The sequence below is a fragment of the Lolium rigidum genome, chromosome 2, assembly GCF_022539505.1.
Source record: "Lolium rigidum isolate FL_2022 chromosome 2, APGP_CSIRO_Lrig_0.1, whole genome shotgun sequence".
Classification (NCBI taxonomy): Eukaryota; Viridiplantae; Streptophyta; class Magnoliopsida; order Poales; family Poaceae; genus Lolium; species Lolium rigidum.
The window spans coordinates 88,971,537-89,043,625 of record NC_061509.1 but is presented as its reverse complement, the minus strand read 5'-3'; the positions used below and the strand labels follow the sequence as shown (position 1 = coordinate 89,043,625).

The 72,089-nt window shown below is 43.0% G+C and overlaps 3 protein-coding genes across 4 annotated transcripts; 2 read left to right on the top strand and 1 right to left on the bottom strand.

Annotated features, from left to right (window-relative positions):
- The first annotated feature begins 14,278 nt into the window (after nt 1–14,278).
- LOC124692065 (serine/threonine protein phosphatase 2A 55 kDa regulatory subunit B beta isoform) lies at nt 14,279–22,462 on the top strand. 2 transcript variants are annotated; one of them, XM_047225360.1, is made up of 14 exons: nt 14,279–14,417; nt 16,226–16,329; nt 16,406–16,501; nt 17,110–17,229; nt 17,659–17,805; nt 17,984–18,075; nt 18,721–18,839; nt 19,660–19,783; nt 19,936–20,059; nt 20,721–20,789; nt 20,877–20,968; nt 21,064–21,141; nt 21,520–21,587; nt 21,739–22,462. In XM_047225360.1, the coding sequence occupies exons 1-14, from the start codon at nt 14,294–14,296 to the stop codon at nt 21,873–21,875; spliced, it is 1,494 nt and encodes a 497-aa protein (XP_047081316.1). In that variant the 5' UTR covers nt 14,279–14,293; the 3' UTR covers nt 21,876–22,462. The 2 variants fall into 2 exon arrangements, with proteins under 2 accessions (XP_047081316.1, XP_047081315.1); XM_047225359.1 differs by having other exon boundaries at nt 17,659–17,808.
- An 8,790-nt stretch (nt 22,463–31,252) lies between these two features.
- Nucleotides 31,253–36,863, top strand: LOC124689948. The gene is made up of 6 exons (XM_047223398.1): nt 31,253–32,338; nt 34,407–34,508; nt 34,596–35,000; nt 35,150–35,902; nt 36,558–36,755; nt 36,843–36,863. The coding sequence occupies exons 1-6, from the start codon at nt 31,253–31,255 to the stop codon at nt 36,861–36,863; spliced, it is 2,565 nt and encodes an 854-aa protein (XP_047079354.1).
- Nucleotides 36,864–41,241: 4,378 nt separating this feature from the next.
- On the bottom strand, nt 41,242–43,517 carry LOC124686878. The gene is made up of 2 exons (XM_047220768.1): nt 42,135–43,517; nt 41,242–41,477 (listed from the first exon to the last, which is right to left on the bottom strand). Exons 1-2 carry the CDS (start codon nt 43,463–43,465, stop codon nt 41,474–41,476), a joined length of 1,335 nt encoding a protein of 444 aa, XP_047076724.1. The 5' UTR covers nt 43,466–43,517; the 3' UTR covers nt 41,242–41,473.
- Nucleotides 43,518–72,089: the final 28,572 nt, after the last annotated feature.

Here is a 72,089-nt window from a genome sequence, read left to right as displayed (position 1 = left end):
TAGATTTGTAAAATTCATATCTTAAGTTCTATCCATCGGATTTTGACAAACCCTATACCGTCGGAATCGGCAAATCACGTAGATCATCTTAGACATATTGCGTGGCAGTTTCGCCCACTCTATTTTCGCGATATCCCTTTGATCCGCAACATCGTCTATGAAATAAATCCTACAAACTTTTTTCGAGAGATTCTTCTGGCGATACGCTTGAAATGGAATTCTCTACAACTTCTGTGTAGAAAGTTCTTCCATCCGGGAAACTTCTTCTAATGACTTTTCGCGAAAAGTGCAGTCCTATGACTGGCTTTAACATAGTTCCTTTAGCCAAATTGATCCTTATGCTCATACCCATCATCCAGGACCAGTTATAATTCTTTATCATGTTCACAGATCATGCATAGCTTACCCCTGATTGTCTAGTTCATGTTATTTAAATAACAATTGAGTTATTTGAGTAAAGTGCGACATGTTCTAGTTTAGATTTTTTCTTTGCTTTAGTAGGGTGGAGATACTCTACCTCATATCACATGTGATGAACCTTTGTTATCCCTTAGGCTCCGCGAACCAAATCCCGATATCATTCATGTCATTCAATCCTTCCACTTAGTTCGAACTATTCAATTTTCAAATGAGTTATTTGAGTAGTTCAATATATCATTAGTTCATATCCAATGCTAGGTGTGACCTTATGCTACTCTGATAAGTGTTGTCACACTATGTCAATTGCATAAGCCTTGTTTTACAATATTCCATCCAATAGCACCATCGTCCAAAATATTTGAATCACTTTGCAAATATTTAAATTCAAATATGAGAATTTGAGTATATGTCCATTATCGATTTCTATAATCCTTCCTCAACATGATTCTTTTGTGAAGGTGAAACTTCTGATCACATCCACACACCAATACCACTAAACACTCTACCTTGAATCAATATCGTGTCTATCTAAATTGTTTTTCGTTCATTCCTTTGACTAGTTTAAAACTATTCAACTTACAAATGAGTAATTTGAGTAATTCCATATATCATTAGTTGATACCCAAATCTATGTGTAACCCATACTATCTTAGTAAGTGTTGTCACACTTTACTAAACGATATTTTGAGTTGCGCCATTTTGAGACTCATGTGATTTATCACATGGATCATTCCAATTTTCCCATTCTTGAGTAGCAAACAACAATTGACCATAGGTTCTTGTAAATCATTTTCTTCGAGCACTTAACTTGGATAATCATTTTCTTTCCAAGTATTTGACACATTCATTCAATATCGTCGATTCATATCTTGTAAGCCAAACCTCATGCCATACCTTAGTACCATAGAGCGATTTACGATTGTTGTCTTGTTTGATTTTGATGTTGTTGTTGAATGGTGTGTTTATGTTGTGCTATATTCTATGTTATAGTTGTACGAAGAGGCACGTATTTTGATTAAGAGAAGTGAACGCGATTCGACTACCAAAAAGGCAAGTGACACTCAATTACCTACTTATTTTTTGTTAAGCATTAGTGTTTTATAAATTAGTATGCATGGTAGGAATTTTGTTTTCGAAAGTTATGCTATGCTCAGATCCTAGTAGTGTGTAGCCATCCTTGAACCATTGCTAGTAATTTTAGTATGCCTAGCAATAACAAAATGCTCTCTGCTGTTTTGAATATTACGGATTCGTGAGTGTTGGGAATAAAAAATTAACAACTTTAATGAAACACACGGGTGGATTGGTAATTGCTTGGTGGGCGGCTACTCGGGGCCACGGTGTGGTTGTCGTCGCTCGAGGGTACGTGGCTACTCGGGGCCACTTTGTGGTTGTCGTCGCCGAGGGTACGTGGCTACTCGGGGCCATATCGTGGTTGTCTTCGCCGAGGGTGCGCATAAGTTGAGTGGCTACTCGGGGCCACATGACTCTGTCTAGTACTTGTCATGTGGTTGTCGTCGCCTGAGATGTGCACTTGTGGATGGCCACTCGGGATTAAAGAGATTAATATGTCGTCCATGTTTAGTTAGCTTCCGGTGCGGCCTTATGGTATTATGGGCTCTGTCGGGATTAAGTAAGTTGTGAGGCCAAACTTGTTGCTAGACATGATGATGGGGCTTGCAACCCAACGGGAACGGGTCTAGCTAGTTATGGTCGAAGCCTCCTTCGAAAGATCTTGTCTCATTTCTTCTCTTGGGAAGGGTGGGTCGTAAGGTGAAAGTGCACAACCTCTCGAGAGTTAAATCTAAGATCTTAGCCGTGTCCCCGGTTATGGACAATTTGAGCTTCTAGGCGGGGAATGTACGGAGGAATCTCATCACCTTTTCTGAATGTATTTAAAATTTGATCAACTTTGTAAAACGCATGGGAGATGTAACCATGTGATTATTCTAAAACCCATGGGGGATTTCACCATGGTGTGATTTCATAATGTCATTCAAAGGATTTCAAAATGTTTTGTTTTGAAATAAAATGTAGGATAAACTTGGCTTTATGCAAATTTGCCTAAACTCCACTTGCCAAATATCATGTAGATAGTCATGCCCAAAAACTGCCACCATATAAGTGTCATTTGCCGGTACATCATTGTGCTGACCTCCATTCGTGGGGCTGCATATTCAAACGTGCGGGATTTTCCGAGGAGAAGTACGTGATAGGATCTCGAGTCTACATTCCAACATGATTGCTCGTGGCACATGAAGATGATGAAGGCTCATTGATGATTTACTTTCCACTGTGTATGTTACGAATATTGTTGAGCTAGTCCATGTGACTATGCAATTTGTAAGGTTTTATTGTACCCTCCGGATCAACGATGTAGTAAATTGATACTATTGCAATGATTACTATATTTTGTAATGTGTGTGCTATCGGTGATCCCGGGAATAGCACTATACACGGGTATCTTGCCTTTATTAAAAGGTAGGGTGCTACAGAATGGTATCAGAGCATAGTGTTGCCTGTAGGATCGAGACCCTAGGTTTGGATTAGAAATAGGAAGACCCTAGGATGAAAAATTTGTCTAATCCTATTTCAAAAAAAAGATGTTTGCTTTGTGAAACTTCTAGTATTCTCATCTATTCCATCTTCAAAATTGTTTTCCTCTTGCCTTAGATGACCTACCTTATGAAACCATTGATGAAGTAGAGAGGATGACCTTGTACCGAAGTGAGGATCAATGCTTCATATCATATTCTCCGACTCCGCAAGAAGTGTTTCATGGAAGACCAATGAAGAATTTGAAGGAAGACTTCGATGCAGACTACACAACACGCGAAGATACACCGAAGGAGTAGAATAATAACTTGAAACTTCCAAAACAGAAATAGACTAGACCACCATTAGTTCTCTTTTAGCGAACCAACGATAAAGTAACAAAGTATTGATCTTACCAAATTGAGGTATGACCATACTAGTTTGTTTGTGTTTGAAACATATTTCTTGATGCTTGTTAGATGTTGTTTGTAAAGTGATTTTCCTTGATCTGATGTGTTTGGGTAGGAATCTTCTTTAGAATCCTTCTATCTATTCTCATCTATACCCAACCCAGAGAATATTTTCTCGGAAACTCGCCATGAAAACAATAGTAGTGAAACCAACCTTCATGTTCCTATCAAGATGAAGAACCAAAGAGTGTGAGATACGCAAAACCCTAGATAGGGATCGATAGAAATGTTTTTCAAAACAATTCAATAATGGGGATTGAAACATTGATTCAATTCTCCATCGAGGTTTTTATCAAACTTGTGAGGTTGACCAAGAGTTAGAATACGAGATGTACCAAACTAAAAACAAGAAAATGATTGGGTGCGACATGGATTGGCCCCCATGACGACTACTCATATTGTTCACTCTTGTATGAGGAATGGTAAATCTAGAGAGACATACCTACAAAAGAGATGTCGACGCATAAACCTATACCCTAGGGTGGAGAAATATTATATCCTTATAATAGGCAAGTGCTGCCATCCGTAGGACTACGGTGAGTTTGAAGACCCAACCACTAGATGAAAAAAATAGCGGAAGACCGTCGATGACACCGACAAGTAAGAATATGAAGGATGTCTTGAAGTAATCACCTGTTTGACCCAAGAAAGTGACCCATCAGTACCAAAAGTAGTTTAACAACCAACCATTTGGATTAGAAGCCGTACTATGAATGAACCTTTTTGACTCACCTTGGAGAGATATGTTGTTCACTATATGTGAATAACAACTACCTATTGGATTTTAACTTAGAAGCCCTAAGCCATAGATGTTTTCCAAAGATGACCTGAGGTCAAGTCATATCCTCGGATGTGCCAAGCCATAACCAAGATTAGCTTAGCCTAAACCCATGATCCCAGACTACCCACAAAAGTCTCTTTTAAGGGTGGTAGAAGCCATACCCTTGAATTATGGATTTACACGAGATGCCGCATGAGATGGTATTTGGAGAAGGTATCACAAGGAGTTTCCCATGAGTATACCCACGTAAAAAAATTAGAATCCATGGGAGGAGTAATATCATATAAATGGACACAGTTGATGGTATATGGTTTAGTGTAACGTTTTCAAAGCCCAAGGATAACTTTCGAAATCTCCTCGGGGATGTTTGAAAAGAAAACAATAGTGAGCAAGAACCTATTAGAAGACGTTAACCCAAACCTTTTTCTTTCTAGCCTTTCTCAAATCTCGAGGACGAGATTTCTTTTAAGGGTGGTAGTCTGTCACATCCCGAAATTTTCTAAATTTTGAAATGTAAAATAAAAATAAATTTAATGCTTGATTGTTTGAAACTGATTGAAAATTCACAAAGAATTAAAACTTTTTAAAGTTATTTACAAGTTAATTCTAAAATAGTGTTTTCAAAGACTTGTGGTTTTAAAGTATTTTCAAAATCAAACATATCCTTGATTTCAAAGTTTTCAAATCCTTAATGGATTTGTATTTTTAGAAAACGAAACCCTAGAAAACTCTATTTGCAAAATAATGACTAAGTAGCAATATAGGCCAAATGTATATTTTATTTTCACAAATGGATATCAAAAATGTTGTTGCAAAAAATATAGTAGTTTTCATAAACCTTAGTTTCAAAAGATTTTCTAACAATACTCTATTTTGTTTGGAGTTTTTGAAACTTATAAAATATTTTATTTTTGAGAAAACCTTAAACCCCAAAAAGGCACTATAGCCACATAGACATGTATGTCAAATTTTGGTTTTATAAAGTTTATATTTTTATTCCAAATTTAGTCTCATATTGAAGTATTTTTCATAACGAATCCAACGGTACCTCATTTGCAATTTTCCAATTTTATTTGAAGCCTCAAAGTGTATTTCCAATTTTATTCAAAATTTAAAAGATAAAAAAAACAAAGGGTGCGGCCGACCGTGCGGCCCAACGCCTCGCCGCGGCCCAGCAGCAAGCGCCGCCCGCGCGGCAGCCAGCACTTCGCCGCCCGCTCGGCCCAGCACGCCCCCACAGCGGCCCGCTTGGCCGAATTGGCCCACCCGGCCATCCCCAGATCGCCCCAGCCCATGCCCAGCCTCCACACGCGCCACAGCCCAGCTCGCGCACGCACGTCGCCGCCGCCTCTAATTCTTTTAGTCCCACCTCGGCCCCGTAAATAAATTTCCTCCAGCTCCTAGCCTATATAAACACTACAATTGGCAGCCCCAGAGGCACAGCACCCGACGCCTCTCCTCTCTCTCGGGCGCAGCGCACGCGACGCAAACGCTGTTTTTCTTTCGCGACGCAATATCTGCAGCGGCGTTTTTGGGAAACGCCACGATCCAACGCAACCCTCGCCCGGTAATAATTTTATTCCGCTTTTATTTTCGTAGATTGTCTTTAGTAATTTCGTAATTTTATTTCCTTAGATCTACACCTCCATTTAGAATAGTAGTTCTTTCGTTAAGTTTGTAATTAGAGCCTCTACAACTTTTATGTAGGAAGTTTTTCCATCAGAAGCAACTTGTTCGGACAACTTTTCAGTACACCATTAGCCTTGTAACCACTTAGGTCTAGATTTGTAAAATTCATATCTTAAGTTCTATCCATCGGATTTTGACAAACCCTATACCGTCGGAATCGGCAAATCACGTAGATCATCTTAGACATATTGCGTGGCAGTTTCGCCCACTCTATTTTCGCGATATCCCTTTGATCCGCAACATCGTCTATGAAATAAATCCTACAAACTTTTTCGAGAGATTCTTCGGCGATACGCTTGAAATGGAATTCTCTACAACTACGTGTAGAAAGTTCTTCCATCCGGGAAACTTCTTCTAATGACTTTTCGCGAAAAGTGCAGTCCTATGACTGGCTTTAACATAGTTCCTTTAGCCAAATTGATCCTTATGCTCATACCCATCATCCAGGACCAGTTATAATTCTTTATCATGTTCACGAGATCATGCATAGCTTACCCCGATTGTCTAGTTCATGTTATTTAAATAACAATTGAGTTATTTGAGTAAAGTGCGACATGTTCTAGTTTAGATTTTTTCTTTGCTTTAGTAGGGTGGAGATACTCTACCTCATATCACATGTGATGAACCTTTGTTATCCCTTAGGCTCCATGAACCAAATCCCGATATCATTCATGTCATTCAATCCTTCCACTTAGTTCGAACTATTCAATTTTCAAATGAGTTATTTGAGTAGTTCAATATATCATTAGTTCATATCCAATGCTAGGTGTGACCTTATGCTACTCTGATAAGTGTTGTCACACTATGTCAATTGCATAAGCCTTGTTTTACAATATTCCATCCAATAGCACCATCGTCCAAAATATTTGAATCACTTTGCAAATATTTAAATTCAAATATGAGAATTTGAGTATATGTCCATTATCGATTTCTATAATCCTTCCTCAACATGATTCTTTTGTGAAGGTGAAACTTCTGATCACATCCACACACCAATACCACTAAACACTCTACCTTGAATCAATATCGTGTCTATCTAAATTGTTTTTCGTTCATTCCTTTGACTAGTTTAAAACTATTCAACTTACAAATGAGTAATTTGAGTAATTCCATATATCATTAGTTGATACCCAAATCTATGTGTAACCCATACTATCTTAGTAAGTGTTGTCACACTTTACTAAACGATATTTTGAGTTGCGCCATTTTGAGACTCATGTGATTTATCACATGGATCATTCCAATTTTCCCATTCTTGAGTAGCAAACAACAATTGACCATAGGTTCTTGTAAATCATTTTCTTCTGAGCACTTAACTTGGATAATCATTTTCTTTCCAAGTATTTGACACATTCATTCAATATCGTCGATTCATATCTTGTAAGCCAAACCTCATGCCATACCTTAGTACCATAGAGCGATTTACGATTGTTGTCTTGTTTGATTTTGATGTTGTTGTTGAATGGTGTGTTTATGTTGTGCTATATTCTATGTTATAGTTGTACGAAGAGGCACGTATTTTGATTAAGAGAAGTGAACGCGATTCGACTACCAAAAAGGCAAGTGACACTCAATTACCTACTTATTTTTTTGTTAAGCATTAGTGTTTTATAAATTAGTATGCATGGTAGGAATTTTGTTTTCGAAAGTTATGCTATGCTCAGATCCTAGTAGTGTGTAGCCATCCTTGAACCATTGCTAGTAATTTTAGTATGCCTAGCAATAACAAAATGCTACTGCTGTTTTGAATATTCTGGACTGTGAGTGTTGGGAATAAAAAATTAACAACTTTAATGAAACACCTGGGTGGATTGGTAATTGCTTGGTGGGCGGCTACTCAGGGCCACGGTGTGGTTGTCGTCGCCTGAGGGTACGTGGCTACTCAGGGCCACTTTGTGGTTGTCGTCGCTCGAGAGTACGTGGCTACTCGGGGCCATATCGTGGTTGTCTTCGCCGAGGGTGCGCATAAGTTGAGTGGCTACTCGGGGCCACATGACTCCTGTCTAGTACTTGTCATGTGGTTGTCGTCGCCTGAGATGTGCACTTGTGGATGGCCACTCAGGATTAAAGAGATTAATATGTCGTCCATGTTTAGTTAGCTTCCAGTGCAGCCTTATGGTATTATGGGCTCTGTCGGGATTAAGTAAGTTGTGAGGCCAAACTTGTTGCTAGACATGATGATGGGGCTTGCAACCCAACGGGAACGGGTCTAGCTAGTTATGGTCGAAGCCTCCTTACGAAAGATCTTGTCTCATTTCTTCTCTTGGGAAGGGTGGGTCGTAAGGTGAAAGTGCACAACCTCTCGAGAGTTAAATCTAAGATCTTAGCCGTGTCCCCGGTTATGGACAATTTGAGCTTCTAGGCAGGGAATGTACGGAGGAATCTCATCACCTTTTCTGAATGTATTTAAAATTTGATCAACTTTGTAAAACGCATGGGAGATGTAACCATGTGATTATTCTAAAACCCATGGGGGATTTCACCATGGTGTGATTTCATAATGTCATTCAAAGGATTTCAAAATGTTTTGTTTTGAAATAAAATGTAGGATAAACTTGGCTTTATGCAAATTTGCCTAAACTCCACTTGCCAAATATCATGTAGATAGTCATGCCCAAAACTGCCACCATATAAGTGTCATTTGCCAGTACATCATTATGCCGACCTCCATTCGATGGGGCTGCATATTCAAACGTGCAGGATTTTCCGAGGAGAAGTACGTGATAGGATCTCGAGTCTACATTCCAACATGACTGCCTGTGGCACATGAAGATGATGAAGGCTCATTGATGATTTACTTTCCGCTGTGTATGTTCTGAATATTGTTGAGCTAGTCCATGTGACTATGCAATTTGTAAGGTTTTATTGTACCCTCTGGATCAACGATGTAGTAAATTGATACTATTGCAATGATTACTATATTTTGTAATGTGTGTGCTATCAGTGATCCCGGGAATAGCACTATACACAGGTATCTTGCCTTTATTAAAAGGTAGGGTGCTACACTATGTATCGAAAGCTTATAGCAAATAACTTAATGACGTGATCTTATGCTATGCTTAATTGGGTGTGTCCATTACATCATTCATATAATGACATAACCTTGTTATTAATAACATCCAATGTTCATGATCATGAAACAATGATCATCTATTAATCAACAAGCTAGTTAAGAGGCTTACTAGGGACTCATTGTTGTTTACATAACACACATGTATCAATGTTTCGGTTAATACAATTATAGCATGGTATATAAACATTTATCATAAACACAAAGATATATAATGAACACTTTTATTATTGCCTCTTGGGCATATCTCCAACAACATATGCCATGATGATGCATAAAAGAAAAGGAACAAACAAATCTATTAGGGGTGCTACCCTGGGCTGTTACAGGGGTGACAAATAAAGCATTCACCAAAATCCCACAAATATGTATGTCTCATGTTTATACCAAAATTATACTAATTTTGGGACGTTTCAAATAACCAAAACTATATCCCAAACTATATTCCCTAAAAGAAAAGTAATACTAAATAAAGTTGATAATTGTTGGAGGGGTGATAAATAATCCATTCTCCGAAATCCTCCAAATATGCCAAATATGTATGCCTCATGTTTTTACCAAAATTATACCACTTTTGTGCCGTTTCAAATTACCAAAACTATATTCCCTAAAAGAAAAAGGAATGCTAAAGATAGTTGATAATTGTTAGAGGGGTGCTAAATAATCCATTCGCCGAAATCCCTCAAATACGTATGCCTCATGTTTATACCAAAATTATACCACTTTTGGGCCATTTCAAATTACCCAAACTATATCCCAAACTATATTCCCTAAAAGAAAAGGAATGCTAAAGAGAGTTGATAATTGTTAGAGGGGTGACAAATAATGCATTCACGGAAATCCGCAAATATGTATGTCTCTTGTTTATACCAAAATTATACCACTTTTTAGTTTAACATTTTTAGATCGTGGAAAATAATGTAGTTACATGGCAAACTCTTTATTGCACATAAATAGAGGGGTGGCACTGTCCACCGACAGAGAGAGAGGGGTGTCCACGAAGGGAGAGAGAGAGGTGGCCACGAAGATACGGAGAGAGGTATACTGCCCGTTAGATCAGTGGATCAACGGTTGGTGGAGTCGACCCGTGTGACAACGGCTCAACCAATCAGGATAAGTTTGGGCTTCTGTGAGCATTTGCGATAGTACTTGAGGGCAAAACTGAGTAGTACTAAGAAACCAAGGGCACGTAAATAGTAAATAGACTAAGGGATTCAAACAAAAGAATTACAAAATGAAAAATGCGTGTTTTGTACAATATAATTCATATTGACTACATCAAATTATTTGCAATTCAAATATACATGAGCGTGACAATTATGGTCTCATTTAGACAAACTATGTTTTGGGGAAGATGTTTTGCAAAGGGGTTTGAGTGGAAAACCATGCATCTTCATAGCTACTAGTGATTCTGAGAAGTAGTAATTTGTGGTAAAACTTGATTTATCTATGTTTGTTAAGGTTTCCTAGGTGGCAGGTTGCGTAGGAAGACTCCATGAGTAGGTGCCACTATGTTTTATTTTTTTGGACTTTTTTGCGCATGAAATGACTCAATTAGCTGTGTTAATCTTATTTGTTGACTCTCTGTTGACCAACTACTTGAGGGTAAAACTGAGTATATTGCACTTGCCAGTCTAAATACTCGAGGGGAAAACTGAGTACAGATAAAATTTCTGTATAAGGTCCGATGTTATAACTGAGTACACAAAACGTCCCAGGGTTAGCCTCGTGTCGCGGTGCACGCTGCAGCCGTACATAGCGGACGCGTGTTGCGTACACGCCACCTTCATCTTTATAGAGCCCTTCTTTCTCTCCCTCGACGCTCGCCCAGTCTCTCATTCTCACTACATCCGCCTCTCCTGTCCCATCATCTTCTCAACAACCGAAGAAAAACCCTCGATGAAAACCACTGACGATGGAGAAGAATGAGATGCCCATTGTCGGCGCTTCCGACGTAGCCACCGGCGCATCGGCCGTTGCCCCCGTCCAGGCCCCCATTGCTGCTTCCAACGTAGCCACCGGCGCATCGGCCGCCGCCCCCGTCCAGGCCCCCGTCGCTTGGGACGCGTACGAACCAGTGCCGTACGTCGCGCCGGAGAACCCCTACGACACCAGCATCGTCGACGACAAGCCGGAGGTAACCCTTTGTTCCCTTGTTCTTATCCCATTTCAATCCTTTTGTGTTAGATCTAGCGTTATTAGGGTTCGTCTATTCCTAGTTCAATCCTTTTGTGTTAGATCTTGCGTTATTAGGGTTCATCTGTTCCTAGTTCAATCCTTTTGTGTTAGATGTTGCGTTATTAGGGTTCGTCTGTTCCTAGTTCTAGATCTTGCGTTATTAGTGTTTGTGATTTGCTTTTGTTAAGATTCAGTTAACTTATGTGAGTAATCAATCCTATCCGGTTAATTTGTGCTGATGATGATGAATATTTGGGCACAAGTTGATTTAGGGTTTGGTCAGTGAACAATTGGTGTGTACAAATTTGTTGTGCATGATCTTTGGTTCACTGACTCAAATCCTGGATATAAGTGTGTCCAATGTAACTGAGGCTGCCTCTTTTTTGTGCCCATATTATCATGCATGATCTTTTGTTCACTCTCTGTTCCATCATAGTTGCAATTGACTCCTTGTTTTTTGCATGATCTTTGGTGCTACGTGACAGGTGCAGAGCAGCGACGTCGACAACGACGACGAGTCCTTCCACACGAAGACTTGTCACGTCCTCAGGAGGCTGCAGTTCGGCCATTACGATGGCCACTTTGCTTGAGGCGTTTACAGGTGCCCCTTCTACAACAGGAAGCTCCGCGCCACCGACTTCAACTGCCTGGTGAACCATGCTGAATCTATTGGCAGATGCGGCGCTAGAGTTGGAACGACCGTGAACGTGCACGCGTTCATGGCCCAACACAAAACACTTGGGATTCACCTGCGCAGCCTCCAAGCGAGTCATAGACGCTACCTGGATGCGTTGAACGTGCCTACTGCACTCTCTGTATGTGACTGCTCTATCTGTAGAGCAGCTTAAATTCATGTAAAATGTAGCTTATGTTGGATCTAGGGATGTATCGGTAGTACTGCTGGATCTGTCGTGAATATATCTACGCTATGTTGGCTGCTGTATGCAACTTATCCTATATTTTCTCTGGATTTGTGCCCTAGATTTCCTACCTGATTGGGTAAAAACGAAGGCATAAAGAAATGAACGGCGTTAAAAAAACAGAAGAGGAAGCTGCTCTAGATTTGCTACCAATTTGGGCAATCAAGAATGAATGAGAACGAGCGAGAGAGAGGAAAAATGTGCATTGAAAACTGCTAATCTGGGCGAAAGATTAGAAACCACTCGTGCCCACATCTCGGACCCACACGGCTCCACACGCTACTGCCCCCGCTCCGCTCGTATGATCAAACAGGGTCTCGTCCTGTCCCACGCGGTCCCTTTCCACCAGCCCCACGCGACGCGGCCCCACACGACGCGGCCCCACACGTCAGCACGGAACGGTAAACTAAACGGGAATTCTCCCGTCTGAGCTCCTTCTGCGGGTTTCAGACAAGGCATGAGGAAAACTGAGGTAAAACTAAGGAGCTGGGAAAAACTGAGTACAACTAAGGACCCGAGGGCACGAAACTAGAAATCCCTTTAAAATAAATAGATGATAGCATAAGCTCATTAGAGGATTTGTCTACATGTGGTGATTCTATTTACAACTATGTTATTAAGTTTACTCTTGATGCTTGCAAATATTATGAAAGAGAAAGAGATAAGAGCTCTCTTTATATTTTCCTGTTATTTAACTTTTAAGGTACTACTCATTATAAGCATTGGCTACTATTAAATTGTTGTTATATATTCATATATAAAATACCAATGCATAGGAAAAGAGTGATATTTAAAGGTTAATGGTTTCAAATCTTGTGGTGTGTTCCATATGCTTTCAAGTAACTTTTAATTTGAGCACACCTTTATGACCTTGTTAACTTCTTATTACATATTAATGAGTTTATACGTTTTAATAAAAGGAAAAAATAAACCATGGAAGAATAAATGAGAAGATGAGCAATGGATAAGTTGGGGTTGACCTTGTGCATGTGTTGTTCATGACAATGGAACCATTCTGAAGTCTATATCATTAAAACTCTTCATACAGTAAAATAAAATAAAAAAGTGTTTTCTTTCTTTATATATGTTAGCTTCTTGAATAAAATAGTTTCCCAATGATTTTCATAGTTTCCATCTTGGTAGAAATTTATCATATCATTTGTTTGGGGAACTAACAATTTTGTAGGTATTGAAGTATCATGGAGATGAAAATATTTCTTTATTTGAGATGAGTAACATGATATGACGAGGAAAAAGTATAGGACCAGAAGTAGCAGACCATAAGCTTGGGATGCCCATGCATCCTCCTCTTTTTTCAAATATCTCAAGTAAATCATTTTAAACTCATATTCTAGTTTTATCTTCATGACCTTTTTGTTGTGGAACCATGTTTTTAATTACATTTCTTTGTTTTTGGGTTGTCATATCTATGCTGAGAGTGGATTTTGTACACCCACGCATGGGTGTGGGTGTTTCCGTCACCGTCCATTGTGCTTTGAGATTCGGATAAAAAGAGGAGAGAGAAAGGAATCTTTCCATCTACCATGGTGGGCACGAATCTCAAAGAATAAATGGACGGTGATGGAAACACACACCCATGCGTGGGTGTACAAAATTTTTTCCGTATCTATGCTTGATGTACCATGTTAGTTTTCTTTTAGTTTACTCTCTGGTTTCTAAATAAAGTACCAAAAGTTTTACCCATTTGGATGATAAAGTTGCAAACAAAATATGGAGTTTTTGATTCCTGCTCTGCACTTTTTAGTGCATGATTTTTCTATATTTCGGTAGCTCGTAAAATCTTGTGTTGTGTTGAAGTTTTTCATAGGGAATGGAAGAACAGCACAGCAAGAGCAATCCAACAATGGTGAAGACTATAAAAATAACTCAACTTCTATTTCTCCATTTTTTCTACTTAGTTTATATAAGTAAGAAGACATAAAATACGATACGAGTACATAGCAAATTGATACTGCTACTAGTACTTGTCTGGGGACGAAACGCGAAGTGCCTCCGCCCCGCAGACAGGAAAAGCAGAAAAGCGCGAGCAATACAATACAGGGAACGAACTCGCCTCGCTCTCCACCTCATTTCGCCGCAGCACCTCACCTCCCCTCGATCTCCGTCGCCGCCGCTCCCCATTCCCCCGGAATCCCCCTCCCCCTCCCGATCTCCCGCGCCGACGCCGCCGGGATCCTCGCTCCATGGCGTCGTGACGGCAGCGGCGCTCATGGACCCCAAGTCCCCCGACGACCGCCCCCAGGCGGCGGCGCCGCAGCCGCAGCCGCAGCCTCTCGAGTGGCGGTTCGCGCAGGTCTTCGGCGAGCGCGGCGCCGGGGAGGACGTGCAGGAAGGTAACCCGCCCGCCCGCATGCCTCGCCCTTCTGCTACTCGCCTCGCGCCTCGCGAGATCTACTCAGTTTCCTGGTGTGGGTTTGATGCCGCCGCGCCCCGCGCATTTCACCGGGGGATGCGGGGATCTCCTAGATTCGGGCAGCGCCGCCCTTTGCGAATCGACCGGATGATGTGTCGAGGCTTTTGCCGCGATTGCGCTTGGTTCCAGGCACTGTACGACTCACATCGTGTTTATCGGCGATCTAGTACGGTTCGTGGCTAAATGTCGAGCAGGGCCACGCGTGGGGATCAGTTCATGCTGTAGGCTTTGCTGATTAGAGGCTCAGCATTGCCTCCAGGCTAGGGAGTCACGTTGACACTAGGACTAGGAACGCTTTATGGATTTGCCTGGCACTTTATACCATGATGATATGCCAGTGGTGTGGTAAAAGTTTAAACCTTTTTGTGCGATGAACCTGTGGCGTGTCGGGATTGTGGATGCACCGATGTTTACGAGTCCTTGTGATGGCTGGGCAGTAAATTTGTGAGCTTTTGCCATATGAATTGTGGGCGCACACGATGTGCGCCTTTTTGTGATTAATACATACCATAACATCTTGAGCATTGGCATCGGGTATGAAGGATTCATAAGCATGGCTAGTTTGAACAGTATAAAAAATGTTAGATCTATCTACCTTACTTCAACTGGCTAGTTTGTAGGGCGAAATGTTGTTTTCAGAAAGTGTTTGTTGCGCAACAGTGAAGCATACCTTTGTATGCCTCTGTAACTGATCATAAGTACGACGTGCCTTTATACCTTTATTGATATGATTATTATAGAAATTGACCAAAGTGGTGTTCTAAAGTCACACATAAAGTTCAAGATATAAACACGACATACACAATTTCGGTCTTAGACACGCAGTCTGTTGAGATAAGTGGTTCAGTCCTAGACTTGCAGTCCGCTCAGTTCAGTTTGGTACATCTTACTCTTGTTTTAAGCACATAGTTCCATGAGCACCCTTCCATCACCATCAGGACCTCAGGATCTTCAGACAACCCATGCATACTCTAAGTTTCATTCTACTTTGAATACTCTTAGAAATTTAGCATACCAAGGAGAAGTTAAGAGGGTTTGTTTAGGCTAGAGGTGACACTCATGCATCGGCTTATGCAGCCGCTGGTCATAAATGCCGATGCATGCATTGGCTCGCTGTGCCTTGTTTTCCTAATGCCCAATGAAATCTGAGTAAATCAGAGAAAACCTACACACAGTTAGTTGAAACGAAGGGAGTACATACAGTTATATATGCTGGCAAATTATTACCAAAACAATCTCTCACCCTACTTTTCAACGGATGGCTAGCACGAGGCTGGAGTTCCCACAGAATCCAGTTCTGTTGATCCCCGTTACATGTTTAACATGTTTCTAGTACTAAAACTATTAAGAAACTCTTTTTGTAGAACACACTCCAACACTTTTCAGTGATGGACAAATTGATCATTGGTGGTAGGCTGTTGAGAAAAATATAAGCAATCGAAATTTCCCCCCCAACGGTAGCCATGTTATTTGGTTCCTTTATAGGAATTATCAAAACCACATTAACCTGTTTTAATGCTTAGTCCCACATTTATCATTTGTTTATAGAGTTAGCAGCTAATTGACAATTGACAGTTTATTTCCTCAAGTCTGAATTGTCTGATACATGTGGTTCTATTCATTTTACATGAACTCTATTTTTAAAGGCTCTAAATGATTTACTTTTGTGTTTTACTTTAATCTACCAAGTCTGATTTGTATATTTATTAAGTATGTTACTTGTTTCAGTTGACATCATCTCTGCAATTGAATTTGACAAATCCGGTGACCATCTTGCCACTGGAGATAGAGGTGGTCGTGTTGTTTTATTTGAAAGAACTGATGCCAGGGGTGTAAGTACCACAGTATCCAAGTGTCTCTTCTTTCTTGCTTAAATCTATTGTGCTCATAAAATCAAGGTATGTGCAGAGTGCTAGTCGGACAGAACTTGAGAGACAAGATTACCCGGTGGCTAGGCATCCTGAGTTCCGCTATAAAACTGAGTTTCAAAGTCATGAACCGGAGGTATAACACTTTGAGTCTTTGGCCATAAATTACCATGTCCTATATATCTTCAGCATCTTGGGCCCCATATGGTTTGGAAAATTTTCTACCTCTTGAGTTAAAGGAAACATCCAATTTAACTGCACGTTTTCTTTTTGTGCTAAATCTTTTGAAATCTTGTGCCCCAACAGACCCCTAGAGTTAAAGGTTTGTGACAAAACTTTAATGAAATTATGCCATGTCTGCATAATGTGTTTCCCTCATTTTGTAATGTAAACATAGTAATTTACTGCAATATACATTTAAAATGCATGTCTTGCTATGTTTTGACAACCAATACAACAACAACAACAACAACCAAGCCTTTCAGTCCCAAACAAGTTGGGGTAGGCTAGAGTTGAAACCCATAAGATCTCGAAGCCACCGGAACGTGGATAGCTAACTTCCATGTTTTGACAACCAATGCACTATTTTTTTTTTCCTTAGCTCTAGTTGCAGGATAAGCTTACTAGCATATAAGCAATGTCACTTATTCGTACTGCTACTGCATGTTATCTTCTGAATGAAACTGTTGCTTAGTATTATCCTTGAAATTTCATTTTTTTCTGATTTATATGTAATTCATGTAGTTTGACTACCTAAAAAGTTTGGAAATAGAGGAGAAGATAAACAAGATCAAGTGGGGCCAAACAGCCAACAACGCACTCTTTATCTTGTCTACAAATGACAAAACAATCAAGTATTGGAAGGTATGTACGAAGCAATTGCATCAGAAAGCTTACTTGCTCTTTTTCGTTTCTTTTGATTATGACTTCTTTCCTTATCTAATGTTCTCTAGCGATGTCATTCTTGCAATATGTATCAAGTGCATGGTTTACCAGATACTCTTGGGCACCTTGTGGTGGATTTGCAGTAAATCTTATTTCAGCCTTTCTGCTTATACGAGCGGGAGTATTCATTATTTCCATTCATACTGACTTTTTCAACAAAGATACACATATTCTTAATGCTTTTAATTTTTTACATATACACGTGAAGTATTCAATTTATTATTTACCCTGTTAAAAATTCTCAATCCCATGGCTTTGCCTTCTTATATGAAAAGCTCGTTTGTGCTTGGCAAATCCAAGCGCAAACCCATGTGATATTTGTGCCTTACTGATTTGTTATATCTGTAGGTGCAAGATAAGAAAGTAAAACGAGTTTCAGTGATGAATCTGGATGCTTCCCAAAGTTCAGACAATGGTACAACTTCCAGTTCGAGTACCAGTAGCTCTAGAGGCCTTCTTCCGAATGGAGGATGCGCATCACTGCGCTTGCCTGTGGTAGTTGTACTTAACCCATTTTATCCAACATCTGTAGTTCTGTATAGCATTGTTCATCGCTAATGCATGCATATATAACAAATTTCTTTTATCATGATATACATGCATATGCTTCGTGGAAAATTGTTTGCAAATTGCGGTTAACAAATCTGACCAGTTTCATTTACTATGTTTGCAGGTTACAGGCCAAGATTTAAACCCTGTCGCTAGATGCCGGCGTGTATATGCACATGCCCATGATTACCATATTAATTCCATTTCGAATAATAGGTTAGCTCTCGTCATGGTATTATAAATGTCTGGTCCAAAACCTGTCCAAAAAATGGATGTCTGATCAAACTGTAAGATTTTGTAATTTGTGTTCTTGTTTTTACCGGCTCTTGACTTTACACTGCTTACATATCTGCTTCCTTCATTTGACGTTATTATATTGCCACCCTTGCTATTTTGTGTCTCTTCTCTCTGTTTTACGTCGACACTACTCTTAACGTATTTTTCTCCATTTCTCCTATTTAAAAAGCAGCCTAAGCTTTCTTCTGTGTTATCAAGGGAGAGTTAGTTGTTCTTATTAGTCATTACTGTTGTGTATGCGCAGAATTATACTCTTCATGGCGCTTTAACCTTTTCTTATCCTTTTTTATGAGTTGGCCACCTGCCTCTTAGTATTGTTGCACAGTTGTGTTTTGTAGATGCTGACTTTGTTGTGATTTAATTTTCTTTCTGAAGTTGTGACTAGTATACAAGTATCATGAATTTTTGTTACCTGTGTCGTCTACAAGTTGTTCCCTTTCGATCACTTCATGAGATTGACTTTCTGCAACTTCCTATTTATATGCCTTGTTGATTTATGGATAACAATGATACAATCAATGGGCATTATGATGATACCTTGTTCTCATGTTGTTTTGCTTCTAGTGACGGCGAGACATTCATATCAGCAGATGATCTGCGAATCAATCTGTGGAATTTGGAAATTAACAGTCAGAGCTTTAATATTGTTGATGTGAAGCCTACAAACATGGAGGATCTAACTGGTAAGCTTGTCAGCACAATAAAAACTATTCTTGCGTGCATGAGCTGTTAATTTATATGTTAGGCGCGCAATGTTATCTAACTGGTGGACAAATTGTCCAATAGCTTAACATCATGCATGGGATTCTCTATTAATGGGGCAAAATGCATAAAACATAAGCAGGATCAGGTCATTTTACCTTTTCTTTAAGCATAAAGCCTTTTTTTATCTTGCAAGCATGGCATGCTGCATGAATTATGCAGGGTGTCCAAGTTTTCTTGGTTGTCCCCCAAAATTAAAATCAACTCATCTGTATGGCTTATTTTTGGAACTTGGATAACAACATGTATCTCTATCTACCAATTGGATCTTTGAGTGGAGTCAAAATTTCCCCGATGGACTGGATAAATGAAGATGGGATGGAAGTAATTCCTTTACTTTCACCTAGTACTAAATTCTTGATGATTTCTCACTCTAGCTATATGTTCATATCATAGCTAGCAGTTCGTTGACAATTAATGCTTTGTGGCTTTCATTTGATTGAGAAATGGAGATTCAGAGTAGTGCTTGCTTTATAGGAAAACCACAAGTGGATAAAACAAAGATAGTCTGCATGAGCTGTTGCTGCTCAGATACAAAACTGATAGCTTATCTTTAATTTGCGATGGCCAATAATTTTTCTTGGTTAATACTGCAATTCCTTTGGCCGTTGTTGCTAATTTTAATTATTTGCATGTGATTGTTTTTGAATGTTTGATAAGATTCATGTCAGTTACTTCGTTCCTCCATACATTTTTCCTGTGGCAACATGCATCACATGCTACATATCTGTGAAATTTCAGAGGTGATTACATGCGCGGAGTTCCATCCAACTCATTGTAATACACTAGCCTATAGTAGCTCAAAGGGCGCTATCAGGCTTATTGACCTGCGGCAATCAGCACTGTGTGACAACCACTCTAAACTGTTAGTACCCTTGCACTTCCTGATGTAACAGTTCCTGTTTTGAAGGCAATGCTCAGTATATTTTGAAGATTACAAACATTTAAATTAATATATTTGTCTAAAATTTGCAAAAAAAACTGTTCTCTCTAATTTGATGAGACCATTTTGTACAGATTTGAGGAGCATGAAGCAGCTGGATCGAAATCCTTTTTTACAGAGATAATTGCATCGGTTTCTGATATAAAGTTTGCAAGGGACGGAAGACATATTCTTAGTCGTGATTATATGACTCTCAAGGTTTGTAACTGATCTATCAGCTACCCGCTCATCGAGTCTTTCCGGCCTATTGCTTTCTATGTAAATTGAACGCAAATGCCTTGTCCATGTGTTCACCTTGTGCTGGTTCTTTCACAGTATATTGATTTCATAAGCAGCTTGATAGGCCAGTGTATTAAATCTATGGTTGTCGACATCGACTATTATTCGGTTTCGAAGTTTCTTTATAATACAGGTTATAATATTTTGTTTGCTCTCTGCAAAACCAAACAATAGCTCCTGGTAAATGTTGATATTGACTCTCTGACTGGTTAGAATGGAATAGTAGTTTTGACATTAGTGTTACTTGCGTGCATCCAGTGGGGCTTAGGATCAGTGAACTGTACTGTTATTTGCGCGCATCCAATGGCTTAGGATCAGTGATGCTATTCTTATTTTGTCTTCCTTTTGTAACATTTGTAAGTTTGATGACATTCAAAACTAAAGAAAAATGGAAGTGAAATCTTCTTGGTAATGTTTGCATGTCAAGCTGTTGATTCCAACATTTCTGTATGATATAATAAAATAGTTGAATATTGGAATTCTGGATCTTGGTACCTTTTGTTTTCACCTTGTTTTCTTGTATGAAAGTGATTTTATTTCTTAAAGTAACTTTAGTGCAATCTTCTTTCTCTTTCTTCAGTTATGGGATCTCAACATGGATTCAGGCCCAGTAGCAACATTCCAAGTTCATGAACATTTAAGGCCTAAGGTGAAAATTTATCATTGTAATGAATAGCAAAGTAGCAATGTCAAAACCTGTTATAGTCTGATGATGTATCGATCTCATCTTTTTCAGCTTTGCGATCTATACGAAAACGATTCTATCTTTGACAAATTTGAATGTTGTCTGAGTGGGGACGGTCTTCGTGTTGCGACGGGCTCTTATAGGTATTCTCATCATGAGCTATAAAAGATGGTTGCTATTGGTGAATACATAACTTCTGTATGCTAACTTGTATGCTTCTTATGGTTCTCTACTGCAGTAATTTGTTTCGTGTTTTTGGTGGTTCTTCTGGAAATACAGAGGCAACCACTTTAGAAGCAAGCAGAAACCCTATGAGGTATATGCCTTATTGTGTGAATTATTATTAGAGTTTATATTGTTGTGAATGAGTGTAAGCTATACTCTACTTGGACATGAGCTACTCCAATTCGTGTGTAGTTCATAAGCTCCTTGCACCAACATAATTTTCTGCTCCACTTAGCTAAGTGGTGCTGCTTAATTCTCCTTTAATTCTGGAGCTATCTTCATTTCTTCTATATGTTGCATTTGTGAATCTTATGTGAAAGCTGGTAGGATTACCAAACATTCAACATAGGTGACCAGTGACCCACTGGTAGTCCAAACACAACCATACTCACCAACCCGGACAAATTGCAATATATTTTTTCTAACCTTGCTAACTCTTCTTCTGTTATTGGGATTGAAAACTGGATAGGCGTCAGGTTGCTAATCCAACAAGGCCTGCAAGAACGCTGTCCTCTTTGACCCGTGCTGTGAGGAGAGGCAAGTCTCCTGTACCATAGACCAGATTATTTCAATCTCTTGTACAATAGACCTGATTATTTCTGTCACATAGGTAGATTAGGTTAATCCACTTATTTTTTTTTAAATTTCATCCACGCCCATCTCTCATCCTTGAGAAAATATTGCACAGGTGGTGAAAATGCAGGAGCTGATGGCAATGGGAACTCTAATGACTTCTCAACAAAGTTACTCCATCTTGCGTGGCACCCAACTGAGAATTCCATTGCGTGTGCTGCTGGAAATAGCTTGTACATGTATTATGCATAGGGAATGTGCCAGAGAAGATTCACTAGTTTTGGTTTATTCAACGTGAAAGCTCTAGCCTTCCACATGCAACCAGGGAAACAACATTGTTGTCAATTCCGTGATTGGGGCCAAAAGAGGCGGTTGGCACCCACGAGATATCCCCTCCAAGCATAGCAGACTATTTCCTTCTGATTCTTTAGTAAATGTGAAACACAAATTCTAAAGTTTTTGGGTCTCAGGATATAATTGTAGCTCCCTTTGTAGCCAAAAAATACCAGCAGTTTGAGGACAGAGCAGAAGATAGCAAGGCTGATTCTAATTTCACTTGGTCACAGGAAATGTCTGCTTAAGGTGGATGTAAGAAATTTTCTTTTTTATCTTCACGTGTAATGTAATGCCGCCTAGCCAGGGTTAACCATCTGCTGTCACGAATCTGTGGACATAAATTGTTACTTCAGTTGTTGTAGATCTTCTCCCTTGTTCTGTTTGTTGGATGGTCCAAACTTACAAATAAGTTTGCATGAGTGTACCTGAACCAATGCTGCATGTGATAGTTGTATAGTACATTTGGCCCGGCAGAGCTCACAACTATTGATATGGATTCTGGAGTACTGGTGTCTGGTTGATGCATTGGTGCACATCTGCAAGTCCAACAAAGGATGTCTTAACTTTATCTAAATTTGGATGTATCTATACACTTAAATCACATTAAAACTTAGACAAAATTGAGACATCCTTTGTTGGAAGGAGGGTGTATTTTGATTAGTTCATTTCAGGATTAGTTTTATTTGAGCATCTCTGGCAATACCCATAAAACAGGCCCTACCTTTAGGGGCTGGCCCAAGTTAAATAACGCATCAAACTCTAGGTGCAGTTTTACCACATTCTCCTTTAGAAGTAAAAAATACCTGGGACCTACTTTATTCACCGTTGAGAGATTGCACTAAACCAACTGAAGTGATAGCTAGGTCATGTTTTACTTCTAAAAAATGTTGTAATTAGGTAGATGAACCCCCTAGCTTCCTTTACAGAACTCACTCTCGCGGACGATGTAACTTCTACTTAATACCTATAAAGCTATCCATGACCGCCTTCCGTAAAAAAACACATGGAACCTACATATCAACATGTTTTTCTTTTTTCTTCTCTATTTGCATAAAGTTTGAACTCCGTCTAACTTATAGTGGGACAGAGGCATGATGGTGTCAATCGTGGCCACGAGAGCGGAGACCGTGACAATGAAGGATGGCACAAGAGGAGGGTAGTGGCAGCATAGGAGAGGGCAGCAAAGGACAACGTGGGAGAAGTTGGCGGTGGTACTTTATCCTAAACCCAATAGACGACGTCACATTTCGGTCGCATCTTGGTAGTTTATCCTAAACCCAACAAACCGATTCTCATTTTCCTACCCTCCCTATATCTCTTAATCACCGATCAATCCTAATCCAGAGGTTGTACATGGACTTCAATTTGGAGTCATTGTGTTTGTACATTCTCGCAGTGTGGGCCACAAAGATAGTTAATCATCACAACTGGAACTAGCTTAACAAGAAATCACAGGAATATTTTTGACGAAAAACACATGAATATAAGAATGTTGCATAAAACAATGTCACTCTGCTAAGCCATGCTAACGGTGATTTTGATAAGTGGATTTGATGTCAGTGACCCTAATGTACAACAGTCTTATCTTAGCGGTTATGTAAGGTAATCACTGAGTTGGAGGAGAGAGAAATGAAAAAAGAAGATTTGTCTTCTTTTAACTAAGAAGTTATCTTTTAGAGAGAAAGCTAATATATTTAAAACAAGATGTCTTATCTTAGACACGGTTTTCTAGTTTATTTTTTGATCATGCAATAATTTAAAGAGTACTCCACGTAAATCAAAGTTATAGGAGATAACCTCGCTTACAGATAATTCATTGCATGACATGTTGTTTTTGTCTTCTCTAATCGCATGTAATATCTAAGATAAGATAATCTTATTAATCATTGTATATGCCCTGATGTATGTGTTCCTGACTATTTTTTTGAAAGGAATGCTATAGAGGAAGCCCATATAGCGATTTTTTTTTGAAATAATAAGAACCTAAATCTGCATCCCTAGCCACTTGAACCTGGATGGTTAGGTTTACTTCTCATGTGCCACGTCAGTCTGAGTCCTCCATCAGGTCCCACAAGTGAGAAACATCATTAGCACCACTCAATAGGCTAATCGGTGTTATTTTCAACCTTCTTACGCTAAATCGGTAGTTTCCAGTTATAAAAATATCCTTATTGTATTTTGAAACCCTATCCTCAGACCTGTAAGTGGGCACGTCCACGGATTCCCATGAACAGCCCGTGTATGGCGGCAAACAATTAACGAGACGATGTAGATAACCCACATAATTAATCGCTAATTATGTGGCGCCAATTACTCCCTTTCATCTCGCTGATTAGATCCGCATTGCGGTGCTCCACTGCGTGCGCGTGGTTGGCACCAAGCTCGGATGTGGGTCACCTTGATTCGTTCCAGGTTGCCAACCCGTGCTCGCCATGACCGCCACCAATCCCGGATGCGGGTCATCATAGAGCCCGTGCTCCAAATTGACGATGTCCACTTGATGCTTCTCCAAATTGATGATGTCAAACGTATGATGTACCAAATCGCTGGAAACCTGCTGCTCCAAATAAAAGCCGCCCATTGGGTACTGGTCCAAATAGCCGGACTATTGGTCGCCTTGCTCCAACGTGGTCGGAGGCATAGAGGAGATGCCACGATAGATGGGGATGGATGTGGCTGGAGAAGGGTAGCAGAGGGGGTGGGTGGGGAAAGCGGAGGGATGGGGCAGTGACGGTTTTCCTCCAGAAATGGCACCATCACCAGCGCCATGTGGTCTCGATGCGGGGCGATGGTGGTAGCGGTCGCGCCGCACCAATCCGTGGGTGTCCACTAACCCGATTAAGTGTTACGGGCTTTGCGGTGCGGTGGGCAGCCCGTGTCCACTTAGAGGCTTTCATATCATAAATTGTGGTGTTTTATTTATTTATTTACAATTTTCTCTTGCTCAGAAGACACAAGGTTGGATACTTTGAGAGCATCTCTAACAATCTGCCTAGGATTGGTACAAACAGAAAATATAGCAATTTGGCTCAAAAACGTTGGTGTTTTGGAACATGGGAGCATATGCTCCCTATATCTTGAAATGCTCTTACACATATTTTAAATTTTTAAAAAATTGAAACAAAAAATTTGCACGTACATTTTCACGTGCTACGCGCTCACAAAGTCGTTTCATAAAAAATAAACTTATCATGTGACGTGTGTAAAAAGACAAAATTCAGTGATGAAAACAATGCTTTTCACTGGATAAGTTTTCTCTTTTTTTACATGGGCCACAAAAAATATTATTTTTTCGTGAAACTTGACGCATACACATATATTATGGAGATGTACATGTAGAATTTTTTGTCAAAATTTTTCCACACTTCAAAATATGTTTTATTGGTAGAGGGAGCATACGCACCCGGGAGCCGAATTGAATTTCCGCTTCAACCGCCTTTGTATAAGTGGCCGCTATATTAGCACCTCCACTTGGTATATTTGGAAAGTCTAGAGGTGATTTGTATCCTGAATTCTTCCGGGCGGCCGCGTGCCAAACCGAAAGCTCCGGGCGGACGCAGTACACGACAGCTGACAGCTGTTAAACCGTGTATCCCGTATGCTAGCTGATAACACATGTTGTTTTTGAAAAAACTGTAACTTTTAAATCGTGCAGCGAAATTACAACTTGTTTTCACTTCTAGAATCACCACGACGAGAGCTTCGAAACTAGACCATATTTTCATATGTTTCGATGGGTTTTTTTAACAAGCAACTTTGATGCGCGACGGAGCAACTTTGTTGTTCAACAAAACAACTTTGGTGTGCGGCAAAGCAACTTTGGTGTGCAACGAAAACACTTGATTCACAACGATGGTAGGTTTCACAACAGCTGCAACAACAACTCCTAATGCACCAGAAAAAATGATACGAGCAACTGTAGGTCGTTGGCCACACCCATGATGTAGTTCACAAGGTTTGGCCCTAGTCGGTCGCAGCAACAATGTTGCCGATCAAGCCATCCGAGCGCTCGCCACTAACAAGCACAGTTGTAAGTATCATCGCCCCACATTTGGTGGCTCTGGCATAGCGAGCTTTGCATTCCGAAACACCCCCACGTCGGTCGAGTCAGTCGTTCCCTCGCTCATACCGGCCAAGTCATCCTAGCAACTTTGTTGCAAGATTTTCGTCATTGCTAAGTTGCCTATAATGCTTTTCGGTAGTGCAAGGAGGCGTAGGAGAGGGGGAATAGCTTGGGCGTGAGCGGGTGAGAGGCGGCGACCGTGAAGGCCTTCACGACGCCGCTCCCGCCGCCGCGGTCCTTTAGGCCGATTGATTCGGAGCCGGGGCTGCCTCGGACATGGGTAACACTCGCAGTAGGACGGTAGTCGTAGTCCTCCCTTCGCCCATGTCGACCATCGCCAGCCCTTCCTCCATGAGCTCCGTCGGCAGCCGCCGTGGATGTGCCTCCAAAAGCATAGGCAACAAGTGCGACCAGTTCAAGGCCCAGCGGGTGAAGCCGGAGGCCATCCGATTCGGCCACATCTCCCACATCAGGGGTGATCTTGCCGTCCAGACCATCGCGCCATGCCACGTCGTGGCGTTCATTTCAAGTCAGCAACTTATGGGGAGGTAATCTCAAGCCTGCTTTGCAACTTTGCTGCCTAGCAGAGCAACTTCAGAACCCGACGGAGCAACTTTGGAACCCGACGGAGCAACTTTGCTGCCCAGCAGAGCAACTTCGGAACCCGACGGAGCTACTTTGCTGTCAGACAGAGCAACTTTGCTGCCGGACAGAGCAACTTCGGAACCCAACGGAACAACTTTGCAACTTCGGAACCCGACATAGCAACTTTGTTGCCGGACAGAGCAACATTGGTGCTTGCGGCACATTCTTGGTGTCCGACATAGTAACTTTAGTGCCTTACTGTGCAACTCTACTATTGACAATGCCCAAGTGGCAACTTTGATGTCGAGTACACTACTTTGGTACACCAAGTTGGCTACCTTTTTATTTGTCAAGTTTCCTACCACTACAGTGAAGGTACCTAAAACTGCACTAAAGTTTCTTACTATTATCGTGAACTTGCTCGTTGCTTTTGTGGTTGTTTTCTAAATTGTGTATCGTTTTTGTATAGATGCATGCCACTGCAATCTATCGTTATTTATGAACATGCGAAGTTGTATTTAGTTGTTGTAACGATGTCAATTGTTGTTGCGAAGTTATCTACCATTGTTTTAAACTTTTTTTCGCCGCGTACTAAAATTACTTAGTCGCTCACCTAAGTTGCTTTGAAGCACACCAAAGTTGCTTCTTAATTTCTTTTTGTCGAAATGTATGCAAGCGAGATCTAGTTTTAAAGATCTTGTCACGAGGATTCCAAATGTGAAAACAAATCATAATTTCGACACACGGTTTTAAAGTTATAGCTTTTTAAAATAAATCTACAATATCTAGCTAGCCTACGCGTTTAGGAAAGAAAAAGCATACCACTGCATGCAAAGCAGTGAATTAACCGTGGAATCTTTCCATTTTTATCGTGGGGACAAAAACTTTCCTAATATAGAGGGGATGCTGGGCACTACAAACGAGCACGCGACCGCCCGCTAGACGCGTCCGATTTGTATACCTCACTCAGAGGTGGAGGTGGGTTCCACGTGTCGATTTCAAGATTTGGATTGCTATTATACGAATGATGCCGAAGCAGAAATTTGTGTGGATTGCTATACCTCCCTTTTCTCTTTTTGTAGTACTCCCTCCGTCCCACGGAAAATGTCGCAACGTCATTCTTGCGAAAATGCCCTCCACCTTTCTCCGACCGAACCCTCAGTCCTTCTCGTCACCTCCGCGTCGTCTCCTTGTTCAGCGCCTGCTCCGCCGCTCCCCGGCGCCTCGCTCGCGCCGGCCACCACACCTCGCCCGTGCCCGCGCCGCGACGCGCTGCTCCCCCGCGCCTCCTCCCGGTATGCTCCCCGCGGAGTTTCCCCGCTCGTCCGCCCGGTCCACTCTCCTGCGCCTCCATCCACTCCCCCCGTACTTAAATGTCGAATTTTTCTCCCGCGATTCAGACGGGCCGGCATACTCCGGCGGTTCAGCAGCAGCAGATTGTCTCGTCTACCATGGATTCAATTCAGAGCAGCAACGTTCGATCTGGAGGGCATGGGGACGAGGGAGGCGATGGGGTGGTGCTGCGGTGCTGTATGTGACGAGGTGGACGAAGCTTCCACCTTTGTCCTCCATATCGGGCGGCGGCGCGGCAGTGGGTGGTGGTGAGGTGGCTCGGCGACCGGCCGGCCCTCTTCCTGGTCGTTGCCCATCTCCTGTCACCGAGGCCACCTGAGATGAAGAGGAGCTCCTCGCTGGGATCCAGTGGTGTCTCATTGTGCAGCTTCTCTGCAGCAGCAGTTGATAAGCTCATCCTAGATGATTATTCCGCCAAGCAAAGCAACAATGGTTCTAGGGGAATGGAGGTGAATGCTGGTGATAGTTTTGGCATGCTATCTCAAGCAGTAGGACGCGAGAGTACGGAGACAAGCTCATCATTAGTTGGTCAAGCACTCAATTCAGCAAAATTTACTGACAGGGATGATTCCATGGAACCCCCAAGGACCATGGCAAGTCATCTGTTGGAGATTTTGTGAATGAAGGTTACTCCATAAAGGAACAAAGTAAACTTTCTGCAGATGGTGGTAATGTCGAGCAGGGTTTGATTGTTTTTGTTGAGTGTGCTAGTGCTCCACATAGGTGGTTCGCTGCAAAAATAGCGCAAAGTGATGTCAAGAAGTTGGATGCATCTGATAAATGGGATGTAGCATGCTGTCTGAACGACATGATCTTTCAGCTCCTAAGGATGTCAGATGCATTAAGTTGCAGAGTTCACCTGGTTCAAGTTCTAGGGATGCTGCATATTCCAGACCTCATGAACTTCATGAAACAGAAAAAGGCCTCTATTACTGCACCTTTTGACATTGGATCTCAAGATGACATTGCCAAGGTTTCTTTCTCAAAGTTACCTGATGGTATGCAAACACAAAGCACCATAGTTGCAGAGTCAAGACTTAGTGAATATGGATCTTATTTTGCCAAAATAAGATGCACTCTCAAAGATAGCAGAACATGTAGTACAGTATCATGAAATGACAGGAAACTCATATCAACTTATTCGTACTGGTACAATACTCTGAAGGAATGCAACACTTGAAATGCACAAAATTCTTCAAGTTTGGTAATCAGGAGCCAAGATCTTCTTGATAGTGCTTTTTGTTCGCAGGTAAAAAAAACTTCAGTTTGGTAATCAGCTATTGTGAGACCAGAGGCTGATGATATAACCATTTGGGTCTTTCCACATAGGTGCTTTGCTGTACACGTTGAGCCGGCCGCTGTTTGGTTTAGGAGACTGTTTGACTTAGGAGACAATTCAACTGTATGTTTGCTGCCAAACCTTATCAAGCGTACTCTGGTGGGACAGATGATATACACTACTCTTTAGTTTGCTCTCGACCCTTCATGTTTGCAGTTTCTTTCATACACCGAATTTCCTGGTTAATATCTGAGCAGCATTACTATATTTTCTGTGCACTACACAAGTAGATTGTAGGTTGCTGAACCCGAAAACCTCTGTTGATCACATTTCATTGTAGATGTTTCTTGTCTGTCATTCATACTCTTACAACATGCTTTTATCCTAAAGAGTAAGCACCATTATCAGTTGGCCATTTAGTTTATTACTGCTACTTTAATTATGCATTTTATAAGGGATATTGCATTCCCTAAAAGATATGGTAGCTATCAAATTCATCTGTCTTTTCCTGAGAGTAGCATCTCCTCGGAATAAAGCAGAAAGCCTGGGTATCATAACACCCCTGGAAAGTAGCAGTACACCATGAATTGATCCTAGTAACTTGCTGAGAATAAAGCTATGGTCCTAGTAAACTATTCCTGTTCACTCTTTGTTACCAGATGCACTATTATCAGATCACTTCCTGATAGAAATTCAGGTTGATCATTCAGATTTTGCAGCTAATTTGTTTGCAATTATTGCAATTGATGCTGCCTAATCCTTAGGGACGGCATGTGATGCTCCTGAAGGTTCCAAAATCTGCCCTAAATCAACCATGTGTTTCAGAGATTCCAAATTGTTCGTTTAGTGTTGACATAATTCTTTCTTATAAGCACATTTATCTGTCTATTTATGAACCAGGGTTTACCTTCAGAGAATAGTTGGTTAAAAGAAAAATTACAGTACTGTAATCATGGTCTATCTTCAGAGATGAAGTATGAATCTCCAAGGCAGGGGAGCAGCAGAACCGGCGGCAGGGAAGAAGAAACACGCGTGAGCGTGGGCGACACTATTGTGGCGGCCGCCCGTTTTTGGTCACCGGAGGAGCTATGGTGACGAGCTGCAGCGGCCGCGAGCAGTGGACCACGATGGTCGGGCAAGCCAACAAGCAATCGAGAGGGGAAAAGGGTCCTGGAGGACCAGCAGATCACCCTGAAACTTTTGAACGGCTCAGGGAAGCCTGAGGAGACGTGACGGCGTCGAGGTCATGTGGGGAATCGACGGACGGGCTTGGAGGAGACAGCTTCGATCCCGGGGAGGCAGAGCTCCTGCTCGAGCGGAGGAGGACAAGGAGGAGGCGGAGCTCGTTCTCTGCGCCCCACCGGCAGAGCTCCTGGTTGAACGGAGGAGATGAGGAGGAAGCGGAGCTCCTGGTCGAGCGGAGGGAGCTGCGGAAGGCAAGTGGGGGCGGCAGACGGCGGCGGACGGCCGAGGCGTACGGCGGCGGACGGCGAGGGATGGCTGGGGGACGGCCGAGACGGTCACAAACACGATCTTGGATTGGACCTGATGGGAGAAGAATTATAACTATAAAGGGGTTCTTTGTAAAATATCATTTGTACAGAGCGTCCGACATTTTCCGTGGGACGGAGGGAGTACTACCAAAATTTTAGATCGCTATTATTGAAATGATATTGGAGATGGTCTGACCGGTGAGCATCAAAAATTGGAAGAAAAGCGTGTATCGGGTGAGAGCCACGGCCAGTGCATGGAAGTGCAAATAGTGGACAAGGGAAGGGGCGGCAGTGCGAAACCCCAGTTGGCTTACGAGGTACGCTTCCCCTCCCTCTCTCTCTTCCTCCCGTACGGTTTCCTTGAGAGAGGTTTTAGAGAGAGAGAGTGTGGTTCATCTGCGCGTGCGTGCGTGCGTGCGTAGAGAGAGAGAGAGAGGCGCAGAAGAGAGTTGGGGGAATGCAGGTTCGTCTCATCTCATCTCGCTAGGGTTTCCGTCACCATCTCCTCATTCCGCCGACCATGATCGGCGCCGCCGACGAGAACGACGCGGAGGACGTCCGTCCTTCCAGCCGCACCACCACCACCCCGCCTTCCCCTCCCTCGCCATCGATTGCGCTTGCGCCGCCTCAGCAGACCAGCCTCGGGAGGAGGCTGCTCGGCTCCATCCGCGCCCTTGCCTCCCGCCCCGCGCCTCCACCCGCCCCCGCCCCCGCCCCCAAGGTCGGCCTCGGCCTGCTGCTCCACCTCAGGCCTGAGCCCGACCACCCTCGCATCCACCCAGCCCCGTCTCTTTCCCAGGAGGATGAAGACCGAGCCGCTGCTGCCGCGGCACGGCCTCGCGCCGCCGCCGGAGCAGGGCTGCACCTGCCGCTGCCAGCGAGCAACCAATGCAGCCCCGACGACGGCGCTGCTCCGACTCCGACCAGCGCCATGCTCAGGCAGTCGGGGGCATCCCAAGAAGACAACTTTGTGGTCGTGGGGGACAAGGTAAAGCCGGGGGAGCAGCGACGTGCAGTCCACAGACAAGGTGCGGCATTTCTCACGTCTGCCGCTGCTGCTGCTGGGGATGATCAACAAGAGAAGGTCTGCACCGCTGATCACCTGAGAGCTGCCAGTCAGGAGCGAGATGCCATCCACCCGAGCGATGGAACCACATGCCGTGGCACTGCTGCTGTTGGTGATCAAGAAGAGAAGGCAGTGCAGCAACGCGGCAACCGTGAATTGGGAACAGCTGAGGATGATGGCGATGACGCCGGGGATAACGACCAGGAGCCGGCGGTGGAGCGAGGTGCAACCGACACAGCCATGGATGGTGACAATGCTGTCAAAGATCACAACTTGGTGGGGCAAAGCGTCATCGCTGGAACTGAAATCAAAATGCACGCCACTACCGTAGATGTCCAGGATCAACACAAGGTGGTGGGCGTCACGGTTCCATCTTCTGAGGCGGTTTCAGCCACGGTTAGTGGCAGTGACATGGGCACAGGGAAGAGGGAGAAGGTTAGGCTGCCATATCCACAAAGGCCTGGGAAACTGAACTGCCCCTCTTACATGTCAAAAGGGACCTGCAAACACGGGTTCTCCTGCCAGAAACATCACCCACTGGTAAGATCTGATATCATTTGATTTACTGTTCTGTAATTAAACAATGTTTGTTTCTTTACTTATTAGTACAATGCTGCATCTTGGTTTAGCACAATAGGCTGTGTAAATTATTTCTGTCTTCCATTCGCCTTTCCGCTGTGTAGTTACTCCTTTGATCTATATTTCAATTCAATAGGCACACACTTGCACGAACTGTATGATTGTTCTACATATATGACATACTAGGAGAACAGGCACGCTTCCCTGTGCTGGTAAAAAGAAAAATGGAAAAAGTGAATTCCGCTGACAATAAACAGTGAACTGTCATGAGTCGACCCATAATTTTAGAGAATAACGTGTTCTGATTCTGTTACAAATTGGAGATGGATACATCAATACACAAAGAAAATGTGCACTGCTAACTTCTGAATAGGCTAAATAACATAACATTTAGTATCACTGAGCTAAAACCTGCATTTAACCAACTTTCATGCATCTTCCTGTGTGTCACCCTTTACTGCAATGTGAAAGCAGAATGATCAGCATGTGAGTCTTTTTAGAACTTAACCCATAGCAGGCGAAAGGTAACACCCTTAAACCTTCGAGATAATGTTAACACTAAATTAAAATGAAACTTCTGGTCCTACATTATCATAAATTCGCACTAACTATTTTTTCTGTTCTTCCAAGGAGCCAAGTCATCCTTACATCCCCGTGCTGCCACCTAATCATGCATTAGTCACCATGCTTGATATATACACATTATGAGTTTCCAGATAATGCTTAGTTAACTTTAGCAATAAAGTACTAATAATTCTAAAAAATAAAGTAGCCTAGCTTGCTTGAGCATGGGGGTCCAAAAGAAGGCGATTCTCCATTTAGCAACTACTTGACTTTCATTCATGTCATGCTACTTTGCAAGTTTGTGTACATCAAAATGAGACTACCTAGAAGGATTTCTGATGCCAGTGATACCATTTAATATTAGAAAGTGAGCCTTGTTAGTTGGTATGATTTAAAGAAACTTCGATTGTTGCATAAACATGAGGAACAGGCACATATACAAATTCCTATCCATAGTGTATATTGTGTTAAAGATCAATGTTTACCTTCATCTTGTTCATAAAGAATTGGCCATGGTAGGAATTACTCTGCTGACCTAACCATGAAGCAGAAAATAACTATCACATGTTTCCATAACCTTCCTTTCAGCATATTAATCATCCTGTTCCTACAGGACAGGACTAAAATTAGTTAAATGAGTAAACAAATGTAGGCTAAGGTATCATGATTTACTCAGACTTACAATGGTTATATCGCAAACTTAACTGGCGCGCTAATTATTATCATTGTTTCTTATTTGGTAAGTGAAGAGTAGCAAACTTTGTTAGAGCTCGCCACGCCTTCGTCAAAGATAGAAAAATACACAATTATGAAATTAGGCACACCACATTGAAAATATGATTTTATATCTCACACCAGATAAGTATTTCTTATTAAAGCGCTTATAGTTCCAATGAGATGTACTTTGTTTGGTTACACATGGGACAGTGGAAACAAAAGAGTTCCGTGGTAGTATCATTGACACAGAGATTCCAGAAAATTAGCCATGGGAAACAAGCGCTAATAGGCAATAGGTTTCAGCATCGTCAATGTTAACTTGTTTCTTTCATTTTTGAGAGAATTCTTCAGCCAAGTTGTGCTTTCAGTATGAGACACGTCCACCTTGTTATATGTAAACAATAAATAGGAGGTTACCTTGTAGATTATGCACTGCAAAATCTTCCTATTTGATTTAATGGCACCGATATAACACACAACATGAATGCAACATGGCCATGAAAGGAAATGCAACAAAAAGCCATGAACCGAGTATATCTGCCTGAATTTTCTCTATAAAAATGTAGTCTGACGCACCCTTACTAGTCCCGAATAAACAGGAGATGATTTAATAATTTTAATGTTTTATCTGCCGATAAATGTTGTGGACATTTGAAAACCCTGATTATATACCCTCATTCACTAGTTTGTCCATGAGATATTTAGTAATTTATTTTCCTTCTTTTTGTTGATGTTGTCATTGCTACAGCTTAAAGCCAAGCCTGATGATTCATGGTGTCCCTCTGAACAAGGAAATCATGGCGTTGAAGATATTCTGGAACTGAACCGCATTGGCCTCCCCATACGAGAAGTATGCTTATGATCTTTTTTCCTCTAATAAAGGTTATTTATATTGGCAGATGCTGAAACTGAAATTTAGTCTAAATTTACTTTTCAGAGAGCAAGAAATTGCACCTATTATGTGAGGAATGGTGCTTGCAGATATGGCAAACGCTGTAACTTTAACCACCCAGAGCATGTCATTGATGCTCAGTTCTATGCACCAACAGGGTGGGAGGATAGTACTTTGAAATTGGAGAATTCGTATGACCACCATACAACATTAGATGAAACATCACACTCAAAGAAGTCTTCTGGCCATGCAACCTTGGATGACACATCTTACTCAACGAAGTCTTCTGACCATGCAACCTTGGATGACACATCATACTCAAAGAAGTCCTCTGACCATGCAACCATAGATGACACATCATCTAGCTCAGAGGTCCTGCCACCAAACATATTGAGAATGCTTTTACCTCCCAAAAAAGTATTGCCTGGTACAGAAGGAAAGGTGAAAAAGGTACTTTTTTTTAATCTTTGATGTTTAGATCTGTATTTGCACATATCGCTTCGATATTGCTACTTCTGTGACACCTACTGTGTACTTTTTATGGATTATGACTGGTCTACGCCTTTGTGATAATTTCTTATCCTATCTGATTCATGTAGGATCCAAATTGGTCATCTACTTCAGATAATTCCGATGGTTGCTGTTCAGCAGATAGTTCAGATGGGCCTTTGTGCAAGCAGGAGCATGTGGATAGTTCACATGGTCCTTTGTGCAAGCAGGAGCATGTGGATTACCCTGAGAGACCTGGCAGATCAGAATGCTCCTTCTATAAGATGTTCGGTGATTGTAAATTTGCGTCAGCGTGCAATTATCACCACCCAAAACCAAAAGACAGATACCCAACTAGATATCATCCAGAAATTCCGTCAGTGGAACAGACAAAATATCTTGAGAGACCTGGGGAACCAGACTGCCCGTTCTATATGAAAAACCGGTTCTGTAGATTCATGGAAAAATGTCGGTTCAATCACCCAAAGGATACAAACCCTACCGCGCAGAGCCCAACGACTGCAAAAAAATCTCTTGTCAATGATGAACATCATCAATCTACGGGAATCACACTAGAAAACCATATGCCCAAGCAAAAGCAGTATCCTGAGAGACCTGGTCAGCCAGACTGCCGGTACTACCTGCAATTTAGGAAATGTAAATTTCTGTCTGCATGTATCTTTCACCATCCAAGAGATGGACTTCCAGTTGGGTGGAATCCCTCAGGTCCAGCTCACTCTGATCAGATTAGACCTGTAATACATGGCATGCCAGAATGCCCATTCTATATGAAATCTGGAAAATGTCAATTTGGGTCAGCATGTGAATTTCGTCATCCCAAAGATATGTGTTCAACTACAGAGGTATGTCTTCATCTTATTGACGTTCAAGTAGACACTACTGATTCAATCATAACTAGTTTTCAATGTTCCCTTTTGCCTGGCTGATCCCTGTTGCCTTTTTAGCTGATAGAGATGTTCACTAGTGTTGACATTTATGCTAATAGAAACATAATGACTTCTGTGGTCAGAATTTCTGCTCAATTTGCAGTGAGTATGTTACTATTGATGTGATTGTGTGTACATGAGACGCTTCTGTTGTGCTATGTACTACCTCGTATGAATGAAGTCCATTTTGAACCTTTTCGGTTCCTATTTACTAAAAAGTGCTTACTGGGAAGAAAATGATTGTTCTATCCATGGACTATGGAGCTGCTAGGAATACTAAGTTGGTTATCTGTGTAGTAGCAAATACTTTTTTTTATCTACAACCTCAAGTGAAATGCTTCGACCTTTTTTTGTACTATAACAATTGTTATCTGGTTGAATATTGCTCACTTATCAGAAGAACTGTGTCATGTCACCCAATAGAAACAAAACAGACGCTCAATTGTTCCTCCGTTTTTTTGTTATTTTCTGCATGTGGCGCTTGTTGAAGTGTATACGTGGCATCAGTTCGGACTTTTGGTTACGTTGGCTAGTGCATGAAGCTTGACACATGAATCTTATGCTGTTTCAGGGAGCATTTGATCACATAACTGACTTGGCAAACGATACTTTCACAAGGCCAGAGAATGTTGTGCAGAAACAAGAACAGACTGTGTACCCTGAAAGGCCTGGTGAACCTCGGTGTTTCAACTACATGAGGCATGGCTCCTGTAGGTTTCAGATGAACTGCAAATACCACCATCCAGCAGACCAGCTCACTAAGAAACAGGTGCGTAACAGTCACAATGTTCAGAAGCAGTACGACTTAACTTACCACTGTCTTCAGAATGACATCTATTGTTGCTTATGAATGCAGTATGACTCGACTTACCACTGAACTCGTCCACATCTACTGCTTGGGCGAAGCAGTAACATACTGTTTACCACGTGGATGCTATCAACTGCAAGGTACCTTTTGGTCTCTTGAACAGTGATTTTCTTTTCGGGTCAGTGATCTTTCTGATACAACTAGTAGGATGCCTGTCACAGAACCTTAAGAATAGTGCATAAAGTTTCTACCTCTTAAAAGGTTGTAACCAAAGTGGCAATAGAAGAGCACAACTCATGGGCGGAGCTACTTGGGGACTTGGGTGTACAAATGTGTACACCCAATATTTTTGACAAAATGACTTGATTAGCTAAGTTTAGAGCAACATATCTTAAATAAATGAGAAAACCCATGTAAAAATGATATCTGCAAGACTATGTACACCCATTATCTAACCGGTGGCTCCGCCAATGAGCACAAGGTTCTTAATTTCTATCACCTCTGTCCCAAAATAAAAGACGTTTTGGTAGGCTAAAATAGCCTACCAAAACTTCTTATATTTTGGGACGGGGGTAGTAACAACTTCACTACTTCAGGCCCATTATACACAAGGAACACTCAGTTTAGGACATAAGCATGATAACCCTATTACAATAATCATGCATTGAGGAGTCAAAATAGAAACTTGTTGTGCATTCATGATCGACGGCAATAGTCACAGCCCATGTCTTGTTCTTGCTTTTTGCCCTGCCAAGAGTAGAGTTTCAAATACTACAACCATGGAAGCACAAAATGTTCGAGCTAAGGTTTAGACAAAAGGATCCAATTAACAACAATCCACACTACTGGCTTTCTTCCTTTTAATCCATGGAGAGAGTGTTATTTAGCTCGTGGTTGATCCTACAAAGCATTTATAGTTATTCTTGATTTGAGCCGGAAGTAAAACAGTAAACAATGTACTCCCTCCGTTCCAAATTAGTTGTCGCAGCTTGGGTTATACTTGGTCTGTATCTAGACACGTTTCAGTATGTAGGGTCGTTTTCATTTTAGAAAAAAACTGCGACAACTAATTGGAACGGAGGGACAGACCTCTAATGAACAATGAATCTTAAACCTAACTCCAGTAGCGATTATACTTTACCACATCCAAGAACTTTATGTCTTTGTGCCTGTAACATTTGGTTCAGCGATCCATGTGCCGGAATCTTAGTTTACTCTCTTTTCTCATCTTGTTCTTGTTTTTGGCTTCCTTTTTTTCTGCTGGGTTTCATATCAAGCCTACCCCAACTTGCTTGGGAAAAAGGCTATGATGTTGTTGTTGAAAGATAGACCCGTCAATCACATCTTGACTTCTGTAATAAATCTTAAACGCCAGTCCCGTACAAATTGGATAGTTCAGGCTTTCAAAAAACTTGCAATATGGCACAACAGTATCTGATGAAGCAACCCTATTTAAATGCAAATATGCAGGGGTAATTTGTCTGCTCCTCGACCCAAATTAGTTATATACATCATGTTCAGTGAATAATATGGACTGATTAGTCCTGAAATAGGGAAACATTGATACCATGACATTATTTTTGACAAGTATGACTGCTTTTGTGTGTTCAGCCTGAGATTTACAAAAACATCAAGGTTATCATGCCGAAAGGAAAATTATATGCATGGTTGCAAAAAATGTTGTAAAAATCACTCACGGACGATGGTGAGTTATTCTAAGAGCTGTGATAGTCGAAGCGAACTCATTTTTATGATCAACCACTCTTGTGGAACCAAAAATAATTTACTTCTACGATGGCTTACGATAGAAACAAGATTGCGTCGTGCAAAACAAGTTCCCTTTATTCGCAAAAGAGCTCCATCCAGAGAATACCTTGCTCGATCACTTGCTAGAACTACTCGATAACTGATAACATTCTATTATAATCATGGTTTTAAAGGCGTTAGGGCGTCTTAGGGCGAAGAGGGGCGCTCTGATGCCTAGGCGGGCATTTTGGACGCCTAAAGCGGTTGATTTTCCAAGGCGGTGGGGGAGCGCCTGGACGCCTAAGCGGTGCCTTTAAAACCATGATCATAATCAAATTGGATCATGAAGTACTTTACACATACATTTAGAGAAGCATTTCCATTGTTTTAAAGATAGCATTGTTTAGTACATGGCGTCAGTCAACTTCCAACCATTATCAAAATATTGTATGTTGCAATTGCATAGACCAATTCGTATCCGAATACTTTAGCCAATGCAAATAACTCCACTCGTGACACAAATATTTTAGTCACCTTCGACTTCTTTTGCATTCATGAACCTTGTACATTAGTTCTGTCATGACTATCTTTTGCAATTTCTTCCCCTAGAACAAATCGGGTTTCAATCAAGTGTGCTCAGATATTGCCACCCCTATTTCTGATCACATGCCAAAACTAATTGTTTGATGCAAGCACTAAGTACACATGTTCAGGCAGGTTAATCAAACTTTAAAGAACACGTGAAACACATGCAAAGTTCTAATTCTTTGAGCCCTGCAAGCAGGAAACACATAAGCTCATGTGTCGCATGAAGTAGGCAAAAACGTCCAGGAAATCCAAACATTGGTGAATAAATATAGACCATTATAAATTAGAATCCATGAAACCTGTCTTGTGTAAACCCTATATTGCAACCAAGAACTGCACTTAGATAAGCTATAATATCTAATTGGTTCACTAAGTGGCGAATACTAGCTGTTGATGTGGCTAACCTGGTCCTGTTTGTTTTGCAGCACTCTTCTGTTTTCAGGTGCTACAGCTAACCCGAGCCAGTGTGAAGAGAGGAGGAGCATCTGGTGATCTCGTATTCTTTTTGTCACTTGCTACTCATGCCTGTTCGTGTCAGATTTCCGCTTTGAGCGTTTTTATTTTTATTTTTAAAGGCTCATTTTGTCAATTAGCTGCTCAAAGCTACGAAGATTGTCTGGTCCATGCAGTCAAACTTCAAACCTGTAATCTGGATATCTTGGCATGACTAGGTGTAGCTGTCAACTGAAATGCCAAAATCAATATTTTCTCTATTGCCGTTAGGGTGATGTACACAAGTTGCATGGGCCAGGCTAGATTAGTAGACTAGAAACATCTTCTATTAATAGCATGCACACTTTGATCTTGAATTCTCGATATCTTAGCACTATGTGGTGATAATGCGTTTTTGGTTTGACATTGGATGCCTAACTGAGCTTCTGTTCGTCCGGTTGTGCATTAACTGTCGTATCTTTTATGTGTTTTTTGGGGATAGGCTGAGATTTGTGTCAAGATCAGCAACATGTCCTAGTTCATAATCGCTAGCTGTACAATGAAGAGTTCCTACCTTTCATCCTTCTGTGTCAGGAAATTATCTGTAGATCTAATTAAACTGAATTGCATCTTCACCTGACTTGGGACTTACGTAGTCAAGAGAAATTCCTATAAGATGAGCAACATTGCTAATTTAGGGGCTTGTCTTCTTTGACAGCTGACACGGAATTTGAAATGAGTCAATGCGCCACTCAAAATCTGGATTTGTGACATCCAACAAGTTTCTTCAAAATGCGATTTTTATGCCTGAGAACCCATAGTGGTTCCCAAATTATAGGCATATCCAACTTTTAATCTATGTCTTTTACTTGTTTAATTGCTTCTTTGAGGCTCGAACCCTATGGCTGTGGCATGATCCAATTTGAAAGTGCAAGCTGCCCCTAAAATTCAAAATCTTTGCATGGAAAGTGTCGTGGAATCGGTGCTGGACTGGAGAAAGAAGGAGGCACGGCCTATCAAATGTTGATTCATGTGCTTTATGTTCGCAGCACTCCGACACTATCGATCGTCTACTCCTTCAATGCCCTTACTCTAGGACTGTTTGGTTCGAGGTTCTCAAGTGGCTAAATCATGCATCCCTTCTTGCGACAAGTGTGTATGGTCTCCTTGAGTGGTGGCCACAGGTGACTCTGACTTGGCCTGCCAAGCTGCAGCCTCAAGTGCACTCCCTCTTGTCCTCAGGTCCATCTGAATTGAGCGGAACAATTGAATCTTCAAGAACAAGAGTAGGACATAAGCTTTTCTTCACGATGCAATTGTCAGAGAAGCGGATAGGTGCAAAGTTGTGGGGGTTCTGTGAGCAGTTCCCTTAGTCTAAGGTGGCTTTGGCCCTGTGTGTTGTAGGTGTAGACTTTGTATTTGGTTTTTCATCTATCTATAAAATAAGACGCACATTCTCGCACGTCCCTAAAAAAATCGTTTAATTGACAATGTCATATCAAAAGAAAGCGGAGAATGGCAGTCACCGCTAGAACAGAACCTTTTTGACATAACCATGAGACTGACCTGCAACAGATGAACATCTAGCGAGGATGAACCACCTGGGGTGATTGTCAACAACAACGCTGGAGTTGGGCGGTAGACAAAAAGATGCTGGCAACTGTTTTTCAAGCCCTTTTTGGTTTCAGGTTCGACACGATGAATGGATCATTCACATTACATACATACGTGAAGTAGAATTGCAGTCTCAAGTGCATAAAGCAAAGCCATAAACGTCCATGGCCATTCAGTCTAGTTAGATGGTTTCCAAGCCAAAATGCAATGTCCTCCTGCAGTCCTGCTGGGTAGGTTTTCTTCACCTGCGACCCAGCTTTCAGCAACATCTTAACTCAAGCACTGCCTTCACCTTCAGCCTACCTACACATTTATCGGCCACTGTTATTTTGAGAAACTTGTTTCACAGAAACAGAAGCAACACATATAATGTCACAACATACGCAAGGAAAATCATAAAAAATGCTGGGTCTCTCTTGCTTGCCAGTCAGGTCCACAGTTTATTCTCACATTCAGATACGAAGCAGGCACCCAAGCAGCAGTGATATCTAGTATAGCAGGCATGATATTACAAAAAATGATCAAAATTAAATGTATCACTTCATTTACCATACTACCTAGTATCTTTCTTTCAAGTTTTTCAAAGGGATCCATGATGTAACTATTCACAAAATTAGTTTAACGCATATAACTCAGCCATGGCATATACGAGCATGTCTACAAGCAATAAATGTCCCCAAGCTGCATCACTTCTAACACTTGCCATTCTTAAACAAACTAGTTGCTTAAATAGGGATATCAAATTAAAGCATGGGCATTACACAAATATGCAATGAGAAAAGACACCTAAACAACCATAAAGTGAATCTACTCTGGTTTTTGTTGTCAAGTGGCTCCTTAAAATAATTTGGAAAAGATGATACTCATTTCTCAGAAGAACTATGGGGGCAGAAACAGAAAGTAATAAGTGAACACATGATGAAAAAAAGTATCATGGATCTCGATGAACTGAATATTTACCTGTAGCCATATATCTTCGCTGCCCTGCTATTCGGTATTTTCCTAACCACCTGCCTCGGTTGCCTTCTTTTGTCCCAAGCCCCTTCAGCGCCATCAGCTGATGTGGCCCCTGCATGCTTCGATCCCATTCGATCGCTGGATGCTGGGGTCTTGAAGGAACCATGTCGCAGAAGATTGCTCCTCTCGGTCGGTGCCCTAGTTCCTCCATTCTGAGCATCCTGTGGACGTTCTTCAGCATTCTGACGGGGTTTCGCCAAAGGACTCTGGAATTCTTTAGCATCTGAACTGCTGTTTTCCTTTTCTGACCAGGTGAAACTGCTGCTTTCTTGCGGACCGAGCTCGAAAGAGTCGTCCAATTGCATTTCCCATTTGGTTCCATCCATATCGACCAATGTGACTGTTCTTGTGCTTTGTCTCGCTTCTGAGGAATTACCTGCTCTCATGGAGCCGGCACAAAGTGGATGATCAAATCCTTTGATGCTGCTTCTTTCGCTCTTGCATATTCTTCCTGTCCATGGCTCCTTTTCCACAACTTCGTGTGCCGTCATTTCTTTTTCTGAAGGATTATATTGTTTTGTAGACTCGGCACGAGGTGGGTGATCAGTTCCCCTGCTTCTTATTTCACCGTTGCACACCTTGGCTGTCCATAGCTCCTTTCCCTTAACTCTGCGCGCCATTGCTTCTTTTTCTGAAGAATTACCTTCTCCCGTGGACTCGGCGCAAGGGGGAAGATCTCTTCCTTTCTTGCTGCTTGCACTGTTGCACACCTCAGCTAACCATGGTTCCTTGTGGCCACAGACCAGCTTTTCCCTCGAACTACGCGCAGAATCATCCAAATCATGCGGCAGGGGATTACTTCTATGATAATCTAGCTCGGTGCTGTTAACTTTCATCTCTGACAATTCTAAATTAGGAGTTGAAGGGCCAAAAACAGTAGCAGACATGGAACCATGTCTCTTAACCGATCTATCATGATTCTCCTGGGATGCTCTTTCAATGGGGGTCACTTCAACTTCTGAACCAACAAAATTGTGGCCAGCAACCTGATCAGTCAGTATTTCAGATTTTGAACTCTTGCGGCATTTCAAGTTAAATACCCTTGATGACCCCTCATATTGGTGAGAATCAGATACATACTCAGAATGAATGGCCGAGCTATCTTTGGAGTTATCTCCCTGTAGTACTTTATCGTCCTTGTCAAGGTGATCTTTTTGCTCAACCAGTTTCCCCTGTGCCATTCCTTCATCAGCATGTTCTTCTGTGGCGGGGGTGGAGACATTCTTGTTCACTGAGAAGCAGAGTTGTGACTCTTTATCATCAGTTATGGACATGGTCTCATGGGTACACAACTGCACTGATGATTCAACTTCATCTGCTGGCCTGGCCGATACTGCCTGCTCTTTCTTTTCAACAGAATCCAGCCCTTCATCGTGCTGACATGAAGCACCTTCGTCTTGAAGCATCTCATCATCAGAAGAGTGCGCATCGACCGCACCACCACTACCAGCAGAATTGGCATCCACTTCATTAAAAGATCCATCCTCTCGCGCACATATCCTTTTGGACATTGAATTATCTCTGCACTTGTTCTGGTCATCGCAGTCAACAAGGAGTTTCTGATCACGGTCTCCATCTCCCTCCCTGAAATTTTTCCTCCCTCTCGGATCCTCAATCACACCTGCCCGTTGCCCCCTCACAGGATCTGCTACATCAGCATCTGAATTTCCACCACGCATGGCGTACCCACCTCCCTCTACAGTGCTGCTGCGCTTGACATGTGGAGTCAGTGCAGAGGCATCACCAATGCGATCATGTCCATCCTCCTGCCGGTCCATCGACGGACCGTAGGAGGGTGCCCCTTGAGCCGCCGCCGCCACGGCACCAACGGCATTCTGCTGAGAGCAGAGCACACGGTGGATCATGTCATCATTGCCGGAGCTTGGAGGTGCAGGGTGAGGCAGAACATGCGCCTGGAGGTGCCAGGCCCCCTTGACCCCGTGGAAGGCGGTCCGGAGCGCCACGGAGTCGGCGAGGTGGTACCAGGAACCTCTGCGCCTGACCTGCGGAAGGCAGATTGATGCGGCAAGGAGCGATGTGATCAACCAAATTCCTGAATCATACACAGATAATAAAGATTGGGGTTTTACAGAAGAAATAGCAGGCAGGCAGGGGACCTTGAAGGATTCGACGGTGATCCGGCCGATGTGGGGGAACGACGCGGCGTGCTCGTCGCTCACTATGCCTGGCACGTACGATCCGGACGCAGTAATCATCAGGACGATAAATCAAAATGGGGTTTTTGTTAGTTGAGGCAGCATTATTTGGGCGAATTCGCGGAGAAGAGGCAAGAAATGGCGGAGATTTTGGAGGAGGATGGATGGGGGTTCATCTTAAGGCCAGGAAGGGAGGAGGAAACGTACGCTTGAGGTCGGCGACGGTGGTGGCGGAGGCGGTGAAGGAGACGGCGATGCGGGTGTCGAGGCTCGTTGCCACGAAGGCCGTGGCGGCCTCGCCGGCGGCCATGTACATCCGTCCGATTCTTCTTTCTTTTCCTTCCCGGGGAGGAGGCGAGGCGGCGACGGCGTCGTCTTGAGTTCCCTTCCACCTTTCTTTCCCGAAATGGCAAATTTTCACTCCAAGAAGAGCAGAGAGAGAGGCAGGAGGAGGAGAAGCCGAGGTGGGAGAAAAGAGGAGCGGAGGAGGCAACGGGTTTGGGTGGGTTTGTACTTGTACGCTTTCCATGCCAACTCAGACAAACCTCATCGCACGAATTTGCTTCTAAATGCTATTAGCTCCATTCCATATAGTCGTTTCAGATAAACTTTGACAGAAATATTTGAACAACAATCTCTTAATTATATGGTACATAATTGGTATGGTTAGATTGTATTAAAAAACACCTTTTAATGATACCAGCTCTATACCAAATATTCCTTTTTAATAAAGAAAATATATTAATGCCAATTACATCTTTTGCCTATGCAACAACAAAAGGATTAGAGCAAATCTAGACATGAATCATACACACACCTAAAAAACAAAAGAAGAAGAAAAAAAAGAAAACAAAGACCCCACCATAGAGACTTGCATCAACAATATCATCACTAGTAGGGACAACACCTCGGCTCCAAAAAAATTTCTCCAAAAACAACGCCTGTAGGAGGTAACACTGCACAAACACCGTCACCGTTCGAACTAATCAACATGGTCAGGTCTCGGGATTTCACCCTCGGGAAGGTCCAAATTCTAGACAATGCTTTCAACAAGAAGATGACTAGGGAGGCACATTGCTAGGTACAACCGCCGAAGGTCACACCTAGGGTAACTCCAAGAGTGTCGTCAAGGATGAAGTTTGGCATTGTCACCACCACTTGGCAAGAACCGCTGCAAAGTACTAATCGCTAGGCACACATACGATCATCACCCAATCCTTCTTGTTCCTTGTTACCACCAGCACATAGCGATCTCAGTCAACATGAGCATGGAGAACCTCCGGTCATCGACCCACCTTGACATGCACACACCTCTGACGAGACCATGGTAATCACAGCTAATAGCCAGTCGGCATACCACAAGGTACTGGCGCAAGTGGATCTTGGAGCCGCCAATGGACTCCCGCCATCAGAGGCAACAATGGCGCTAGATTCAGTGCATCGGTAACCAAATATTGGCTAAAAGTCAAAACCAATAAGATCGGCTGCTCGAAATGCTTGCAATGGTCGTACCCTTCGTAGGGGATGAATCTTGGACGACCTCGGCCAGAGCAACGACATGCCTCATAGGGCGCTGACAACAAGATTTGGCTAGACAAGCTCGCATCAGCGGTTCCTGTTGATCTCGTTGAGATGTGGAATGACTATATGCTAGGGAATAGGGAAAATGGAAAGTGGAGACTCCACGATGTTGCCTTCCACCATTAGGCGGCCTCTGATGATGACGACATGGATACGGGATGGCAGAGGAGGAGGTGGTGGCGGTGTAGCTGTGGTTGACCCCCGTGTCGCCGGAAGAGGGAGGGGGACGATGGTGGTCGTATCTCACGAAGCATTTCCTATATACATCAATTGAATCTTGATAAATACTATAAATCTTGAAAAAGGGTGCGCTTATTCATTGAAATGGAGGGAGTAAGTGCATTTAATACATTCAGGTGAGAATTAATACGCAAAATTTTCTTATCTTTATCTTTACTATTAAATGGGAGTTGGTCGTTTGACACTCAACGCACTTTGATGGTCGTCATTAAAACAATCCGGACCATACAATCTAATATCTGTGTCTCCGGTACGTCTGATCTAATTACCGCGAGTATGCATAGTCCGCCCACCATAATTACCGCACTACTTTCCCACTTTGTCTGCCTTCCCCAATCCCCGCGTTAATTTCTCTCTTCGCTTGCCAAATGAATTCTTTACTTACCAAACCAAACCTTTTTCTTTGCTTTGTTATCCCCAACCCTTACGATGCGATGGAGAAAACATGCGCTAGGTTAGCTCGCCGCCTTCCTGGTGCGCAACCATGATTGCGCCGACCGTGGTGTAGGGCGAAGTGGAACACTGGATCGGCCTTGAGCCGGCGCTGGATGATCGTGGCGAGCGCAATGTCCCCTGACAGCACGACGGCGAGAGGATGGCGTCGAGGATTTCCGACTCGTAGGTGAGCTGCGTGGCCGCAGGAGGCCCAGGAAGCGCAGGTTCATTCGCACGCACGGAGGACGAGCCGCATGAAGTTGGCGTGCATCCACGCACCCGTCCTGTCCACGCACGCCGCTGCCCTGCAAAATGTGGCCAACGCGTCTACCCTGTTGGCCAGCGGCTAGGATGAAGCTGCCGCCTTGTCCAACGGGAAAGCCCTGTAGTCGAGGACGCCGACATCCTCGCCGTCCTGCTTGCCGCGGCGCTGCACGCCCGCTGCCGGATCCCTTCACTCCGCCGCTGCAGCTCTCCACGCCCGTTGCTGGATCCCTGCTGCACGTCGCCGCCGTTGCGCACCCACACGTCCCCTGCACCTCCAAGGCTTCAAGCTCCTTGATGGCAGGCTCCATCAAGGTTTTGTTCATCTCCTATTGATCAGGTTTTCATTCACGCTTTAGGTTTCCTTTGGTGATTTAGGAGACAGACCAAACCTTGTCTGATGACGACATACACATGTGAATTGCAGTTAAACTTTCAATGGTATCCACGTTGTGGTTGATTACTTCTGCAGGCGAGGCTTGGTATTCAGGTAATAGGTGAGCTCTCTTCCAGAGTTACGACTATTTGATTTATATATTTGTAATCTTGCCAGTGCCAATAAAAATAAATAGATTTAGATCATAGAGCCTACCATAGCATCGTCATAATTACACTACACAGAACTAACTACTGTAATAAACCTGAAGAGCGTTAAGAAGCTGAAAGTTGAAGATACCCTTAATGCGAACCTATCACTACTCAGTCAACGACCATTTCAGGTTCTGTAAACTACACTCTACCAATTCTCTAATCACGTTTTGATATTTCAGGCAGCTATTGAGGAAGGTGTTATAGTTCATGGCAGGTGTAGCCTATTGAGATTAATCTTGAAGATTTGCATAATTGAGGAATCATCGCATAGTGTAGAGATAGTACATGAGATTCACATGCCTGAAGGTTGCATCTTTAGGCAGGTTTTCAATTCTCTCTTTCTTATTTCTCTAATCAATCTAGCCACATAGGACTATACCACCACGTCATTTTTACCTTTGTTATTTTGGTTTAAACTTTTGAAGTGGTAACACAGTTGTTAGTAGTTGATTGTTTCCGGAAAGAACATATTTGTTGTTCTAAACTTCCCTAGCTTATAGGTTCTTCCTTGTTTATTTTATCGAATTAAAGTAGCTTTGTACACGAATGTTTACTTGATTTCTTATCATTTAATTTTATATTGTAAAAAATAAAGTTCTTTATAAATTTAAAAGAGGGTGTCTAGGCGTGGTTAGACGAGACCCTACAAGTGAAGAAGATCCACACATCGAAATTAGTCGAGATATAAGTTGGCAGGTGGAGATGACATGACTTTTTTCTGCTTCATACAATCACCAAGATGTATTTTACACTTTAAACCATGTTATTTTTTGTAACTACATCAGCAAACGGACAAAGTACGACTCAAAATTCGGTGGAAAGAAAAGCGCTGGTGCTCTTTTTAAAATGTCTAATGTTTACTCGTACAGGTTTGTAATTTCTGATGCTGATATCTATACCTAATAATAAAGGAGCTAAGGTTTCTGCCAAAAAGTTTCGTCAACGCTTTTTTTTGGACGATTTTGCCCTCCCACCAATTTACATATAACCACCGGTACGACCGTACCGGTTCAGATTTGTCGCCGAAGCACAGTCCGATCGTCCGTCCTTTATCTGCTTCCCAATGCATGGGCCTGGCCCAAATCGCACCTCTAGATGGCTTCCATAAAAGCCGCACCGAGCCGATGCGCCAAAATCCTCCCCTCGCCGCCATCGTCTGCAACCACCTCCGCTCAGTTCCGCCGCCGCCAAAATTGCAGCTACAGATGTTTTATCGGCCCCCTTCCTGTCCAGGCGCCAGAAGAGGCGCGGTGCTGCTGGTAACGCGGGCGAAGCAGCGGGAAACGTGGCGGGGGCGAGCGCCTTGGTGATGCGGCCTTCGCACGCAGGCACTGACTAAGCCCCGTCGGCTGGCTGCGTTAAATCGCGTGGAGGCAAGCGTCGTGGAGCTGAGACTGTTGTGCCTGTCGGCCGGGGCTACATGCAAGCATCGGTGTGCATCCCAGCGATTGAATCCCGTGAGGCATCGGAATAGAGAAACTTGGCGAGCAGGCGGGCAGACGGTGGCAGGCTAATTGTGATCTAGGACATCTGCTCTAGGACATGGCTAGATCTAAAAAGTGGAGGAAGTGCTTCCAACATCAGAGATCCATGGAATCCAATATTCTACGGACCGTGTTGACGATCAGACCGATCTCTATAATAATTGGCATTCAAGGCTATGATGTCGATCCTCTAATACAAGACGGCAGTGGTGTCTTCCTTTTTTTTACTTGGCCGAAAGCCTGATTGTGATTATGCCAATCATCTCCAATCCTCACGTCCTTCCTCCGTGCAGTCGTGCTTGGTTGCCGTCGACTGTAATGGGGCCGGCCAGGTGCGAACATTGCGGAGTTGCTTCTTTGCAGTCGGACTCCACCTACAACATCGTATGTCAGACTTTGGCTGCGCGGCCGTACTACAACATGAATCACAATCGTGGCTGGTAGCCTCCATAACTAGAAACCCATCCCTTTTTTCTTGAAACAGTGGATCGGAATCGCTTGCTTCAGAGGTAATCATCAAATTTAGTGGTTGTGGTATCACGGTACCACCAGCAAAGTATGGCTAACGAGTGCTCAGAGCAAGCCAAACAATCAATTCTATGGTACTGCTGGATTAGCTATGTTGACGGTTAGCAATGACAAGGTACGAATACAAAGTATTTAGACATATTTTAATACTGTACATATATTTATATCTAGACCAGAGGAAGTACTTTAGTTAAAATTTGGAAATACAACTAATCTGGCAGATTTTACTTCGTTGGTGGTCGCAGTACTCTAGACAATCCACCTAGGTATTAATAACAACACTTACTGAATGAAGTTTTTTTAACAAAGTATGTTCTTAGAATTTAGGATTAATTATGTTTGTCATAAATATGAGAAAACATGACCACCTTTATTAACGGTGGTACCAAGAAGAGTGAATAGGTTTTTCCTCGGTGTTATTTTTTCCCGGTGCAGCGCACGGGCACTTCTGCTAGTCTTTATTATTAAATTGCAAACGGACTGGTACGTCGTACGCGCATCCCTGATCTCCCCGCGCAGCGATTAAAAAAAAGAAATCGTCTGTCCCACTCCCGCACCGGTCTCCCGCCTGTAGCGATCGGGAAAAAAACACGCAACGACGCCTGAGATGAGCGCGTCCAAGATCGTCGAGGGGCTAAGGTTGGACGAGATCTCCGTGTCCCATGACCAGGAGCGCCTCGCTCAAGATCTCCCACGACCAACAATGCTACGGCCTGGTCGGGCTCACCGGCAACGCCGCTGCCTCCGATGCCGACGACAACCAGAAACTCGCCGATCTGGGCGTCTCGCTCGCCTCCGTGCTGGTTCGTGACTCTGCGATGCAGCTACCACTCGACAAGCACGATCAACCATCATGAGCTCCATGTTGTGCTCTTTCTGGACAAGTACGTGTGCTCACATCGGAAGAACACGCTGGTTGTCGAGATTCCCATTGCCCAGGCTTCATACCGTATGCAGCGAACACCGTACATCGGTAAGACATGAGCCTGAGGGGCATCAGGGTGCCGACGATATGTAGCACCACCAGCGGTCCGGGCATGTACCAATAGTTTGTTGGTAGATCCGTAGATGCACAAGATCATGGCCAGACGCATGGACTTCTTCCTGAGCCCAGTCCTCGCGGCGGCCGTAAAGACGAGCACGACTGCATCGGATCTCCTGACACGGTTCCTGCACTCGGGGCTCAGGAAGACCTCCCGACGCTTGCCGCACCGCCAGGTCCGTGCTGCTGCTCTCCGTCCCCGTCTGAGCTGGCCGTTTTGATGTTTACTTCAATTTGTTTTTTAGCACCGTGGGAGATTCGATTTGGGCGTGATATACATCCTTGATGTAATTAATCATCATTTGCAGCAACAAGTCTGGACATTGTCCTAAGTAACTGAACTTGCGAAGCAAGCTTTCTCTCTATGTTGTGTGAAAAAACAAGCAATATTGAGGAAGGATCACAGAAGTGCACTACTCATGTATGGCATAAGAACACAACATGCTGCTTCAGCCGTGTTGTTTGTCGAAGATATCAGGATGCACAAACAAGATGTGGAAAAATAATTTTCTAATGTACCAAGATGAGCAATCATGATATATATAAAATTCGAAAGATTAGTAGTTCTTCTTTCGGCTGGGGATCATGCTCTTTTGTTTGTTGTTTTCATATTTGACTAAAATCTATATTATTTTAGTACATATATTGTGAAGGTTTAGCCAACTCGACAGGAGCCTCTATCTAGGTTTAGAGGCTCGCCTCTCCCTCGTCGCTCCCGCGGGCGACAGGAGAGGCCCCCCCCCCCCCGCCGCCGCCCCCTCTCGCCCCTCCCCCGACCTCTCCCTCCCCTCGCCGCCGCCCGGATGGCGCCGTCGGCCAAAGGCCGGCTGTGGGCGGCGGCGGGGCCCCTCCCCCCTCGCGTGGTGTGCTCGGCGCGGGCCGAAAACGCCGGGCCTGGGCGTCGCGCGGGCTGGAGCGCGGCGGCGCCATTGCTGCGGCGACGGCGTGGCGGCCAGCAGCAGCGGCGGCGGCGGTCCTGGCGGTCCCTGGTGGCGGCGGCCATCACGGTTCCCAGGATCGGTGGTTTGGCGGGCCCGATCTGGGCCCGCATGGGCTGGCTCTGGCGCCTCTCTCTGCGGGTGGTGGTGGCCGGCTCTGGCCCTGGTCGGCGTTGGTGGTGGTGGCTGGCTGGTTGGTGGTGCTTTGGGGCCGGTTCTCCCAAGCTTTGGGGCCGGTTGCTCCCAAGCTGTGCTTCCCGGCGTGGTGCCGGGCATCTCCCCCGGGCTCCTGATGCCTCCCGGCTAGGTGGTCTGGGCTGGCCCACTTTACCGACCGACGTGGTGCTAGGTGGTGGGTGGCTGCCCATGGTGTGCTTGCCACTGGTGGTCGGTGGTGTGCTCTCTGGTGGTTGCGCGGGTTGTCCACCTCTGTACTCGGTCATCATCCTCAGCGGGGTGCCGTTGGGGCTGACTGGTGCCGTGGTTTTGCTGTGGCGACCATGGTGGCGACTTGCTCCCCACGAGGGGAGCCGTCGGGGCCGAGTTTTGAGCCTCCTCTGTCTTGCCATCAGTTTTAGAGGGCGCTGCTCCCTCTGTACTGGTGTACCCCTTGGTTCTGCAGTTGGCAGCCATGGGTGCGGTCTCGCTCTACCGAGGCGAGCCGTGGCAGTGGTGGTGGTGGTTTCTCCATGCTGGTTGCTATGCTCTTGCAGCGGGTTCTTGTCGGAGCTCTCTGGCATGGCTGGCGCGGGTGGTCTTCGCTCGTGCTCTCGGCTTGCCCACCCTTCGAGTATATCAGACCCAGGTGGGGTTGGGGTTGCTCTCGGTGGTGCTATGCCTTTCGACTACGGCGGTGACCCCCACGTGTGGTGAGGGTGCTCCGTGCGCGAGTGCTCTTGGTGTGTCTCTGTTCTGTGATGCCCTTCGACTCCAGCTGGTAGGCACACAGGCGTCGTGGCGTCGTCTCGGCCGCGCGCCCCCCTCGGCCACTCCCCCGACGCAGGTGGTGTCGGCGCGCCGAGTGGTCTCGGATGCGCGTTGCCTTTCGACCACGTCGACGGTGCAGTGCCGTCGCTGGGTCTCGGCTGACCATGGCCGTTCGATTACCCCGGGATGCCTCAAGCTGTGATGTCCCTCTTGCTGCCGTGTCGCTAACTCTTTCTTGTGATCGCTATGCTTGTGCCGCGATGGGTTTTCTCATCGGTCAACTGTCTCCGAGGTTTTCTCGGAGTGACCTCCTTGTCTTTCTTGCTTCTGTGTGTTGTTGGGTGTGTTATTTTCCTCTTTCTTTCTCTTCTCTTGTATCCCCTGTAAAACTCCGGTTCACTTGAACCCTATCTTGTAGAGGCTGATTAGTCTCATAGGCAACTTTGAATGAAATATATTCAGGTGGGGACCCGTTCCCCCCCGGTGAAAATTCAAAAAAAAAAAGGTTTAGCCAACTCATCAATAAACTTATGTGGAGTTCTTTTCCGCTACCTAGCGTAGAAGTTGGCAGGAATCGCAAGGGGGTTTCGTTGACACTATCACTTATATGCTCCCTCCATCTATAATTGTTGTCTCAAATTTGAACATACATTTCAATCCGCGACTAAGAATTATGAAACAGCGGAAGTAAAAAATATTAAATAAAAAATAACCCGTAGCAAGGCACGGACATTTGTGCTATGATCCATAATACGCTCGTTGTTTATGTACCAAGTATGCTTAAGTTCTACTGATTTATTTCCAAACTTTGTAGATCATTTGCACTTGGCAAGTTGATGAGGATGTTAAGTGGATCAAGATCAAGATATATAGAATGAACATCATATTGCAAAAGTAGTGTACATGCATGATTTTGACCCGTCAGGTAATTACCAAGTTAAGTGTATTTATTTTCCTTTGTAGATGCATCTGGTCATTATCCTTAATTAAGGTGACGCGATGAAAAGCAAGAAACAGCCGAGGTTCATGTCCATTCACTAACAGTCCACCTCTTGTACCCAAGAGATGGAATTTTGAGGTTTGTTGGCTATTTACCCTTCTTTTAAAATGATCCTGACAATTAAGAAGGTTTAACGCTATGATAAAGGTTTCCTATTTTTTTCTGAATTCCAAAAACAAACAAGACAACTTTTTCAATTTAATAAATTAGTACATCTCAGCAAACATTTTATATGGTCTATATGAACATATGTATAAAGGCAACCAAGAAGTGGTTATTTCTCCGTCGACCATTTTGCGAATATAATATTAGGGCTATGTATTGGCAAATGGTTTTAGCAGAAATGGGATTAACTTAATATTATTAATATACATGTAATATGTTTTTGTTAATCTGTATTGGTTGGGACGAAGACATGCATTGCGCCTGCACATTAAATCTCTCAAAGCTCACATCTGAATTGCAAGTAAATCCTATGTTTCTCCCTTTAATGATTGTGCCGGCCTCTCCTGAAATTTGAGTGGTTTCTTAACAATTCAGAGAGTAAGATATAATGATATAAAACTTGTGCATTACTTTATTCCTTGTTTTGTTGCAAATCTTACATTGCAATTTACATAAGAAAACTATGTATTGCATGTTTATACGCACCCTTTAGATTTTAGGATGAATTCCGGCTAGAGGATGAACATGTACCCGCACTTTTATAAGTTACAATCGTAGCAACGCACGTGCATTCAACTAGTACTCCATAAATGATCTTCTTATTTGTTAAACTAATACAATGGGCAAGTAATTATAATTAACACTATTCTATAGTCGAAGTAAACATTATGCTAAATTAAATACCATTTATGCGGGAAAAAAATTATAATCATACTTTGTGGGCGAACAATTAATGTTGCCATGATAAGTACACATAACTTAATTTATAATGCAAGTTAGGGTGCAACTTTTATTTAATTTTACTTTGGTGTTATATTTTACAAAGTAAATTAATATATAATTCAAAATAGAAATTGAAAAATACATTCAAATATACATAATTACCACTGCTAAAAAATTAGGCCGAATCGCGATTAATAGGCCGATTAAGCGCTACTAGGGACCTGACCATGTCGATTACCTCTAATCGCTTGTATTAATCCTTTAGACCGATTAATTTCTTTGAAAACCTGATTACTAGGAATATTCCTGATTAATTAGTCCACTTTGGTCAATAAAGTTATAAAATTTTCAACGCAAATCATCCGTCCAGCCGCTACCTTGTCCAAATCAAGTAGGTTTGTCAAGTTTCAACTCGCTTCTCGCCTCTAGGAGCTCGATTCCTGCTGTCGCTGAACAATCGCTCACCGTTGTCGACCAGATCTTGGATACATGAGAAGAGAAACTTTAGAGGGCAAAGGAGGAGAAGCGAAAGGAATGAATATGGTGGCAGCCGGTGGCTCCTTTGTCGTTCATGACCTAGTATATTTGTCACATAGGAGAAGCGTATATATTTTAATGGAATTTTGGGCTATAGAGAAATAGGGTAGGCATATAGAGACCCATATACTATTTATTTATTTCTTATACATACAAGTTTTGGGTGCTAATTTGTGTAGGTTGCAACGATTAATTACCGACCGATTAAATCAGTTAATCATCCGAATTTCGATTATTCACTACTTCCAAACTAACCAAGCAGTTAACTATTACCGATTTTCTTACCATTGATAGTCATCAGTTATAACTATTATAAACATTAAGAACATCTGGATAAAAACAACAACAAAAAAAGTGGTGTATATATTTTGTACCTTCCACCGAATATAAGAGATCATTGTTCTAGACATCGGAAAATCGGTTGAGAAGTAAATTAAATTATATATCTACAAATATAGCACTCAACACCACTCCTTCTCTCTATGTATCTACCTCCCTACCAATCTAAGTCATATGAAGAACTCAACTCTCAAAGGTCAATAAAAGTAAGGAATGAATAATAGCAATTTTGATTGCCTATTTTTGTGCCAGTCGTGCACAACTACTCATTTCTATATAAAATTATAAATACAGCTAAATTTCATGTAATTATATATTGGTACATATACTAATACAACTGGATCCTTATAGGTACCAAACACCATATTATGATGATTATTGAGTAACGTCTAGGGGACATGAAGTTGTTGCGAATGAGCGTATTGGCCACCAACTCGGAAAATGCTAACTATCGGTTAATAAGACCATCTCCAATGGCTTTCGCATAACGGATTGTTTTTCGGTCCTCCTGGATACCGATGTGGTGGCCTGTGGTCCATTTACGAATGGCAGCGACCCCAATGATGCCCCCAAAACATCCCCATCTTCACATGTTAGTGATTTTCTAAATCTAGTTTTACATCTTTCGGTTATGAAAAAGGTGAAACACATAAAGCTAAAAGGACATAGTTTATTAGACAATCATAACATCCAAATTCATAAAATAAATACAACATATCATAGGACATAATTTTACACAAATGGCAATCATGGGAATAAAAATCAAATAAAACTAGAGGACTAGTTGTTTCCAACATGACTCCACACATGTTGGACCAAATCGTTTTTAGCCGGATTTGGGTTGCCTTGTCATGTTGCGCAACCAGGAAATGTACCAAATCAGCTGGTCGTCTCGGCTGAGGCGCAATATTCTCAGCTTGGGATTCCTAGCCTTGGCCAAGGAAAATCCTACCACACTCATCCTCAACGATCATGTTATGCATGATCACACAAACAATCGTGACCTTCCACGTTGTCTGATGGCTCCCAATCCTAGCAGGGTACCGAACTATAGCTCTTGCAGCACGCCAAATGTCCGCTCCATATCCTTAAGACATGCCTCTTTCTCTTTAGCAAACCTTGCCTTAGCCTCGTTTGTGGGCAAGCAGATTGTCTTCACCAGTATGAACCATGCATGATATATACCATCAGCTAGATAGTAACCTTTCTCATAGAGGTGGCCATTGAGCTCATACTAGACCGGTGGAGATTGACATTCAGCAAGGCAAGTGAACACCGAAAATAGCTAAAGTACACTAGTCCATTTGGGGGGCAACCGTCTTGGGTACCAAATCCAAAGATCTTGAGATGCAACCGTCTCAAGTACGACTGTGCATCCTTCCGTATGGCCATGGTACTGAGCTTGCCCCCCCTCCAAAATGGACAGTTTTTCCATGCCCATTGCATGCAATCTATGCTTTAAAAGCATGCCAGGAAGTCCTCTTGCTACATTGATTGACAATAGCGTGGCAGTGTGAACAACATTTGGTTGCCTCAAGTACACTTCTGAAAAAACCGCAACCCCAACCTTGCAGATGTTGTACATTGCCTCCATGAAACCAATCTCGCTCATGCAGATGTACTCATCTACTAGGTCACCACCTACTCCATACGCTAGCATCCTAATGGCAGCATTGCATTTCTGGTAAGAAATGAAGCCAAGTTTACTTGTGGCATTCGCCTTCAAATTGAAGAAGTCATCCTAGCACCTCACGTCATGCATGATCTTCGGAAGCTGGTCCCTTGACATATGAAAACATCGACGAAAGCATGGCGTCTTGTAAATGGGATTGGTCCGGTGAAAGTAGTCCCTTCATAGTTGCGCATGGACCTCCGCTCGGGCGCGCTCAGCCCTTGGGGCCCGACCCTTAATCGAGCCCCTTGTACCTGGGAAAGCGTTTCTTCTGATCATGGACGAGAAGGGCCATGACCATGAGGAGTCATCGTCGAACTCGTCGACAGACGTGTCGATGACATTGTTGTAAAAAACTCAGTCGTGATATGATCTAGAAATGATACAACAAACTATGAGGACCGCATATAATCCATAGTCACTGTAAAAAAAAGGGACGGTGAGTCCTCCAGGTTACCTTGCCGACCGGCAAGTGATTCGGTCGAACAAGTTGCATCGTCGCCCCGCCTTCCTCAATCACGGCCCACTGTCGGTCGACCGCTCCCGGCCTCCCTCAAACCTCCCCCATACCCCCGTCTCCGGAGGTGGTGAGCCCCCCCCCCCGCCCCTCGCCTGTGAGCTCCCCTCATCCACTCTAAACCCTAAGTTTTCTCCCTCACCTTCGCCGGTGACGCCGCGACCAACCGTGTCGTCCTCGTCTCCGGTGAGGGCGTGGCTTTCTTCTTCTTCCTCCCCAGTCATGTCTTCCTCCACCGCCATCTTCTTCCTGCTCCTGGTCACCATCTTTCTCCTAACCACCATGATACGTCCAAAACGTATCTACTTTCCCAAACAGTTTTGCTATTGTTTTGCCTCTAATTTGTGTATTTTGGATACAACTAACACGGACGAACGCTGTTTTCAGCAGAATTGCTCTGGTGTCTCGTTTTTGTGCAGAAATTCAACTTTCAGGAAAATCCCCGGAATTAATGTCAAAGGGCCTATTTTCCCAGAAGATTCACGGAGCCAGAAGGGCAGGCCAGGGGGAGGCCCACGGCCTCCACACCATAGGCCGGCGCGGCCTAGGAGGGGGGCGCGCCGCCCTATGGTGAGGCCGCCTCGGCCAGCCTCTGACGCCCCCCTCGGGACTACTTAAGGTCTTCGACCTAAAAACGCGATACGAGAAGTCAAAATCGCCAGAAGCCATCCAGAACACCGCCGCCATCGCGAAACTCCGTCTCGGGACCAGAAACTCCGTTCTGGCACTCCGCCGGGATGGGGAATTGGAGGAGATCATCACCATCATCACCACCGACGCCTCTCCATCGACCAGCCATGTTTCCCCCATCCATGTGTGAGTAATTCCCCCGCTGTAGGCTGAAGGGGATGGTAGGGATTGGATGAGATTGGTCATGTAATAGCATAAGATTCTTAGGGCATAGTGCCTAGTGTTCGTAATTGGTACTTTGATGATATTATTGCAACTTGTTATGCTTAATGCTTGTCACTAGGGCCCGAGTGCCATGATCTCAGATCTGAACATGTTATTGTTTCATGATGATATTCATTGTTTTATGATCTTACCTGCAAGTTGTATACACATGTCGCTGTCCGGAACCCGAGGCCCCAAAGTGACATAAATTGGGATAACCGGAGGGGAAGGCGGTGATGTGAGGATCACATGTGTTCACGGAGTGTTAATGCTTTGCTCCGGTGCTCTATTAAAAGGAGTACCTTAATTTCCAGTAGATTCCCTAGAGGCCCGGCTGCCACCGGCGGGTAGAACAAAAGATATTGTGCAAGTTTCTCATTGCGAGAACGTACGACTAAATATGGAACACATGCCTATGGATTGTTTAGTACTTGGATACTGTTTTATTACTATCTGAAAATTCCCTACTTTGATTGTTACATGAGTTTCTCTCATCCATGCAACGCCCGTTCATCCATCCCTGTGCCTACAGTATTTTAATCCTGCTGTTTACTATAATCACTACTACTGTTTTTTTACACTGCTGCTGATATTTCACCACTGCTACTTCTATAAAACTGTTACTACTGATAAACTCTTGCGAGCAAGTCTGTTTCCAGGTGCAGCTGAATTGACAACTCCGCTGTTAAGGCTTTCAAGTATTCTTTGGCTCCCCTTGTGTCGAATTAATAAATTGGGTTTTACTTCCCGCGAAGACTGTTGCGATCCCCTATACTTGTGGGTCATCACACCACCTAACAGGCCAGCCCACCTATCGCTAGCTGAGGGATTGACTTACACGTCATGCTATCGCTCGCGTGAAGCGTCGAATAAGGAACGCCAGAAAGACCCAATATATGATTGGAGGCCTGCTATTGGTCCGGGCTTCAGCGGTTCCAAGCCTCGAAGCTCAAAAGAAGTGGCATGTATCCGCTACCACAAACTGCGTGCTGCTCTCCAGTGGCGATTTACACAAAAATAACCCTTTCTGAAACTATAGCACATACTGAACCTCCGGCCAAACTATTTCACCCATCTAACCCTTTTGTGTGGCGCCCCTCACGTCGGCGCCACAGCTTAATGAGTGGCGCCCGTGCGGGCGGCGCCACTCTCCCATCCGACGTGGCGTCCTCGGCGTTGAGGTGTGCGCCGATCTGATGTGGCAGGATGTGTGGCGCCGCTCCCATCGGCGCCACACGGTGAAACTGTGGCGCCGCTCGGAAGGGCGCCACACATCCACTTATGTGTGGCGCCCGCGCCCGCCCCAGCCCCAGCCCGAGCTCTGCTCTTCTTCTCTGTTCTTTTCTTCTCTACAAGCAAGAAACCGCCGCCGCCGGCCGCCTCTCCTCCCCCACCAAATCGGCCACGAATTCGTCAGATCTGACCGGCCAAATCATTCCCCATCAATTCCTCAAGGTAATCCCCTTCGAATCGTCCCCATTCATCCACTAATTTCATAGATCTTGCTAGATTTGTACATGAACCCTAGACATGGAAACTAGATTTGAAATGTTGGTTGAGGAAATCTAAATTATACTCTATGTGTTGAAATTGATAGCCTCATGTATGCATGTGTTTAACCATAGATTTGTTGGAACCTAGATATGAAATTTTACATGGAATGGCTCATAATATGGTGTAGGAACCCTAGATATGTATGTATGTGATGTATGTGTGATGTCTTATTTGGATATATTCTCATGTATGTGTTGGTCATATTTGTTAGGAATGGCTCATAATATGGTGTTTTATGTAAACATGCAGGATGGTATTTCTCATAGATCAAGAGTATGACAGGGAACATCGGGCTTTTCATATGACGGAGAGGAGAAGGGTTCTTCACCCCTTGAAGATTCGTTACCATGGCACAGTAGATATTGCGTATGACGGGAGGTACACGGAGTTCATCCAGCCTACCGGTCTTCTCCCGTTCATCTCGCTTGTAAGCCGTGGGGGGCCGAACATGAACGCCGCGGCACGCACCGCCCTTGTCGACCGGTGGAGGCCGGAGACGCGCACCTTCCACTTGAGGGCCGGCGAGATGACCCCTACTCTTCAGGATGTTTCCATGATCCTTGGACTTCCTATTCAGGGCGAGCCACTGTGTATGAACACAGCTTCTGATGGGTGGTGCGGACAGATGGAGGACCTTATTGGCATGGCTCCTCCGGCGCCAGAAGATCCAAAGGAGAGAGCTCCCGCCGACGCACCTTTCTCTTGGATCAGGACTCACTTTGGTACTTGCCCGCAAGGGGCCAACGAGGACACTATCAAGACATACACCCGAGTGTACTTGTGGTATACGATTTCGAGGACTCTCTTTCCTGACAGTGGTGGGAAGTTAGCCCATTGGTGTTGGCTCAAGGCGCTTATGGTGTTGGAGCACCAGCGGAGTTGGGGAACAGCGGCACTTGCCTACCTCTACCGGCAGGTGATGATTTGCTATCTGTCATATTGATGAGGACATCCCTACCTCACTACCACCTCTGTCATTACCAACTGAAGATGAACCTGTTGTGAAGCTCAAGTCCAATGAAGTTCGGATTGGGCCTATTACAAGGGCTCGTGCGAAGCTACTTAAACAACAGGTGAACTTGTTCCTAAAGGATACTTTGATTGATCAAAATTTTATACTACCTAAGTCCTATTACTTATGTATCATCAGGTATGAAGAGGAGACAAGCATCGTACGAGGAGGAGAAGAGCAGCTGGACGTGAAGATGGACGTGGAGCTGGACAAGGAGCTAGACATGAAGATATCTCATGGACGCGCGAGGGAGGAGCGGGAGGCATGCGCAAGAGGAGAAGACGAAGTCCAGGCCGGCCCAGCACCCGGTCAGACCGGCCGCCACGCCGGCGCGCCCGGTCCCTGGCCTGGTCCGACCGGGCGGCAGGCCGGATCCACCCCAACGCCAACCGGGCGCCACGCTGATGCCAACCGGAGGGGTTACTGCGCGACAATTTCCCCGCCCGGTTGGAACCCAGTCCCTGGCCCGGTTTGAACCGGCTAGCCCGGTCCCAGGCCCGATCGACCGGCCTCCAGACCGGCCGTGTCCGAGTCTGTCTCAACCAGATCTATTCTGGGTCGGTTATTTTTGTATCTTTTCGACCAGAAGTCGTCCCGGACGCCTATATAAGTGCCCAGGACGCCCCCTAGCTGCTTTAGACCATGTTTAAGATAAACCCTAGTTCTTAGTTGTTTGCTTTAGCAAAACTATTGAATCCCTACACCATATTGCTTGATATTGTGTAGATCTGAAAGTCTTGTGTGATCTGTTGTTCCATTGGGAATTAGTAGATTGCAACTTACCGCTTCGTGGTCGGCGGCTACGTGCGCAAGTGTGTGGAGTTGCGAATATCTTGCAGGGTTGAGATCTGTTTCATTGGCGACAGGGACCAATCGAGAGATCTCGTTGCGTCATACAAGTTATCATCCACTACATCGTCGTGTTCCTTCGCTGCTATCACCCCGTGATCATCATCACCACCGTTGCTTACTGAGAAGATCGGGCCACCCCTTATCATCTTGGTATCAGATTTCTAGTTTTCCTCGGTAAGCCATCCACAATCCACCCCATAGTTGAGTTGTGAGTGTTTTCCTATCCAGAAAAAGCCAAAAATATTAGGGTTAGGGTTTTCCATAGCCTTAGATTGCACGAATTTTGAGTTTTAGTTGCTTTTCGTAGTTGTTTTTGCGTATCTTTTTCTTGCATCTAGTATTGTAAGGGTTTGAATTTCTATTATCATCTAGTTTCAGTTTTGTTACTCCGAGTCCACATAGCGTACAGTGTGCTTGTTCCCAACAATAGACACAACCTTTCGATATAAAGTGACTAGGAACTTCCCCAGAAGAGACTAGTTTTACCGCTCGACAGGCTGCTCGTTAGGGTTTTGGTGCTTTGCAATTTCTGTTGGCCGTGTTATCAAGGAGTTGAGTCAGAAAATCAAAAAAAAATAAAATAGAAAATAGAAAAGAAGCAAAAAGAGCTACATAGCTGCGTGTTCTACAAAAAGAAAACTACAAAAAGAAAAGAGAAGTGCTAGAAGAATCAAGTGTAGGCCTAAGTTTACTTTACATCACCCGTAGTTGAGCAATCTTGTGCCTGTCTCGTTGAGCTTTGCCAGCGTCTCTCTAGTGCATTGCAACCTTTCCTCCATATAGTTGCATTGCCCCATTTATCGCCTTGTGTGAGTATCATTGGTTGTCTACGGTCAGCGCTAGAGCTTGTTATTGGTGCAAATAGGTAGCCTACCTACAACCCACATATATCCTGCTTTGTCGTGTGATTTGTTCTTATACCCTTGATATTCGCTTCGCTACATCCGTGCACTAGTTGTTACTACAAGTGGTAAGCAATACTAATTCACTTTGGAGCGGTAAGATTTCATTTTCTTATCAGTTTTGAGTGAGTTGTGAGAGTACCACTATATATATTTGATTTAGTGCACTAATCTACTAACGATGTCTGCTAGTGATCAAAAACTTGTTAACCAGGAAAACAAGAGTGCTGCAGACCTCATCACATGGAGGGAGTATGAGGCTCTTCGTAATGAGATGCGACGTGAATTCCGCGCTCAGGATGATGAGCTTAAAGGGACGGTCCAAGAGATCTCCCAAAAGCTGGATGCTACTAATGAGACCGTCACTACAATGCAAGATCAAATGACAGATATTCAACGCACTCTTCGAACTTTGACAATGTATGTTGAGAATCTTACAAATCAACAACAACAACAAAATGAAGATGTTGATGAAGCCCCTGGTCGTGGTGATCGTCCTCGAGGTTGGGCTCCACTTGGCCGCAATGGTCGTGGACATGACGAGGAAGATGGATTGGGTAAGCCCAAGTTTTCTATACCCAAGTTTGAAGGAGGAGCTGATGTTGAAGAATACCTCACTTGGGAGCTCAAGATTGAGAAGTTATGGGGTTTACATCCACATTACACTGAAGATAGGAAGATAAAGCTTGCTTCTTCTGAATTTGATGGTTATGGTTTGCATTGGTGGGATCGATATGTGAGTGCTCGCGAAGAAGATGGTGAACCGCCTATTATCACATGGCGTGCTATGAAGGCGGCAATGACTGAGCGTTTTGTGCCCACAAATTATTTGCGCAATATATTTGATAAGTTGACCCTATTGAGACAAAGTGTGAAGACTGTTTATGAATACTACATGGAGATGGAGATGCTCATGCAGCGTGGTCGTGTCAAAGAATCCCTTGAGATGACAATGACTCGTTTTCTCAATGGTTTGAAGTATGACATCAAAGGCATTGTTCGTCATTATAGTTACACCACTATGAATGAGTTGCTACATCATGCAAGAGAAGCTGAATCACAGTTGGTTGACGAAGCAAAGATTAAAGGACGAGCTTCAAGAGCTGGGCGCTTCACGCCTCGTGCGCCCCCATCTACGGCGCCGGCGCCATCGACGCGCTCCGCACCTTACTCTACTCCATCTAGCAAACCGGTCTCCAATGTGTCTAACACAAAGAAGTCCGAATCTGCTGCAAGTACGAGTGGCTCTAACATGTCTACTGCGCGTAATCGTGATATGGCTTGTCATACATGTGGTGGCAAAGGTCACTTCAAGAGAGATTGTCCTAACCGCAAAGTCATGATTATCAATGAGGACAATGAGTATGAGACTGGAGAAGATGTTGATCCTAATGCTCCAGACGATGATGACTATGACACTGATGGTGAAGATGCATATCCGTCTGATACTCGCACCATTGTTGTGTTGCATCGTGCTCTTAATGTGTTGCCTAGTGCATCTACTCAGCGCTGTAATTTGTTCCAAACAAAGGCTTTTGTTGGTCCTGACAAGGCTTGCAAGGTCATTATTGATGGCGGGAGTTGCCGCAATTTAGCAAGCAAGGAGTTGTGTACCAAGCTGAAGTTGAAGTATCTACCGCACCCGCATCCATACTATATTCAGTGGTTGAGCGATAATGGTGAGATGAAGGTAAACCACATGGTGCGTGTTGAATTTGCGATTAGACCATATAAGGATGCCATTGATTTTGATGTGGTTCCTATGATGGTGTGTCACCTACTATTTGGTCGGCCTTGGCTATATGACCGTTCTGTGCAACACAATGGCCGTGCCAATACATATCACTTGGAGTTCAAGGGCAAGAAAATCAACTTACAACCTATGTCACCACAGCAAATTGTCAATGAATCTCATCAGAAAGTTGAAGTAAATTTGCAGGATGCTTCTTTAGATAGGCGAGAGAATTGTAATGTCGTAAGTGATATAACGAAAAGTGAGAGAGTGAATTCCTTAGTCGCATTAGCCACCAAAGAAGACATGAGAGAATTTAGCAAGGATCCTACAGCCATGCCTCTTGTGCTCTTGTACAGATGTATGGTTTTGGTTTCTAACGACATGACCCCTCTTCCTCTTGGTGTTTCTAATGTTTTGCAGGAATTTCGCGATGTGTTTCCGGATGAGGTACCCGCAGGACTTCCACCATTGCAAGGTATTGAGCATCAAATCGACTTGATTCCCGGAGCTTTGCCACCCAATCGGGCACCATATAGAACAAACCCCGAAGAAACGAAGGAGATACAGAAGCAAGTACAAGCACTACTCGACAAAGGTTATATCCGCATAAGCCTTAGTCCTTGTGCTGTTCCTGTTATTCTAGTTCCTAAGAAAGATGGTACATGGCGTATGTGCGTAGATTGTAGAACGATAAATAACATTACTATTCGATATCGTCATCCTATTCCCTGTTTAGAGGATATGCTAGATGAATTGAGTGGTGCTGCTGTTTTCTCTAAAATTGATTTGCGTAGTGGTTATCATCAAATTAGGATGAAAGAAGGGGATGAGTGGAAAACAACCTTTAAAACAAAATTTGGTTTATATGAGTGGTTAGTAATGCCATTTGGTTTGACTAATGCACCTAGCACTTTCATGAGACTGATGAACCATGTTTTGCGTGAATTTATTGGCAAGTTTGTGGTTGTGTATTTTGATGACATATTAATCTACAGCCGCAATGAATCTGATCATACTATACATATTTGACATGTTTTGCAAGTGTTGCGTGATAATAAACTTTATGGTAATCTTGAGAAGTGCACATTTTGCAAAGATATGGTCATATGTCTGGGTTATGTTGTCTCTAAGAATGGAGTAGAAGTAGATGTGTCTAAAATTGAAGCTATTCAAAATTGACCTACTCCCATGAAGGTGAGTCAAGTAAGAAGTTTTCATGGTCTAGCTGGGTTTTATAGAAGATTTGTGCCCAACTTTAGTACTATTGCTGCACCTTTGAATGATTTGACTAAAAAGGGTGTTATATTTGAGTAGGGCGCAACCCAAGAGCATGCTTTTGATGAACTTAAGAGATTGTTAACTTCTGCACCGTTGCTTGCACTTCCTGATTTCAATAAGCAATTTGAGATTGAATGTGATGCTAGTGGTATTGGAATTGGTGGTGTGTTGATGCAAGAGGGTCGTCCAATTGCATATTTTTCTGAGAAACTTTCTGGTGCTAAGTTGAACTATCCTATGTATGATAAAGAATTGTATGCTTTAATTAGAGTTCTTGAGGTTTGGCAACATTACTTATGGCCAAAAGAATTTATCATACATTCTGATCATGAAGCTTTGAAATATCTGATACGTCCAAAACATATCTACTTTCCCGAACACTTTTGCTATTGTTTTGCCTCTAACTTGTGTATTTTGGATACAACTAACACGGACTAACGCTGTTGTTAGCAAAATTGCTCTGGTGTCTCGTTTTTGTGCAGAAATTCAACTTTCAGGAAAATCCCCGGAATTTATGTCGAAGGGCCTATTTTTCCAGAAGAATCACGGAGCCAGAAGGGCAGGCCTGGGGGAGGCCCAGGGCCCCAGACACTAGGCCGGCGCGGCCTGGAGGGGGGGCGCGCCGCCCTAGCATGTGGCCCCCTCGGCCAGCCTCTGACGCCCTCCTCTGGACTACTTAAGGGTTTCGATCTAAAAACGCGAGACGAGAAGTCGGAGTCGCCAGAAACCATCCAGTCCGCCGCCACCGTCGCGAAACTCCGTCTCGGGACCAGAAACTCCGTTCTGGCACTCCGCCGGGACGGGGAATTGGAGGAGATCATCGCCATCATCACCACCGACGCCTCTCCATCGACCAGCAATGTTTCCCCCATCCATGTGTGAGTAATTCCCCCGCTGTAGGCTGAAGGGGATGGTAGCGATTGGATGAGATTGGTCATGTAATACCATAAGATTGTTAGGGCATAGTGCCTACTGTCCGTAATTGGTACTTTGATTATATTGTTGCAACTTGTTATGCTTAATGCTTGTCACTAGGGCCCGAGTGCCATGATCTCAGATCTGAACATGTTATTGTTTCATGATGATATGCATTGTTTTATGATCTTACCTGCAAGTTGTATACACATGTCGCTGTCCGGAACCCGAGGCCCCAAAGTGATAGAAATTGGGACAACCGGAGGGGAAGGCGGTGATGTGAGGATCACATGTGTTCACGGAGTGTTAATGCTTTGCTCCGGTGCTCTATTAAAAGGAGTACCTTAATTTCCAGTATATTCCCTAGAGGCCCGGCTGCCACCGGCTGGTAGGACAAAAGATGTTATGCAAGTTTCTCATTGCGAGCACGTACGACTATATACGGAACACATGCCTATGGATTGCTTAGTACTTGGATACCGTTTTATTATTATCTGCAAATGCCCTGCTTTGATTGTTACATGAGTTTCTCTCATCCATGCAACGCCCGTCATCCATCCCTGTGCCTTCAGTATTTTAATCCTGTTGTTTACTATAATCACTACTGCTGTCTTTGTTCCACTACTGCTATTATTTCACTACTGCTACTGCTATAAAACTGTTACTACTGATAAACTCTTGCGAGCAAGTTTGTTTCCAGGTGCAGCTAAATTGACAACTCCGCTGTTAAGGCTTTCAAGTATTCTTTGTCTCCCCTTGTGTCGAATCAATAAATTGGGTTTTACTTCCCGCGAAGACTGTTGCGATCCCCTATACTTGTGGGTCATCAAGACTATTTTCTCGGCGCCGTTGCCGGGGAGCATAGCTTTATTTGGAAGTTCACTTGGATTGATATTGTTCGCTGCAAATTCTCCATCATGGGTAAATCTCGCGATCCTAAAGTCGCCATATTACCATCCACTACAAGAAAAGGTACAACTCTGAGTACCTCTGCTGCTCTTGATTCACCATCTGTGATAAGTCAACTTGTTTCACCACCGCAAGCTTCACTTGCTGGTACTTCAGCTGAATCTGAAAACTCTTATAATATTGATGATGTTTCTGCTGTGCTTGATAATAGTGGTTCATTGGGATCTTTTCTAGATGCTACAATTGCTAGGTCTAGACAAATTGAAAATACTGAAACTCCTAATGAAAATGCTGCTACACCTGTTAATTCACCTGAGTCTGTTGAATATTCTAGTGATGATCCTGATGAGGATTATGTGGAACTTGATCATGATTTTATTGATAAATGCAATGCTACTACTGATGCAAGAAAAATTAAAAAGTTGCTTGCACAACATACTGTTAGATATAAGCTGTCTTCTGATCCTAAATTTAACACATCTCCCATAAACATTAAGGATAAAGATTATGGTTTTTCTCTTGATCTATCTCATATAGATATTGTTGAGAAAACACCCTTTTGTGGTACTGAAAAAGAAAGTGCTGTAGAACACATGAATGGACTTTCTACTTTGAGTAGCTTGTTTTCTGATGATGTCAAGATGCATACTTATTTTGTTGCTAAATTTTTTCCTTTCTCATTAAAGGATGATGCTAAAACTTGGTATAATAGTTTGCCTCCTGGTTCTATTAATAGTCCAAGTGACTTGCTTGATGTTTTCTTTCGGAAATACTTTCCTGCTAGTGCTCAACATATTGCTTTGCAGAAAATTTATAGCTTTGACCAGGAAGATGGAGAGAAATTGCCTGAGGCTTGGGCAAGATTTTGTTCTCTTATCAGAGCTCGACCTGGACACGATCTGGAAAAGCATGATTTACTTGATATATTTTATAGTGGACTAACCATTGAGTCTAGAGAATATTTGGATAGTTGTGCTGGTTGTGTTTTCAGGAAAAGAACTCCGGAAGAGGCTGAAGAATTATTGGCTAAAATAGGCCGGAATCATGATGATTGGACTACACCTGAACCAACTCCAATGCCGATATTGAAGAAGAGGGGTTTAATTAAATTAAATGATGAAGATATGAGGGAAGCCAAGAAATCTCTTAAGGAGAAGGGTATTAAATCTGAAGATGTGAAGAACTTACCTCCCATAGAAGATTTATGTAAGATAATTCCCCCTTCATCCATGATTGAGGTAAACTCTCTTCAACGCTTTACTAGGGAAGATATTCCGTATTCAAAACCTCCAGCTCAATGCTTAGATGAGTTTGATAATTATATTGTTAAGCAAGAAAATTTTAATATGAGAGTAGAGAATCATTTAATGGAAAATTCTCAAGCTATTAGCAATTTGCATGATATTGTGGAGAGAACCTCCAATGATGTTAAGATGCGTGTTAAACATTTTCATTTGGTTCAAACTCAAATTGATCAACTCACTAAAGTGCAAAATGACTTGTTAAAAAATAGTTCTAAAGAAAAACATGCATATGAAGTAACAACTAGAGGCGGTGTTTCTACTCAGGATCCTCTATATCCTGAGGGGCATCCCAAGAGAGTTGAACAAGATTCTCAACGAATTAAACTTAGTGCTCCTTCTAAGAAAAAGAAGAAGAAACATAAAAATGTTGTAGAATCCTCTGAACCTGTTAATGATCCTAATAGTATTTCTATTTCTGATGCTGAAACTGAAAGTGGTAATGAACATGATAAAGATAATGATAAGAATGATGCTTCTGATAAAGAAGAGGTTGAAGATGAACCTGAAAAGCATGCTAAAAATAAAAAGTATACCAAGGAAGATTTTACTGCTAAGAAACATGGTAATGAAAGAGAACCTTGGGTTCAAAAACAAATGCCTTTTCCTGCTAAGAAACTAAAATCAAAGGAAGAAGACATTTTGCGATTGGATGAAACCTTTATTCTTGCAAATCCCTTTGACTGATGCTATTAAATTGCCTCCTTATTCAAAGTATATGAAAGATATTGTCTCTAACAAAAGGAAAATTCCTAATGAGGAGATTTCCACTATGCTTGCTAATTACTCTTTCAATGGCAAAGTTCCAAATAAGTTGGGCGACCCAGGTATACCGACTATTCCTTGTTCTATTAAGAATAATTATGTTAGAACTGCTCTATGTGATTTGGGAGCGGGTGTTAGTGTTATGCATTTTTCTCTTTACAAGAGACTTTATTTAGACAAGTTGATACCAACTGATATATCTTTGCAAATGGCTGATAAATCTACTGCTATTCCTGTTGGTATATGTGAGGATGTTCCTGTTCAAGTTACTAATAATTGCTTGATATTAACTGATTTTGTTGTGTTGGAAATGCCTGAAGATGATAATATGTCTATTATTCTTGGGAGACCTTTTTTTAACACCGCAGGGGCTGTTATTGATTGCAATAAAGGAAAAGTTACTTTCAATGTTGATGACAAGGAGTATACCGTTTATTTTCCCAAGAAGATTGATAAAGTATGTGGAGTTAATACAATTTCTAATGTGAGAACTATCAAAGTTGGAGCTATTGATTGTCCTATAAATGAGCCTAAAGAAGGATATCAAAATATTATGATTGGATCCATATCGATACAATTCAAGGTAACATGATTGATTTGAGGTTTATTTCTTCTTATGCTATGTAAAATTTATTTGGTGGCAAGACGTGATCAACCTTGTTAACAAATACTTTTTATATGCATAGAGGAACTAAACAACATTTCTTTCTTCCTCCACACTTGTTTACTTTCTATAGCAATACCTTTGTATCTTCACTTTATTGCATTATTGTGCCAAGTAAATTCTCTAATAGAAAGTTGATGCTAGATTTGGATTTCTGCGCAGAAATAGATTTTTAGCTGTCACAAATTTGAGTTTTTCTCTCTGTAGGAGAATCTAAAAATTCTGTAATAATTCACGTGTGATCCTCAGATATGTACGCAACTTTCATTAGTTTTGAGTTTTCTAATTTGAGCAACGGAAGTACCTCTTAAAAATTCGTCTTTACTGGCTGTTCTGTTTTGGCAGATTTTGTCTCTGTTTTTTTTTTGCATTGTCTCTTGTGGATTTTAAGCAAGGCTTTGTAGATGTGGAGAGCTGTAGCTAATGTTTTATTGAGTTCTTGCAATGTGTCACTACAGGACTAAAGTGGATTAAAGTTTTTGAGTACTAACCCCTCTAATGAAGTTTATGAGAAGTTCGGTGTGGCAGAAGTTTTCAAGGGTCAAGAGAGAAGGGTGATATAATGTGATCAAGAAGTGTGAAAAGCCTAAGCTTGGGAGAGGTATGCCGGCATCACTCATTCTTTGCATATTATAGTTGCTGGATACTTGTATATACTTGTTTAGCTTCTTTGAGTGGTTTTCTAATAAGAGGGAGATGATATTTGGGGAAGTGCTGCCTGAAAACAGATTCTGGACTGATACCAAAAAAATTCTCAAAAACAGCCAGGACGTTATTTTGCAAAGCCAATTTTTGTGCATGTTCCCCAGGTTGTTTTCTAACTTTCATTAGTTGAACACTTTTCGAGCTGGGCAGCGGAAGAATTTCTTAAAAATCGATTACTGTACTGCTGTCAAGTTTGACGAATTCCTGCTGCTTTGTGTTTATGTGACTCTTCTAGTTTTCATTTTCTTGTTTTTGCTTTATTTATTTCCTAAAACACAAAAAAACCAAAAATATTTCTGTTGTTTCTCTTCACCATTTGCTTATTTTGGTTTCTTGCATTTATTTTGCTTTATTTGCTTGTTTCCTTTTGTTCTTGTTTCCAATTCGAAAACACCAAAAATATTTGCTATTCTTCTTTGGTTTTGTAAAGTTCATTTTGGAGTTCAATGGTCTTCGGTGGCTGGAGCGTGGTTTTCATTTCATATTATTCAAGCTACACAAGTGAAAGGCAATAATGACGAGACAATTCGACTGTGGTGAGAGGCTGGTATGAACTCTATTTGTTTTCATTTTTGTACATATACTCATCCATGTGAGCATGCTTAGTTGGTTCATGTGAGGTATATGTCATTTAAGAAAGTCTAGTAGTTCATGATCTCTCATGTTTAACTCCAGTTTATTAATATGAGTAGCATGTCATGGATGTTTGCTTGCACTGTTTTATTCATAAATAGGTATGACATTGTGGTATCCTCCTCTGAATAATTCATTTGAATTGACTTGGCACATGCTCACGCATGCATATGACCGAACAAAAGTCAATTAAGCCTCGACGATTTACTTTGCCTCAGAGTTCTTGTATCACTTTTATGCCTCCGTTAATTTATTTTGCCGCAAGCATGATTATGACAGTGACTGCTCTCTTGATTGTCGCTCCCCAGTCTATTGCTAGCCTTCACTTGTACTGAGCGGGAACGCTGCTCGTGCTTCCAAACCCTTGAAAACCAAGTTATTCCAAAGTGTCCACCATAAATACCTATGCATGGCATTTCAAACCATTCCAAGTAAATTCTCATGCGCTACCTTTAAACCTTCAAAATGCTTCTCAATTTGTGTTAATGTTTTATAGCTCATGAGGAAGTATGTGGTGTTTATCTTTCGACCTTGTCATTTACTTTTGACAGACTTGCATAATAAGAGCTGGCAACGGGGTGCCCAGCCCCAACTCATAACTTCATTAATAATTCTCTTCACACGTTTTGCTCTGATTCAT

Excerpts from the sequence above, each read along its gene's own strand:
- LOC124692065 (XM_047225359.1), top strand. The coding sequence starts at position 14,294 with ATGGACCCCAAGTCCCCCGACGACCGCCCCCAGGCGGCGGCGCCGCAG. Across the intron at positions 20,969-21,063 it reads GTTGCGACGGGCTCTTATAG|TAATTTGTTTCGTGTTTTTG; the intron begins GTATTCTCATCA and ends TCTCTACTGCAG. Across the intron at positions 21,588-21,738 it reads GACCCGTGCTGTGAGGAGAG|GTGGTGAAAATGCAGGAGCT; the intron begins GCAAGTCTCCTG and ends AATATTGCACAG.
- LOC124689948 (XM_047223398.1), top strand. The coding sequence starts at position 31,253 with ATGATCGGCGCCGCCGACGAGAACGACGCGGAGGACGTCCGTCCTTCC. Across the intron at positions 32,339-34,406 it reads GCCAGAAACATCACCCACTG|CTTAAAGCCAAGCCTGATGA; the intron begins GTAAGATCTGAT and ends TCATTGCTACAG. Across the intron at positions 36,756-36,842 it reads ACCAGCTCACTAAGAAACAG|TATGACTCGACTTACCACTG; the intron begins GTGCGTAACAGT and ends TTATGAATGCAG.
- LOC124686878 (XM_047220768.1), bottom strand. The coding sequence starts at position 43,465 with ATGTCCATAACTGATGATAAAGAGTCACAACTCTGCTTCTCAGTGAAC.